Source organism: Entelurus aequoreus, linkage group LG14 (assembly GCF_033978785.1).
Source record: "Entelurus aequoreus isolate RoL-2023_Sb linkage group LG14, RoL_Eaeq_v1.1, whole genome shotgun sequence".
Classification (NCBI taxonomy): Eukaryota; Metazoa; Chordata; class Actinopteri; order Syngnathiformes; family Syngnathidae; genus Entelurus; species Entelurus aequoreus.
Window position 1 is genome coordinate 17,808,908 of NC_084744.1, and position 54,163 is coordinate 17,863,070.

General features: G+C 41.2%; 2 protein-coding genes across 3 annotated transcripts; one reads left to right on the forward strand and one right to left on the reverse strand.

The window, feature by feature from the left end:
* Nucleotides 1-527: 527 nt before the first annotated feature.
* mospd2 (motile sperm domain containing 2) lies at nucleotides 528-25,372 on the reverse strand. The gene is made up of 15 exons (XM_062069122.1): nucleotides 24,517-25,372; nucleotides 24,382-24,439; nucleotides 22,155-22,310; nucleotides 21,348-21,434; nucleotides 18,929-19,083; nucleotides 17,476-17,536; nucleotides 17,357-17,395; nucleotides 16,266-16,390; nucleotides 15,857-16,036; nucleotides 12,532-12,644; nucleotides 3,773-3,866; nucleotides 3,561-3,657; nucleotides 3,230-3,350; nucleotides 3,046-3,142; nucleotides 528-959 (listed from the first exon to the last, which is right to left on the reverse strand). Exons 1-15 carry the CDS (start codon nucleotides 24,547-24,549, stop codon nucleotides 807-809), a joined length of 1,569 nt encoding a protein of 522 aa, XP_061925106.1. The 5' UTR covers nucleotides 24,550-25,372; the 3' UTR covers nucleotides 528-806.
* Nucleotides 24,741-48,855, forward strand: fancb (FA complementation group B). 2 transcript variants are annotated; one of them, XM_062069121.1, is made up of 9 exons: nucleotides 24,741-25,860; nucleotides 28,009-28,158; nucleotides 28,546-28,635; nucleotides 28,834-28,962; nucleotides 30,367-30,539; nucleotides 31,002-31,426; nucleotides 31,652-31,892; nucleotides 47,877-48,174; nucleotides 48,633-48,854. In XM_062069121.1, exons 1-9 carry the CDS (start codon nucleotides 24,997-24,999, stop codon nucleotides 48,681-48,683), a joined length of 2,421 nt encoding a protein of 806 aa, XP_061925105.1. In that variant the 5' UTR covers nucleotides 24,741-24,996; the 3' UTR covers nucleotides 48,684-48,854. The 2 variants fall into 2 exon arrangements, with proteins under 2 accessions (XP_061925105.1, XP_061925104.1); XM_062069120.1 differs by having other exon boundaries at nucleotides 24,742-25,860; nucleotides 47,877-48,855.
* The last annotated feature ends 5,308 nt before the right edge of the window (nucleotides 48,856-54,163 follow it).

Sequence of the window (54,163 nt, forward strand, 5' to 3'; positions counted from 1 at the left end):
CTGTACAACCCAAATGGTCTAAAACGCAACTAATGCAGGTTTTACGTCCAGAAAAGTTTCCAGAATGGCGTGCAACAAAAGAAGCATCTGAAGAGTTGAAACTAAAGTAGGTTAGACAACGCAGGTCCCCCAAACAACCGTGTAATCAACACGGCATTAGTTTGCTCATTATTGCCTGAATCATTGCAATCACCACTGGAGCGCGTTTGGGCAGCACAACACTGCGGTACATGTTAATAAACCAAATTGTGATAGCTCCTCATGCCCTGATTGCTCGGATCTTGTTATAGATATTGTGGATTGTCAATAAGCCACGAGGAAGGGGGATGTGCACCGTGTTCTCGCACTCACTACAAATTGCTTGTGTATATTCAGTGGGCCGGTGCTGGCTAATTAAAAGAAATGGAGACACAGAGATCTCCAGTGGTTCTTCGCTCTCCAAGTGGAGAGCTTTGGCTCCAACATGGCCGTGTTTTCAATTAGACACATGCGGCTGAATGTGCTTCTTTCAGAGCGCCTGAACAAAATGAGTTTTCCTGACAAGAGTTTATTATAATATCTGCGGTAGAATGTCATATAAAATATTGTACAATGTGATCACAAAAATAAACTTTTCCTACATGTTATTTTGCAATAAATACAATTTTGTTATAATAATAATCAGCATAAAAAAATGCTGTGAGGTCATTAAAAGTGTCATACCCCTCAATTTGGCGCTAACTCCTCTCACCATGGCAACAGAGAGAAAGAGGGAGGGGCAAATGTGCCCTCAGTTGGCTGCTTCTTCTTCTTCAAAGGGCGTCAGGTCAAGATGGCTGCTGTGACGTAGTCAGCAAATGCATGCAGAACAGGTTTAGCACGACCAGACCGAAGACCAAGCCAACGAGAACCTTCTGGATCCACAGACACGTGTTGACGTTTTGCTCCAGCCTGGAGTTGCTGGCCATCAATCGCATGAGCTGGCGAGACAAACCAAATTATTGGATTTAGGAAAACCTGGACTTACTGTAAGCTCTGGGAAGGATGGAGGGTTAAGGCACATGAAGAACAAAGAAGAACACAGCAGAAACTCTAAAGTCTACCACACCTAAGGTTAGAATTGTGGAAAATTATACACCTAAACCTGGAATCTCCACCAGGCAATTTCCTGAAATGCAATGTAGCTTAAGTTCAACAAAGGATAACCTTCTAACTTTCGCTCTTTGTGTCTTTTTTCCAACACTTCTACGAATTGATGAAACTGCAGTCTCCCCATACACTTTGTTACTTTTTATAAAAGTTAAAGTACAGTGTTTGCACCTAATAAGACTTCTCTTTACGCTTGTGTGACAGCTAAGAAGATATACAAAACATGTCTGAAGCGCATTTGCACATGACTTCCATTTAACTTATATAGGTAGTATTTTATTGATTCCTTCAGGAGAGTTCTTTCAGGAAAATTAAACATTGTTTTGTTGTTGTTAAAGTAATGTACTTATTCCTTGTAGCAATACTTCTAAAGCAGTGACGAAAGAAGAAAGAAGAGTGCTGCAGCGAGCATGACGTCACACTTGCTTGGCGCTGTTGCTCTAGTTGAACTTTCTCTTTTTAAAAGCTGCCACTGTCCTCTTAATATTTGCACATTTTGTAGATGGCTTTCCATGGGTATATTTGCAATATATATAATAATTACACCCACATTGCAGACATGCTGACAATGCTCCAGACAATGGTGTGCGTTTTGTTTGCATCCGGTTTCAGTAGCGCGGTTTTCGGTGATCAAGTTTTCGGTACATCACTTGTCAATAGTGCGCAAATAATAGGCTATATATATAGGTTTATACTGTAAGAACCAGCTAATTTTAATGTTTAATGTTCGTGTTGTTTGGATTTGATGTCAGCTTTTCACATGTTTGCAAACACACCGTCTGTGCATGAAATGTGATTGGCGGAGAATGAGGAAGTGTTGTGTGTCCAGGGAAGCTCGGACTCACAAGACGAAAGTGTTTGCACGGGAGATAAAACCTGTCAGAATTGTGACCTTTGTTATCATAAGATCATAAAAGTAAAAAATTGCGTCTAACTTTGTGAGATTTCTTCTGGGGGCTACAATATATTATATTACTTTAATTTGTTTTCAAGTAAAAAAAAATCTCTTATTTTCAATGAGAGGTGGTAATAAAAACACCGTGGTGGCGCACCACATTCAAATACATTAAGGGGAAACCTTGATGTTAATTAGAAAAGCTGATAAACATTTAGTGTAGCATAAAGAGTGAAAAAACAAAGCAGCCTGGACTGGAGTGGTCAGTTTTTGTGTAAACAAACAAGCAACAACTATGTAACTCCATTTTAATGAGTTTATTAGGCTTCCAGTCTGTCCTGATATTGATCTCTAAAATCAATTAGAGAGACATTTAGAAAGTAATTTGGAGAAGGGGGAGTCAGTCACGCCGCCTCGCTTGTCCACAGGCTACTACGCTAAAGAGTAAATGAAAATAAAATGGTGGTAAGAAAACTTGTAGCTCCCTCAAACAAAAGAGGCATTCACTTACTAAGTGGTAATCTGGGGATTGGGGGCTATCTTTGGAACACGCTATGACAATACAATGTCAATAATACGTCCATATCATCGTCTACAACATTAGGTACACATGCACAATCTAATGAGACCCTGAAATATTCTGCCTTTTTATAAGATCATTATTGTGGGTAGAGTTTGCATCATACTGAGACCTATTTGTAATAGGAATGCAACATCTACTGTAAATCACAAAATGTTAGGACAGTATGACTCAAAAGTGTTATTGCGAAACATTTGCATTTATTGGATGTTCAGTGAGTATCTAAAAGTAGTAACTTGAATGTGTACTGTTTATATGTTTTACTAGTAAGAGATGCTTCTATTTGTACTTGTATGATGTTATGATTTTTAATGATGACAGTGTGGCACGAACATATTAATTGCAATTCCATAGCATGCGTAAGGTCCCTTACTGGTGTACCTAATGTTGTGTCCAAAAAGAACAACTGCAATTTAACACAAGACACGTGTTTCAAATTTACCGCTGTGTTTACGTCCTGGCTGTTTCCAGTGTCAGCCACCCCGCCCTTTAGAGAGCTCGCTGCTGGTTTAACACTCTCCAGCACATGGCAGCGTAACCTGCAAGGAGAAAGACCTTCTCATGAAACCACCAAGAAGTCCACTGTAGCGGTGTCACTACAAACAAGCTATGTACTGTAACTGTACCTGTGCTCCATAATCCTAGCTTTTGGTACTTCTTTCCAAAACTGAGCCAGTTCTTGGGATCCTACATTATCCATCTCAGCAGCCATCACCAAGAACCGATCCTGGGGGGACGCCTGAGAACCTGCCGTAAATGAAAGCTTTTAGAGCAAACTGTAGGCCACGGGAGGCCTGTCTTTCAAAACAACACTACGGTTTAATGCGGCATTGACGTAGCAAGGGAGTAGGGAATAGGTGTCCTCACTTAAGCAGAACCCGTGTTCAGGGAACGTAAATGTCAGCCACTTTAGAAACACAACGGATTTGATCATGTCCAGTGAACTAAAACAAGTACCTCCATGCAAGGAGACCACTATATCGATCGAGCCGCCGGGTTCACAAGTGCTACTGCTGGGCTTCACTCTGTACTTCTCAGGTGCCGTGGTACGGACCTGTCATGTAGAGGAACCTCCATTAGAGCTAACACTTGTTGTGAATGCTTGCTATGTGGCGTAAAATAAGTCAATACTTTATAGCATGAATAATCTGCAAGTAGCATGCGCTCACCTTAAATGCCAGCGGGTTTTTGGTCACGTTGCTCAGGATAATGAGGCTTTTCTTCTCTGTGTCTCCAGAGCCAAAACTGAGCTCTTCAGCTGGGCTGTATTGAGCAAAAAAAAAAAAAACCTTGAATGTAACAAAATGTGAAGCAGCCTCATGGACTAAATTGGAAATCCTGCTCAATAGCTCGTTTACCACCACTGCTACATGTTCGCCTGCACTCATAAACACATTATAATAGGACTGTCTGTGAATGCAGCTTGTCGTTACAACTCTGACATCTGCGTTGCCAACTAAACGACTTTGTCGCTATATTTAGCGAGTATTCCCACCCCTCAACAAATGACATATCTAGCAATTTTTTTCTGGTCTTTTTGGACACTTTTAGCCCTAGTCTCCCATCTGCTGAAGTGAAAAATGTTCGCAACTGCGTGGATTCCGGCATTCTCACTCAACGTAAGTCTGTCAGTGCGCACCAAGATGCGCACTTTGAGTTTAGGAAGCCCTACAAATTATCCCATCGACTTTAGTATTTTTGATGCTAGAACAAATGCAGCGCACTTGGAAGGAGAAACATCATATTGCACTTGGATTTTGAATGCAGTGTATATAATACATAATAAAATGGTAAATAAACTTCCAGAAAGCCATCTAATGTATTGTGACATAAAAAAAAACCCCACTGAGCTATTGTTGGTTTAGGATAGGTCAACTCAGATCGTGTTGACAAATAAATAAAGCAGAGCTCATTTCAGCGCCACTATGCTAAATCAACACAGCCACATTGTTACAAGCATAGTGTCTTTCACCCACTCACTGGTGTTATCACAACAACAAAATGGGTGTGTGCAAGTGGAGCATCCAGTTTCGGTACAAGTAAAGTTCAACTCAAGTAATCGATTAAAAGTATAAGACATATAACAATATCAGCATCAGAAAAAAAGTATTTTGACCAAGTATGTTTAACTCACTCATCAATCAATCGATCAAAGTTTATTCATATAGCCCTTAATCACAAGTGCTTCGAAAAGCTACACAAACCCCAACAACCCCTGAGCTGAACCCACATTGTTGGAATTTGACTTGGTAGACTGTGCTCTCTGCAAGAAACAAAGAAAAACACACTAACAACGAAAGAGTACAGAACAATGGCGGCCATCCGTGGCGCCGTATATATCGTAAATACTGTATTCAATTAACCAAAGTCAGGAGTGCGGTCTAAAAAGCAAATAAATGCCAGGGTTTCTAAAGGCGCCAGATCAAAAATCATTGTCATTACGGGCTGTGGCTGTGTAACACTTGTTGTACTGGTGTTTACAATGAACTCACCGGTGGTAATAATGCTGGCTAAGCAGTTTGTTATTTACCAATGTTACAAAAATGGTCCTGTATCTGCTGTGTTTTGTGTTCTTGGTTTTGCATTGTGCTTTTACCAGTGATTGACTTAGTTTTGGACTTATAGTGCCATTACGAATGTTAAAATGTTACTGAAACATTTTGCATTTTTATTATTAAACTTTTTCATTGTTTTTATTACGTTTTACACTTTGCTGTATGTAAAATCTGCACTGCAACCACATAATTTCCCCATTGGGGGATGAATAAAAGTCTACCCTGGAATGGATTATTCCTATTTGCCTGATTTAACAGGAGGGACAAATTGATTTCATTCTGTTTATTGTATGTTTATGATGTTGTAGTTTCCAGTAGTGTACAACTGTACTTTGTCACATTGAAAGTTGTTCTAATATTTTGCCTTTTTCTAATATTCAGAATGTTGTAGCCACTGTAGAGGCCCTTGCAAAAATTATCAGATCGAGACAGGAAAGTGCTCATTTGGGAAAATCTGTGACAAAACGCCCACATTCTCATTATCTTACAGACACATATGCTCATAAAACACTTGCTGTATTCTGCAGGGAACACAAAAGTTAGCAAATAAATTCTCATTTGAAGCTTTTTAAGCCTTGCTGTATTTATTTTCTTCTTTTTCATGTCATGGTGAAGTGTTATTTGCCCACGGTAAAGCACTCGCTACAGCTCAAGAGAGGGTCTTGGAGCTGAGCAAAGCTTTGGAGATACAGGCGATCAAAGCAGTCCCCTTCCCCACACTCCTTTCTCCTGGGCTGCCCCTGGCCTTGAATTAAAAACTAACACCGCTCAGAAACATCGCTGCATTTAAGGCTCGTTTCACTGTGTTTATTGGCATGATTTGGAGCCTTGAGCTATCAAGATCTCTCACATCAAAGCTGATATGCGCTGAAAAACAGACCTAGACATGCGTCAATGAGGGTTAATTTTGTGCAGAACGTGTGTGCTCACACAAATACGTACCTTTGAAATATTCAAATATGTAGACATAAGTTTTGGGACACCTACAGTAAAAAAAAAAGGAGGAAAACAAAGAGCTTGTGCTTCCCCTTTGCAGGTAGATTTCTTCTTGGGAGACTTTCTACAAGATGCTGGGAATTTAGAGCATTTGCAGGTCTTATTTACGTGCTGAAGTCCTCTTTAAGGCTAAGCCCCTTTCGACTGCTTCTCAACCCCTTCAGCCTTGTTGTAGTTTTGAGCGCTATCATCTCGAGTATACTGGCACATACACATTTGAACTATGCGCTACTTTTTATTAAAAATGGCAACAGCGGAGGATTTTAGCATGCATGTGCATTTACGAGCCAGTCTGGCCCCACAACAAGAGGATAGAGTAAAATAAGGAAGTTATGGACTACAACTGGATAAAAATAGCTGACTCGCACAAAGCTCTTCAGGTAAACCTCTACTACATATGAAGATATCTGCTGACGTAACAAATGCAAAATACATCACAATTGTCTCAAATTCCAAATGTCACGTTTGGAAAGAGACATAAGCATTTTTTAAATAAATCCGCCACTCCTCCATGGTTTGGATTCAAATTTTCTGGAGTTATCCAATCCAATCCACTTTATTTGTATAGCACATTTCAAAAAAACAATAGAAGTTTCACAAAGTGCTGCACAGAAGTTAAGACATACATACTAGAGTCAGTAAGATAAAACATTTAACTATAAAAGAGTAAATACATAAAATACATCAGAGAAAATAAAATAGACTAAAATCACACAACTCTCATGCCGGTTTAAAAGCCAATGAGTAAAAATATGTTTTAAGACGTGATTTAAAAGTCATTAAAGAGGGAGCCGTCCGAATAGCAAGAGGGATATTGTTCCAAAGTTTTGGAGCCACAGCAGAAAATGCACTATCACCTCTGGATTTTAAACGGGTTGTTGGGACGACAAGAAGAAACTGATCAGCTGACTTCAGAGACCTTGTGGGGGTGTACATTTTTAAGAGGTCTGACATATATTGTGGCGCTAATCCGTTAAGAGATTTAAAAACAAACAACAATATTTTAAAAGGAATTCTAAAATGAACTGGGAGCCAGTGAAGGGATGCTAAAATGGGGATAATGTGTTCATGTTTTTTAGTGCCAGTTAAAAGGTGAGCAGCAGCATTTTGGACTAACTGCAATCGAGCGATTGAGGCCTGGTTCATTCAAACGTAGAGGGAGTTGCAATAGTCCAAACGTGATGAAATAAAAGCATAGATTACCCGCTCAAAGTCGTTAAAAGATAAAACTGATTTAATTTTTCCTAAAAGTCTGAGATATAAAAAACTAGATCGTACAACGGACTTAACCTGCTGCTCCAATTTAAAATCTTTGTCGAACATAAATCCAAGATTTGTGACTGTGGGTTTAAAATAAGGCATCAGGGGGTCCAGGTTATGGGGATCCCAAATACACAAAAAAGGTACCAAAAGGTAAGAAAAGTTGGTTTTGCATAGTAGGACCCCTTAAAGATGTAATTCCTTAACGCATTAACCCCAGTACAAGACGACCCTGGGTATATACAGTATATAGAGAGAGAGATGACGGCTCTATGTAGACAAAATTAAAATAGAAATCATATTTCACCTTGGCGGTGTGATGACTCCATTGATCAACGTTATCTTAAAAATTGCATAATGAACTCCTCCTCTATTGTTTGCCAACTTGCCCAACCTTTGAGACACTCTTTTTAAGTGCCCTTCTTTGTCACAGCTGCATCTGGTGTGTGTGAATGACAGGAAGAAAAAGGCTTTCATGCAGGCTTGCGCATGGCCCTTTCTACGAATATAATCCAATTAACTACCAATGTCAGATGTCTTACTAGGTAGACAACTAACTTTGCGGGTGCTCAAACATCTAAGCAATAAGTAGAACACACGGCTGTGGAGTAAGGTTGAGGTAGTGTGCCTACAGAGAGCGATCGATGATTGGTCGCTGCCTCTCACTGATTTCTGTTAATTATTAGCAACTGCAACGCTTTTACTACTCAATAAATAATTGATCAGTGGCCCTTGTGTAATTCTCGCCCACACGCAGGCAGATCAATTGCACTATTAAAGTATAAACATGTCAATAATGGTTTGGCGACAATATGTAAAAAATAACATTTTGGTCAATATGTGCAAAAGTTGTTTTTTTTATCTTCAGCATGCTCTCCTGCGCACATTAATCCTGAAAGTGTGTTGCTTTGAGTGACAGGGAGTGTAGGCGCAGGCTACCGAGAGGCACATTTATTTTTGGTAGAATCTGGGTCTTGTGGTGCTGGGAATATACATCTCTGAACATGTTTGTTTTGAGTGCAACGTCACTCTCTTGGCATTTGATTTTATCAGCACCAGCATGCAATATATTTTTTAACCAATGGTAGGCTAAATTGAAGTAATGAAATACATTTCCTCATATAGTGGGTGGGGGAGTTTATTTGGCAAATGCATAGTACGGTATAATTGAAGAATAGGACATTTAATGGTAAAATTTAAACATATTTCAAATATATTTACAAATGATCTCCCTCCTATAATATAATCCAGTGAAACCTCGATTTACAAATTTATTTGGTTCTTGAGCATTGTTCGTAAATTGAAAAGTTTGTATTGTGAAGCGTAGTTGCCCATAAGAAACAATGAAAACATGAATAATGGGTTCCAGCTCGAGATGTCCGATAATGGCTTTTTTGCCGATATCCGATATTCCGATATTGTCCAATTCTTAATTACCGATTCCGATATCAACCGATACCGATATATACAGTCGTGGAATTAACACATTATTGTGCCTAATTTTGTTGTGATGCCCCGCTGGATGCATTAAACAATGTAACAAGGTTTTCCAAAATAAATCAACTCAAGTTATGGAAAAAAATGCCAACATGGCACTGCCATATTTATTATTGAAGTCACAAAGTGCATCATTTTTTTTAACATGCCTCAAAACAGCAGTTTGGACATGCTCTCCCTGAGAGAGCATGTGGAGGTTGAGGTGGGCGGGGTTGGGGGGTAGCGGGGGGTGCATATTGTAGCGTCCTGGAAGAGTTAGTGCTGCAAGGGGTTCTGGGTATTTGTCCTGTTGTGTTTATGTTGTGTTACGGTGCGAATGTTCTCCCGAAATGTGTTTGTCATTCTTGTTTGGTGTGGGTTCACAGTGTGGCGCATATTTGTAACAGTGTTAAAGTTGTTTATACGTTCACCCTCAGTCTGACCTGTATGGCTGTTGATCAAGTATGCCTTGCATTCACTCGTGTGTGTGAAAAGCTGTAGGTATTATGTGACTGGGCCGGCACGCAAAGGCAGTGCCTTTAAGGTTTATTGGCGCTTTGTACTTCTCCCTACGTCCGTGTACCACTCCGTACAGCGGCGTTTTAAAAAGTCATACATTTTACTTTTTGAAACCGATACCGATAATTTCCGAACCGATACTGATAATTTCCGATATTATATTTTAAAGCATTTATCGGCCGATAATATCGGCAGCCCGATATTATCGGACATCTCTAGTTCCAGCCTCGACAAAAGTTCATATTTCAGTTAAGGTTTGTACAATTTTAACACAATGGTACTGTCAAACAAATGGGACCCATTATCTCCCTGCTTGACACTCAGCATCAAGGGTTGGAATTGGGGGTTAAATCACCAAAATGATTCCCGAGCGCGGCCACCGCTGCTGCTCACTGCTCCCCTCACCTCCCAGGGGGTGGAACAAGGGGATGGGTCAAATGCAGAGGGTAATTTCACCACACATAGTGTGTGTGTGACTATCAGTGGTACTTTAACTTTAACATAACTGGTTAATGGATAAACTTTCTATGTAATAAAAAAGTCAAAACAACAACAACAAGCTGCTGTATGCTCTGCTCTATTAAAACACGCACACAACAGAAGTCACTATGGTGCCCTCTCACAAACAAAATCACAAAATCCTTAACTTTAACAACCATACTGCTACAATAATAAATATTTAAAAAAGTAAAATGCACTATACAAAAGACCGGTCTCCTTACAATTAAAATTTGCTTGGGTTACTTAGTGTGCTGTGGTCATGCTTGTGAGTGTCATGGATGTACTCCTTGCATATACCGGTAGTATAATGTATCACACAGCTGTTGCATGCTGCATACAGCACACATTATTTTAAAGAAGACCTATTATGCAAAAACCAACTTTTCTTACCTATTGGTACCTGCTGTTGTGTATTTGGGATCTGCTCAGTGGCCTAGTGGAGTGTCTGCCCTGAGATCGGTAGGTTGTGAGTTCAAACCCCGGCCGAGTCAAACCAAAGACTATAAAAAATGGGACCCATTACCTCCCTGCTTGGCACTCAGCATCAAGGGTTGGAATTGGGGGTTAAATCACCAAAAACGATTACCGGGCACGGCTACCGCTGCCGCTCACTGCTCCCCTCACTTCCAAGGGGGTGAACAAGGGGATGGGTCAAATGCAGAGGACACATTTCATCACACCTAGTGTGTGTGTGACAATCATTGGTACTTTAACTTTACTTTATCTGCATAAATCCTGAAAATGTTATATCAAACCGTGGAAGCATTGCAGAGATATTTATAACAATCTGTTTGGAATTTGCCCATTTGGTGACGTTTTTCCTAACTGTGACGTCAGCGGATATCTCCGTATATGGTAAAAATGTACCCAAAGTGCTTTGCGCGTGTCCACCATTGTCGTCCATGATATCAATCAATCAATGTTTATTTATATAGCCCTAAATCACAAGTGTCTCAAAGGGCTGCACAAGCCACAACGGCATCCTCGGTACAAAGCCTACATAAGGGCAAGGAAAACTCACCCCAGTGGGACGTCGATGTGAATGACTATGAGAAACCTTGGAGAGGACACCCCTCCCCCCTCTAGGGGAGACCGAAAGCAATGGATGTCGAGTGGGTCTGACATAATATTGTGAAAGTCCAGTCCACAGTGGATCTAACATATTACTGAGAGTCCAGTCCATAGTGGTTAGTCAATAAGGTCCTTCTTTTTCGCTATCGTCTAGTGGTGAGGCAGATTGGCTCGTACGTGCACATGAATCCTCCGCTGTTGCCATTTCTAATACATATTAGCGTATAGTTTGAATTTAAAAATATCTTTCAGTAAACTCGCCATGGAAGCGCTAAAACTACAACATGGATGACGGGGAGAAGACACTGTCGAAGTAGAGCCACGTAAATAGGGCTGCCCACAAAACAGCACATCCTGAAGAGGCAGTCAGAAAGCCACTTGAAAACGGTATGCAAAACTTAATATATGCAACATTTTTGACCAAAGAACCACCGTTACATGTCATGTAGACCACAAAGAATTGTTTTACATTTAAAAAATGAACCCCTTAACTAGACTGTAAACTACAGCTTTACAGACGCCATGTCTTCTCCGCAGGCGTTGTGTCCTGGGGTGAAGCTGTCTACAGCATAGTATCAGTCACACTAAAATACAACTACAGTCAACTAACAGCCCAATGGACCTTTATTAGCTAAAGGGGATGGCACACCAAAAATTAAAGGGGCTGTTTGCAAAATGCTCAAAGTATTTTTTTTCCAAACCAAAAAAAAGTATAACAAGACCAGCTAGCTTATGAGGCTAATAGTGGTTTAAACATTTTACGAAATGTCTATATTTTTCACAATTACTAATTATATGAATAAAAAAATTGCTCGTCAGTCCTCTTATCACAAATCGATGTCTAGAACAAACTCACAAGCCTTCAGCGGGTGCACACCTACACATAGGCAACCTAAATCCAGCCAAATCCCTATCATTAGCTAACAACACACAAAGCTCATGTGTGTGTGTTACACACAGTGTAGTTAACGTGTTTAAAGCCGTAAGAGGGTGGGATATAATGCTTACAACCCTTGGAAAGTTAGTGCCATCTAAGCAGCTGCGTAAAAGGTTTCAAACAACCCCTTTAATCGGAGAATGGTGTCCATAAAGCAGAGTGCATTGTTTTGAGAAGATATGGTAATATGATTTGAAGTTGCAATTAAATTGTTTTGGGGACCAGATCCCTTCACTTTTAGTCTTATTGTGTTTGTTCCGGGCAACCAGCATCCTCTACAGTAGACATTTGATTTTGGTGTCAAATTCAGAAAAAAATATATATAACTGCTCAAATCACAAGATTGGATCCTACTGTTTTGTCTGCTAGCAAGGTTATTATGTCAATGCAAGGATTTCCAATGTGTTTACAGTGGTCCAAGATCCTCTACACAACAGGAGCAATGTAGTGTTTTTAGGAACTTGCTGCAAAATTGTTTGTATCCCCAACTTTGAACTGAACACTGTGGCCGGTATGGTGTCATTCCCCGGCCGGATTTGACCCCCGGGCCGCCAGTTGAAAAGCCTTGCTGTACAGGCATTAAATACAAGCTGATGGATGATGTGGTGAGTACCTGATGTCCAACAGGGCACCTTTAAACGTGGTCAAAGGTTTCCTGGCTCCTTTGGTTCGGCTCTCTGCTTTATCATTGTCCTCTGCCCTCAATTGGTCCTCTATGAAATTCACCTGAAAGGAGATGAGCACACTTAATTAGAGAGGCAAGAACCTTGTCATGTCGCAATGTTTAACTCCTGGCCTCCACATATGCTGTCCTGTTAGGTAATGAAGTGTAATAACTGTTTCAGTGTCACATGTTTTTATTTCTCATGCTTATAAAAATTTTAAAAAACACCCCGTGGAGGCCCCCGACCATTATTCAGCAATTCGGAGAAGCAGTTTAGATTTGACAACACAGAACTATGATGGACCTCGTTACTTGGAAATTTAAGGAAAAAAAAAAAAAAAAAGACATGCATCATTATTATAACGTGTATGAACCTCATACACTTTGACCTGAAGCATCCCGAGACAAACCGCAAGACCATGACATGATGTTGATTTTGAAAATATTCATTCCATGACAGTAAAAGCAAATGGGAGGTGGGTGGGTGGGCTGGTCGTGTGTTTTTGTTGTGTTCACGTGGTTGGGGATGGGGAAGCAAAAGTAATCGGACTCTGCATGTGACGGGAAAGTGAGTGACTCACAGGGGGGAAGTTTGACATTAGTGCCAGCTAAAGCGTATTGCTGTTATGCAAGTGGAAGAATGAAGAAATCCAGATAAACAGCTGCTAGAACATCTTCATTTATTAATCATCATTTTAAAGTGCAAATTTGATACAGACAAAAAAGGAAGTAAAATGAGTAAATGAAGGTATCACATGCTACTGTTAGAAAGTAAAACAGAATATTTGAATCAAAAAGTATTAGGATCATCTAGGACTTTCCCAAAACTTGTTATTGTTATAACATTAACATAACTAATGAAATGATTTAATAATACACTTCAATCAAAAAGCCCTTTGTCATGATCAACAAAATAAACAATTATTCTGACAATAAGCAACCCTGTAAAATGTGATGACCTAACTGAACCTTAAGTTTGGGAAACTGATCCAAGGTGCTGCTTTATTTGTAAAGACAATACAAATACTGATTACAGATTTTTTAAAACATGAAATGAAATGTTTAACTAACTTCGAGAAAGCGATTCATTCAAAAACATTTTAAATGCACAGAAATATAATGAATTACAAAAAACAATTAAAAAGAGGAGATGACCATTCCCATGTTAGAGTGCTTCAAATGCTTGCTGGTTGTAGTTGTAAAAAGACTGAAATGCTGGTAAATTGGAGTGTCTTACTGCTACAGTACATTTTGATAAGGCCCGAGGCAGGAGTCACTACGTGATTAGCGGTCGTCAGACCGGTACAATATAATAGTGTTGGACATGAGGCACAGAGGGCGTTTGTTAGTGCTTTGCCTCAGAGGCATTTGGGGTAGATTTTGTGCTTCACTGTGACAACTTTGTCTACTGTTTTAAAACAGTAATTCACTTCATACTTGGAGGAGAGGTTTGAGGTTAAAAACTTGTAAAATAAAATGTTTGACAGGACGTATGGTTGCTGTGGTTCACAGAAATGTCTTCAGGTGATTGTGCAAAAATACCAGGCTTGACAATCCAGTAGCCGTAATCACTTAAAAAGACAAATGTCAGAAATGTAGTCGGTTCCTCACTAAAATGTAGAGACAAATTTAAATGTGACATCCAAGACGGCGTCAGTGGTCGGCATCTGGCAGATGCGCTCACAGTGAAAACACCTGCGGATATCTTCCAGAGAATGAACGCCGTGTGTGGGTGCAGTGATCCGACACTGCCTCACCACCTCCAGCCCTTGTTTCAAAAGAGAAAGAGAGGCAATTAGCTTCCTTTGGTGTCATTAAGTCACCAAGAACCCAACAAGATCTTCTTGTCTTGCAGAAGAAATAGAAGGTAGAGGTAAGAGCCCTTCTCGGCAGGGTGGTGTAGAAGAAGCACAGATGAGAGGACCCTGTATGAAGTGTTTTCTTCTTCCTATGACGTATTTCCACCGAGTTTGGCTCAACATGGTATGTTTATTATGTGTAGTAAAGCGTGCTGAAACCAATTCAGGACTGCAATCCGATGTTTTAGAATCCTGTCGTCATAAAATTGATCACTTAATCTGGAGTGATCATAGTCCACCAATCAATGCATGGTAGAAAACTGGTGACCTAGGTAAAAGGTGCCAATAAAGTTTCCGCAAAGCAGTACTGTATGGTTTGGTAAGTTTGGTATGGTAGGCATTTTTAGAACATCCTATCTGAATGTATGTAGCACACTTTTGGCACGCTTCTGAAGGGTGGAGAGCTAGCAAGCTGCTGTTCAATGATTACATTGACAGAGAAAGTTACACTTCTCACCTTTAGTGACTAAACACACTGTTTACACCAATGTATATTCCTCCTAAGGCTGTTAGGTTGAGGTCCATTGAAAACAAACTATAAATCGTTTTGTTACAAGCTATCAAGCTAACCTCATGTTCATCATTTACAGCCTAAATACAAACAAACCCAGCTTTTAAATGAGGCTAATGACTTGCGAATCTACATATCTCCCTGGTTATCTCAATCTGTTTTGCATGACCAATGTGGTATGCAGCCACAATGGTGGCCCTTGTTTGTTGGGGATTAGAAGGTAATTGGAGTTTATGGTTCCAGTAAATATGGTTTCAGTGTCCCGCAGTTCTGTTATAGCTATAGCCTAGTCCAAATGTGGGTCAAGCCCAAGTCGACGCAGCGTCGCATTAACCCCATAGCAAACATCAAAAGACTGTTTGATGATGATGAACTTGCTGCCGGGCATGGATTCCATGCAGGCTTATATTGCACACAGCAAGCGAATGAAACCAAATTGATTCCGAGGCTGGTGGCTGGATCTCTATGAGTGGAGAGAGTGAATGAGTAAAGTGGTCTGCAGTCTAGAGTGCTCCAAGGACACGGTGAGACCAGGGAGTAGGTGGACAGCAGTTGTAGAAGTTTTCAAGCAAGACCATGCAACCCTGGGAGAACACCTTCCAACAAACACCTGACTGGCTCAAACAAGGATGCATGTGAGATAACAAAAAGAAGCAAAACATGTTAGAAGCCGCCTTCACTCTGGCATTGGGAGCTTTCAAACCTGAACAATTCTCCTAATTCATAGTCCTCTCCACAGAGCAGTCTGATGACATGCTGTACTCCTCGGTTGAAGTTTGAGTATGTGAAAGCAGAAAGCCAAACATCCTTGGAAAAAATGTATGCGAAAACCAGCAATCATGCAACGCAAAGTTAAATTAACATACCTACACTACACAATCTGTAAACAAAACAGAAGAGGTACCTTTTTGGGCTTTACGGCAACAACTTCTGCTGAGTTAAAGCTGGACTCAAGGCCATCTTTGCTCTCTAGCTCGCCATCCTTGCTCTCAATCTCATCCTCACTGACGATTGGTCCGTTGTCGCTGATGGGCGTCTGGAAGTCGTCGTCGGGGAGAGGAGGGTAGCTGTACTTAAACGGATCCTGTAATGGACCCAGAGATCTTGTATCAATGCACGACGTGGTCAGACTTGAAAATCTACTCAATCTTATCACATTCATTTATTTGTTGACCACATTATGAGTCACATTAACTCAACCTAAAAAAAATCAAATTCAAGAGATGTACAAACAACAATCTGCTTTTATAAATCCAAAAATTGTGGCGGACTACAAAATATGTCAGAGTACGCAGAGAAAAATGACAACGTACCATTCCACCCATGTGAGGTGGAAGGTACTCTGCATCGATAAACGACTGGATTTCCGATCTGGATGCGAACTTGAGCTTGCTGATGGCCTCCGGTCCCAACCAGGATTTTATAATCTTCCATGCAGCTATGCGAAAGAGAAACAATGACATTAAGATGAGACATCAGAAAAGAAACTTAAGGGGGAACTGCACCTTTTTTTTTTAAATGTTGCCTATCGTTCACAATCATTATGAAGGATAAGAAAATGGATGTATTTTTTTGTAATGCATTCTAACTCGTAAATAAAAGTCCACTTACAACAAAGCAAATAGGAGGTCCTCTATTTCACCCATAAAAAACAATAAATAACCATCCAAAAACCTCCAACAATACTCCATTTACATTTCCCAACTTGAATATTAACCAAGTATAAAGTTATTATAAGCGCTAACACAGACAAACCGTGATCTCAAGTTTGTGTGCCTATATTGACACCATCGAGTGGTAAGCAGCTTCCTCGCTTGTGGCAGATTATTGTCGATCATAAATCATGTCTCTCACCTGGATAGTAGAAGGATGATGGTGTAATTCGACAAGTTGTAAACGTTGATGGCCCATTTAGACCAGGAAATGGTGAGAACGAGACAAAATTACGCTTGAGGAGTCATTCTTCCTCTAAAACGGGACTATAACAAGATTCTAACAGTCAGCATCCTAATGACAGCAGACCTTGTACAGTAAGTGATGTTTTTTTTTTGCTCTGATGAAGTCTGCAGTGAGTAATAATCAGTGATGTTGTAGAAAAAGCAAATGTTGTAATGCGTTTTTTAAATTAATAAAATACATTAATGTTATCAAAATATACCTGGTACTACATTACATATATCTTACAGTGTGTATACAAAACCTTAACGGAGGTGTTTGGGTGTTTAAAAGAGTGACTCCCCTATGCTCCATTGTAAGCGGACTTTTGATCGCTTTTGTTTACTACTTAGAATGCATAAACAAAATAAAAACATCTGTTCTTATCTTATATAAGGATTGTGAATGATCGGCAAAATTCCAAAAAAATGCAGTTCCCTTTAAGATGTTAGAGCCAACTTGCTCTCACCGTTCATGATCCAAGGCATCTCCACAATGATCATCTTCGCTGAAAACAGACACGATATGTGTGAATTTTACATTCATAGTTAAAGCAACGATTGTGTAAGTGACAAAAGTTTTACTTACATAGCAATTTAGGATAATAGACTTTGAAGCAATTTACAACATACTTCACAAAGTCCATGTCCTGCAAGAAAATTACACTGTTCAAAATCACTTATTTTGTTGGACACCATAAAAGTTGCTTATGGACAGAACTATTGCACAGTTACCGTAATTTCCGGACTATAAGCCGCACCTGACTATAAGCCGCACCAGCTAAATTTAGGGGGAAATTCAGATTGCTCCATATATAAGCCGCACCCGACTATAAGCCGCAGGGTTTTGATGTGTAATTACCGTAGTATATAGGGGTTCCTGATACCACGGAGGGGATCGTCGGGACAGAGATGACTGTTTGGGAACGCAACGCGTCCCATTTATTAAAAATAAATCTTTCCATCATTCAATCAAACTTTCACATCTTTGACATGGCGAACAGCATTCGTGCAGAGTACAAATAATACAACGGTGCAAAGTAATACAAAGTGCTCGCCTGTACGTTATCAAAATAACCAGCCTACCGGTATATGAAAAGTCAGTCTTTAATCATTGTGTCATCGTCTTCCTCCTGCGTACTAAAACCACCGAAATCCTCTGCATTGGTGTCGGAGAAGAACAGGCCGTAAATAAGCCGCACCGTTGTATAAGCCGCAGGGACCAGAACGAGGGGAAAAAGTAGCGGCTTATAGTCCGGAAATTACGGTATATATTCTCCATCCACTATATTATTCCTCCATGGTGTAACAAGATCCAATACAAGAGCCCAATCAAAGAGATATATGTACAAATATAACATAGGGTTAGAGAATACTCAATGTAATTTATTTTGCGGAACAATAAACTTTATCCTTTAGGAAACTCACAAGTGTCGCCATCGTCTGTTATTGTATAGGCCGCACAATTGATCAATTAAAAAAATAATTGGCAGACTAATCAACTCTGAAAATCCTTATGGCCGTGCGCCAGAAGGAGTCTGTGATGGATGTTCAGCGTAGCGTTTCATGTTGACTGCAATCATCATGCAAACAGTTTATCAATAGAAGCAGGCCCTACGCCCTCACTGGGCTCCGTAATTGGCAGGAATCCTCATTGCCATGCAGGCGACGCGCTCCACAAGCCTTAACGAGATCATACTGAACAGCGCAGAGGCTTGGATTTACTAAACTCCTCACTTTATATGCATGTTGCAGAGCTGGTTTTTTTTGTAGGCTTCTTCCTCACGTTGGTCTATGTGTTTAACCCATTGGTTTTCTCCAGAGCTTCGGGAGGGAGCTCACGTCTGTGACACAGAGTCCACGGATTAGAAAGCCCCTCAAAAGGACCAGCGGGATTTAAAGGTTATTTTAATCTCCAAGGAGTAAAACCACTGAAGAGCATCAGTCCCTGGGAGCCCCACAGCAATAAGACGATAACGTAAGACTTTGTGGAGACATGTTTTTTTTAATACGAATACATCTGTTTAACAAGTATTACTTACTATATGGCCGATGCCAGAATCTGCCATGTCAAACACAACCGTCAGAGGCATTCCGGGTTCTTTCTTGACGTATCGTTCCAGCCAGAAAGCCACGTACTTCTTCTTGTCTATGACCGATTTTGCATCCTTCACATGCAGCTTCACTTTAAACCAGACTGTAAACAGTGAGAGGTGACAAATTATTGGCATGTAACAGAATGCCCACAGGATAAAAGAGTAGTCCTACAAACAACATATTTTTCCCTCCTGAATTGTAAAGGGCGCAGACACGGAATAGGGGAGGTTTAAAATGCATAACATGCAGGGACGCGATGCGCCTTGTGTGTAGGGTATGTAGCAATGCCAGGACTTAAGTGGGAAGTTTCACACTCAACACTCACTTTTGCCCCACTGTTGTGTTGAAAGCAATTCTGTGTCAGGATACTGTGTCATTGTGTAAAAGCGCACACTGTTACAGAACTGTATGTTTAATCTACAAGGCTCAGGGGATACATACTTCTAAAGGGGCAACTGTGCATCATTTCTGTGTGAAAGAGTCTACCATGAGTGTAGGGATGATGTTTGATAAGAAATTATCGAGTTCGAGCCTATTATCGAATCCTCTTATCGAACCGATTCCTTATTGATTCTCTTATCGAGTCCAGATAGGTGGTTGTATATGGAAAAAAACACACAATATTTGGTTTAACAAAAGCTCACTTTTATTATATAAGAAAAAAATAAAATCTAATAAATAAATAAATATTGACTGTTACCAACCTAAAAAAATAAAATAAAATAAATAAATATTGACTGTTGTTACCCAAAGTATATTAAGTGGGATTTTTCAGAAAAACAAACATATACAGTAACACAAAAACAACCTGTCTCTGTGATCACTATAAGTGTATAAATAATATTATAGTGTTAAATAAAATCAGTCCCTTGGGCACAAAACTGAAAATAATACAGCTCTCCAAAAAGTGCACTTCTGCTGCTATTTGACATAACTGTTTGTTATGATGCTTTGACATTTTTGCACTTTATTTCTTTATTGAAAGAAAATTCTATGAAGAGAAAAGTTGTTTGCAAATGTGGTTACAATGCTAAAAAATGAAAAGTTAAAGCTAAAAAAAGAAATACACTTTGTTGAGTTAAAATCTTTCTTTATAGGGGGAAAGATGTGATGCTATGAGCTAGGGAACATAACAACTACACTACCCAGCATGCAACGGGAGTGACGAGCATGCGCGGTAGCCCCGAAAAGTGTTGTTGCATGTCATCACCCGTGAAAGTAAACGTCAAGAACTCAGCCAACACGCCTCGTCTGCATTATTTATAATTAGACAGACAACACAAATACAGTGTGATTTTGTAACGTTTACAAGGAAAGAAAAACAAAAGTTGAAAAAGGGAGATCGTGTCATATATGTTGTATATACCGTAATTTCCGGACTATAAGCCGCACCTGACTATAAGCCGCACCAGCTAAATTTAGGGGGAAATACAGATTGCTCCATATATAAGCCGCACCCGACTATAAGCCGCAGGGTTTTGATGTGTAATTAGCGTAGTATATAGGGGTTCCTGCTACCACGGAGGGGATTGTCGGGACAGAGATGACTGTTTGGGAACGCAAAGCGTCCCATTTATTAACAATAAATCTTTCAATCATTCAATCAAACTTTCACATCTTTGACATGGCGAACAGCATTCGTGCAGAGTACAAATAGTACAACGGTGCAAAGTAATACAAAGTGCTCGCCTGTACGTTATCAAAATAACCAGCCTACCGGTATATGAAAAGTCAGTCTTTAATCATTGTGTCATCGTCTTCCTCCTGCGTACTAAAACCACCGAAATCCTCTTCGTCGGTGTCGGAGAAGAACAGGCCGTATATAAGCCGCACCCTTGTATAAGCCGCAGGGACCAGAACGAGGGGGAAAAGTAGCGGCTTATAGTCCAGAAATTACGGTATATGTATGTGCTGCGGTTGCTTTAAGAACGTTGTGACAGCTGCCGTAAAGGAGGTGCGTTGCTAGCCTGGTTGCTATGTTTCCGGTTGGTCGTAAAAGTGTTCGTCATGTGTTTGTAGTCTGCTCAAATCTCTCAGTAAAGTTATTCATTGGATTATACCTTTTGTTTTGAACTTTATTATTCCATTGTTTTTCCTGCTTTCCCTATCTGCGCCTAATGACTGAGCTACGTGACGTAAATTCTTGTGATGTCTCAAGGGGCATTTCTGGTCGGGATGGGATTCGTTCCGAGGGATTCGAATAAAGAACCAACTCTTTTTCTTTACTATAGTGGTCTCGATAACGGGTACCGGTTCTCAAAAAGGGATTCGAGTCCGAGGACTCGGTTCTTTTCTTATCGAACAACCGGGAAAACCGGTTTCGAGTATCATCCCTACATGAGTGTCATAAAAAGATGTGCTTACAGAGCTTGTTGCCTTCTTTGTCATATCCATGGAGGAAGACAGCGCCTGACTCAAACATCCACTTGGGAATGCTGCTCTCAGTGAGGTCTGAGGGGAAAACAAGATCATTAGATAATTCAAGCACAAATGAGAATTGCGTCAAGCACTTCGCCACAACCTTTTGAAACCACAATACCAGCTGAAAACTGATTCTACGGTCATTATTGCTACACCATTTTTTGTAGAGTAAGCTAAATTTAATCACAAAAAGAACTAGAAACCAGTCTGACAAGGTTCCTTCATTGTGAGAATGTGACCCAGCCATGTGAAAGTGCTAGATTTTATGGTAAAATAACCAACAAATGAATGACCTCTAACTTTGGTGACAGAGCTCTCTAATAGTATTCCCCTAAAATAACTGTTCGATAAATTGCATCTACTTGATCAAAGACTAGCCCAGAGTAAAGAAAATACAGAGGATGTTTTAACAGTGGGTATTGTTGTCGGTGTTTTCATGACATTTATCACACAATGGCAGTCTGTACAGGACCAAGCCTGAGAGGCACAGAGAAAGAGACACTGCCAACCACTAAGCAAGGCAACAGCCCCATTGACAGGAAGCACTTGTTTTTGTTAAGCACTTGCATCAGCTGTTGCGCTGACGAAACAAACTGCAAACTACTGTAAAGATAGCATTTACGCTGTAATCGATAAACTTTTCATAATTTATTAGTGTGACGTCAGATGGCATAGTATGAAAAACAGAGTAGCTTTAGAAAACAACTTTTGTGTGAAGGGATGAGTCCATGAAGCAATGTGACCCCTCACCATTCACGCCATACTCCTTTCTCCAGCGAAAACTCTCGTCTATCATTTTCAAGGTGTCGTCCACAACGTAAAGCCGCCACATCAGGTAGCCCTCCACCATGGAATTGTCTTCTTGTAGTCTGTCCATGTCTCTCTGGTCATATTTTTCTGCTGAATCTGGAGGCACAATACAATAAACATGCCATGCTAGACATTTTTACTACACCATGTTACTGATCTACATAAAACAAATTATGAAGGGGTCAATGTAATATGTAAGGGCAATGCAGAACCACTGCTACCCAAATAACAAGCTGTGGATCACCATCCAGCTAAAGGTGCTGCTGAATGAAAAGAAGCTAGCCTTCAGACTCTTTTTTCTGAGGAAGCTTAGGTCTTTTAATGTGTGCAGCAAGCTGTTGGAGATCTTTTATCAGTCTGTTGTGGCCAGTGCCCTGTACTTTGCAGTGGTTTGTTGGGGGAGCAGCACCAGCAAAAGGGATTTAAACCGGATTGACAAACTGATCCGGAAAGCCAGCCAAACTATTGGCACGCAGTTTGAGGCGTTTGTGTCAGTAAGGTACAGGAGGACACTGGACAAACTGCTGGCCAACATGGACATTCCTGCCCACCCACTCCACCAGACAATTGAGGGACAGCGGAGCTCATACTCCAACAGGCTCCTTCAGCTTCGTTCCCACAGTGTTCGATTCAAGAACTCCTTCATTCCGCACTCCATCCAGCTGTATAATCACTCGCCATACAGCAATAGATGATATCCGTCGATTACCTGACCGCTTCTTGGGCGGTACAGCTCGGTTGGTAGAGTGGCCGTGCCAGCAACTTGAGGGTTCCGGGTTCGACCCCCGCTTTCGCCATCCTAGTCACTGCCGTTGTGTCCTTGGACAAGACACTTTACCCACCTGCTCCCAGTGCCACCCACACTGGTTTCAATGTAATTTAGATATTGGGTTTCACAATGTAAAAGCGCTTTGAGTCACTAGAGAAACTCTCTCTTTGTTTATAATGTCTATTTTCTGCTGGATCTACTCTATTTTATGCTGAAGCTGCTACATATGCTGTAGTATTGTACATGGTAATTGTTATACATTGCATATATTATATAAAAATATAATATATCAGTATATACTACCGTTCAAAAGTTTGGGGTCATCCAAATAATTTTGTGGAATAGCCTTCATTTCTAAGAACAAGAATAGACTGTCGAGTTTCAGATGAAAGTTCTCTTTTTCTGGCCATTTTGAGCGTTTAATTGACCCCACAAATGTGATGCTCCAGAAACTCAATCTGCTCAAAGGAAGGTCAGTTTTGTAGCTTCTGTAACGAGCTAAACTGTTTCCAGGTGTGAACATGATTGCACAGTGGTTTTCTAAACATCAATTAGCCTTCTGAGCCAATGAGCAAACACATTGTACCATTAGAACACTGGAGTGATAGTTGCTGGAAATGGGCCTCTATACACCTATGTAGATATTGCACCAAAAACCAGACATTTGCAGCTAGAATAGTCATTTACCACATTAGCAATGTATAGAGTGTATTTCTTTAAAGTTAAGACTAGTTTAAAGTTATCTTCATTGAAATGTACAGTGCTTTTCCTTAAAAAATAAGGACATTTCAATGTGACCCCAAACTTTTGAACGGTAGTGTATATCATATACTGTATATATAATATGTACATTTTACTTATGTCATATTTTATAATGCTACTATGGTACATTTTTAGTCTACTCCCATCCATCCATTTTCTACCGCTTGTCCCGTTCAGGGTCTCAGGTGGAAGGCGGGGTAAGCCCTGGACAAGTCGCCACCTCATCGCAGGGCCAACACAGATAGACAGACAACATTCACACTCACACACTAGGGCCAATTTAGTGTTGCCAAATGCCAATCAACCTATCCCCAGGTGCATGTCTTTGGAGGTGGGAGGAAGCCGGAGTACCCGGAGGGAACCCACTACTTTATACCTGCATTATCCTTTCCATCCTCCTTTGTAACTGAGCTACTGTGTGGAACAATTTCCCTTGTGGATCATTAAAGTTTGTCTAAGTCTAAGTTATCTGATGGAGCTTATCTCGGCTCAAAGCGTTAAGTCATGATGCTATCAACACGAAAAACTAAGTGGGAACTCAAGTCCATATATTTGTGCGTGTAATAACGCATGTATGTGTATGAATTATTACAACATCGAGCAACGGTGTCAGCTTAGAGCACAATCCCTCCTTACCTTGGACGAATTCACTCTTGAACCTCTCTCTCGTCTCATGTATTTTCGCTTCAATCCCCTGTCGCAAGAGTTTAGATACAATTAAAAGCAAAACAACAAGAACGAATATTAACAACAATAAAATAAGTAACGTACCGGTTCTTCTTGGGGTTTTTCAAGTTCAGCCATATTTAACTGTCACCGAGTTTCCTTCCCCTATTGAAGAGCTTCTCGTTAGCTCGCTAGCTGCTGTTTGGGAGAATCACTTACAAGTGGGAAACTGACGCCCCGTCGAAGCCATTTTGGCTCATGCCTTTGGCCACTCCTCTTCGAGATGTTGTCAGGGGAAGGGGCGGATGGGTTGTTTTTTTCGTACAAAAACAAAAAAGTCTAGGAATTGATTTTTCGCCTGGCCTGTGCGTTTTCGATAGGCGTTGTGGGCTAAGCCTGTAAGATCAAGCCGGGCAACGCGCCCTCTGTTGACAATTCCAGCTCCCACGGTGCATTTCGGCTGACGTCACAATTCCACTTCCGTGTTGGCGCGCATGTCAAAACATTAAACAATAGCGGGTAAACTCCTTTAAAGTAAATATATTTGTTTTCAAGTTGAAACGACAATTACAGTCACCGCTGACAATGAGGAGCGCCACGTCTTCATTCGGTGGTAAGATAATGAGGTTTAATCACGCTCCCGCCGCGAGTGACAGTAAGAAAAGCGAGCTGACCTTCCGCAGCTTTTCCTTTCAACCGGAGAACAACGTGTTCGTGAAAACAGCGCAAGGAGCCTTTATGGTTTATCACAGAAGCGCCTCCCGAGTGGACTCCTCGCTGACGTGTAAATATGTCGTGGACACCCACAAGAGGACCGCCGCGCCGTGTGTCCTTGTGGCTAAAACGAACAAAAAAGCAGACGTTTTCCTGTACAGCCTGTTCACGGTGAGTGGGTCCGACACTCTGGAGCCTTGCATTGAGTTCCAGCTGCCCTACCACCTCAGTGGAGATGTTTGCATCCTCAAGGGTCCCACGGTGTTGTGGACACATGCGGATGCTGTGTTTCATACATCCAGGGAGGACTCGGGACGGGTGAAGGAAGTGTCCCTCCAGCTGTCCCACTGTCTCATCGGGGAGCTTCCACTCCATGGGGAACGAGCATTCCTACTGGGACAGTCCTCCACGAACCAGACCCTTGGCTACCTGCTAGAGACTGGTTGCACCTTTAATGGCTCTATGATTCTACCATACCCATACATGAGCATCACTAAGTGCATCAATGTGCTGTCAGCTCACCAAGCAGGTGATTTGCTAGGATACACCGTGGTTGCAGCCACGTCCAGTCAACAACTTGTTTACCTGGAGGACGGCGTGGTGAAGGACACATGTCAGCTCCCATTCCAGCAACCTGAAAATATTCAGGTGGTTGACACCGGACGGAATGGACTCCTCTTTGTCGTGTCTTTTTGCCACGGACATGTGTGTGCTGTCAGGAAGGACACGTTGCAGGTACAGTATCAGTAGGGGTTTGTTGACAATTTTCACAGCCACTAAGACGCATGTTCTCTGGGGGTTTCTATGATATGCTATGAACGAACTGATAATACAGCTTTTTAGCAAGGTGATGAGGTGGCGACTTGTCCAGGCTGTACCCCGCCTTTCGCCCGTGTGCAGCTGGGATAGGCTCCAGCACCCCCCGCGACCCCATAAGCGACAAGCGGTGGAAAATAAAGTTAAAGTTCCAATGATTGTCACACACACACTGGGTGTGGTGAAATGTGTCCTCTGCATTTGACCCATCCCCATGTTCACCCCCTGGGAGGTGAGGGGAGCAGTGAGCAGCAGCATGCGCCACGCTCAGGAATAATTTGGTGATTTAACCCCCAATTCCAACCCTTGATGCTGAGCGCCAAGCAGGGAGGCAATGGGTCCCACTTTTTGTAGTCTTTGGCATGACTTGGCTGGGGTTTTACAACCTCCCAGTCTCAGGGCGGACACTCTAACCACAAGGCCACTGAGCTGTATGCAAAATGGATGGATGGATTTCTTAGTAGTCCAGTTTCTGACAGAACACAATGTTGTCAGGGTATATGCAGTATTTGCCATTAGCTATTTTGTCATAAGTAAGGTAGGTTTCTTTTTCTTGAATCTTGGCTAGCCAGGTACCATTTCTAATACTGCACCTGAACTCTACAAAGAGGTTCCGCAGTCTCCGTAGCAGAACCTCCAGGTTCTGTAACAGCTTCTTCCCTCAGGCCATAAGGCTCTTGCACGCATCAAAATAATCCCCTCAATTCCCCCCAAAAACGGATTAACTCGCTGGAATATAAAGACAATATAACTTACATTCATAAACCTGGATGCCTATGCAAAAGTGCAATATATTTATCTGTACAGTAATCTATTTATTTATATCTGCACCTTATTGCTCTTTTATCCTGCACTACAACGAGCTAATGCAACTAAATTTTCTTCTTATCTGTACTGTAAATTTCAAAGTATTTAAAATATCTGGCCTGTTGGGGTTTAAAGAGCGACAGTGTAGCCCAGTGCTGGTTGTTCATTGGTTGAACAAATTAGTCATTGTTGCAACATTGTAAAAACACACACCACATTTTCCAGGCTACAGAGCGTGTCGCGTCGGTATTTGAGCCGCACCCACCAAATTTTTAAACAAATACATATTTTTACATACAGTATATAACCACAGATATATACCGGTAAAACATTTTTTCTAAATGTTTATTCACATACCCTAATTGTTTCCAAAGGGTGCCTGTCATCTGGCAATAAAACAGATAATCAAACAAAACAGAGGTCATTGTCATGGGCCCACTAGCAGCGGAAGCTAGCTCTCCAATCAGCTAAACCGACTCAATAACTCAATAGTGACGTGAAGTTAGCATATTTAGCATAATCGCTAGCTTGATTATATTACAATAACACAAACAAATAAGCATAGAAACACTCCTACAGACATCACACATGGGACGGTTTTGTAAGTATGAATTGTTTTAGTTATACTGTAAAACTTACAAACGTTGCTTGGATTATGGATGAATTAAGAATCATTTTCGAGCAGAAACGCTATGGACGGATATACTTCCGGTTCAAGGCACAAATGAGGAACGACATTCTCAACCTGCATCACCAGTGAGCAATTTCGCCCAAAAGATGGCGCCAGAGCACAAAAAATAACACACACTTTTTCAGCACTTCTGTTGTTGTTACTTGAAAACTATTTGTTCAATACAAAATATTATGGCCGTTAACAAGGAAAATTCCGTATTATAAGCCACAGGGTTCTAACGTGGGAAAAAAGTAGCGCCTTATAGTCCGGAAAATACCATAATAAGAAATGACAAAAAACAAAACACTCATCCTAAGCTTACCTGTACTATACTCCATAGTCTCTACTTTGCTGCAGTGTTCCATTTTATCGCTGGCCTCAGTCTCTTCTAGAATAAAATGTGTCACCACCAACTAACTCATTCAACACACAAGCCCCCCTTGCCCCCACACACACTCTATGGGTTGTTATAACATGCAGTAATGTATTAAATGTTCCTTATTCATTACATATACAGTAACACAACCCTAAAATTGTTTAAATAAAACAATGACGTCGCTCAGCATTACTGTCATTTTCTTTTGCAGGTCGTAGCCCAATGGTCGGAAGTGAGCTCCGTGCATGTGGATGACTATCTTGGTTGTGGTACTGAACAGATGCTGTTAATTTTAAAGGATGAAGGGGGACAACCGCTGGAGCGTTACATCATCACAGACCTATGTGGGATCTCTTATTCAGTAAGGAAATCCGAATTTAGTTAATCAGTGCTCCCCGATCACACCGTTGATTGATTGTCAGAGAATCTTCTAGTCTGCCCGGCTACAGCAATGGGAAGGGAGAAAGGATTTCTCCTAAACACTCAAAATGCTGAATGTCCTTCATGTTTATCTTTTGTTTATTGCATAGGCTTCACTGCCCCCAATGGGGCTCCTGTAAAACAAACTATACCAAGTTTTGTTCTGAAAGGCTATTGGCAGCTTGTCTGTGGACTGCAAGAAGGTTCTTGGAATGAAAGCAAATGAAATAAGGATATTAGGACCAGTATCAATTAGAAAGCTATAAACAAAGATGTAGAACTATCATTCAGCGTGCTTCTCAATCATGTAAATATATTGCAATTTCAGCATGGTGAGCACAGCGCAGCAACATCAAAGGCTGCTGCTCCACCAGAGAACCACCTTCTCACACTTCGAGCTTTAGAGTCCAGACTGCAGGTGATCCATAACATATTGCTGATGTTACACCACTAACCTGTTGTAATAGAAAATAACTCAGTTCTTGTGACTTTTCATTGAGTCATAGTTGATTTTGATGACAATTGGACTATTTTTAATATGATGCGTCTTACATATTTTGCCCTGTCCCGTGTCTTTTGACTTCCCTCTGCCGTGTGACTGCCGTCTGTCACTCAGAGTGGACTGAGCGTGCTGCAAGACCTTCAAAGAGAAGTGAGAGTGAAGGAAAGAGTTGTGCAACAGTCGGTGCAAACCCTCACTGATGTCGTCCACCGTCGAGAGCCATGTCTCACACAGCCTGAACAGGTACTACCATTGTGCTGCAAACTGCAACTTCCTCAATATATTCAGTGTACAGTGGAACCTCCATTTACGGATTCTTGAACAGGGTTCTTAAATAAATACAAATGGTATACTGAAGCAAATTTCTCCATAAACAATGTAAACATGAACAATGGGTTCCAGCTTTGCCAAAAGTCCATATTTTAGTAAAAGTTGATGGACTTTGAACACAATTTAAAGCGCTATACAGTGCTGTATATCAAACAACATAAGGGGGTGATGGATCAATTTTCTATTTAATAGCAAAGCCAAAGAAAGAACAACAGCTGAACTGTTCCTTTTTCTTATGCAGCCGCCACACGTACACACACACAGTCTTTAGACCTGTTGTGCACTCACAGTTTGAAATCACAAAACTCTTTAACTTTAACAGACAGTATGCTACAATGATTAGGAATAACAAATAAAATCCACCCTACCTTGTTGGTTAATCTTCTTTGCAGGGGACATGTGCATACTTCCCGAATGTTTCAAACCCCACATTGCTTGTCCATGGCTTTCTTTGTAGTCACATTTAGCGAGCAAAACTTAAAAAATACTGTAAAAAGGCTAAAAAACAATTAAAAAGCACACAGAGTAGCAAATAGCGCTGTTGCTAACGACAGCACTGCTCTGCTGACTGAATGAGAATCGCGATCGATCAGCTTGCCCACAAAGGATGTGCTGCAGCCACACAATGGGTGGATGAAATGTTTGTACAACAAAGTATGTTTCTATTCGCTCTGCGGTTCGTAAATGGAAAAGTTCCTTCAACAAGAGGTTTGTAAATCCAGCTAGCACTGTACAGATGAGTAAACCGCGGTTCCCCAGTGCCTGTAACACTTGTGCAGTGCCGGTCCGTCACACGATTATTGTGCTACTCACTTGTCTGAGTCATTTTCAGTATTAGTAATTCTATATTAGTATGCAAGCTGCACACTGACTACTTTAAAGAATATGTCCACGTTTCATTACTTTAGTATTGTCCATTGAGAAGAGATACTGCATTGCAAATCGTAGCTGAAACATGAAAGGTGTACTCACTTATTTGAGATTGTGTATATGCAGTATATCTTCAATTTTAGTCCTTTCGCCTCCCTACCCCATAAGTCTTTTATGTGATATGATATGCTGGCACTTGTCACTCAAGTTGATAAGTTGTCAAAATGGAAACAACAAGGTGACAGCCTGTGTTTGTGATGCTGCCACAGGCACCGAGGGCGACCATGAAACCAAGTACAGCAGCACTAAAGCAAACGTTGCTTCTAAAAGCAAAGGTCGCCACTTGTGCACCTAAATTGTCTTTTGTCGACATCCCAACTCCGAAACTGCAATGACTATCAGCACTGTCACACACTTGTCATTAGTCATTATCGTCTTTCTGTCCAGGAAGGCCTCGTCTCTCTGTGGGAGAGCGATGACGAGTCAAAGGACGAGGCCTCGGATGACAAGACCAGAGTCATGCCAGCGGTGTCCTGCACACCTCAAGTTGACAAGCTCTGGCATCGCATTGTCCTGGACCAATTGGTCGTGGGAGTGATACTCAAGGCTGAGAACTGGGTGTAAGTTTATACACTTGACTCTGACTGGCTGCAACATAAAAGCCTGCATTAGAGCTGTCTGCCATTACAAAGGGGTAGTGTGGGTGTGCCAATTATCATTTGCAAGACACAAAACCAGGTTTTACCAAGTATTACATATTTTTGATGGCCTGAGCCTTATGTGAATTTAAGCCACATGCAGGGTAGTTAGGTGGTTGTCATGGCAACACCTTTTTCTCCTCAACCTACCTGATACTTTGCAGGAGCAAGATTGCAGCAATCGCATACTTCCTTCCACCACCTGTTCCAGCACACGTAGAGAAAAAATACCTATTGCCTTGGGTGCCTATTGAATTTTTGATGTATTCTCACCATCTGGAATATTACTGTTAATCACCCTCTTGCATTTGTAAACACACTTACACATCTGTGCTACTGTCCCTATGATGTCTGGTCCTCAGTGATGTGCTATTTTTGTTCCAGACCAGCGGTCGGTACAAGTTTATCCGTCCTGACAGAGGCGAGCCAGAGCTCACCGCCCGCAGTCATCCAGACCCAAAGCCAAGTGTTGTGGCTCCCCGCGCTTGGCCCCTCTGCCGTCGCCGCCACCTCCTCAGCCTCCACCTTCCCAGAGCCGACAGCCAAAAGAAGCAAGCGGCACGACGCAGGCGGCCCAAATGATCTCAACACTGCCAGACTCGCCGTGACTGCCGTGACCAGGTTGGCACCTTTGCTGAACTCCGGCTGTGTCAAGTGCAATGTCATGCTCCATTACGCCCCGAGACAGGATGATTCCCTTGGCCTTGCCAGAGTCTCGACACCGGCTGTCCTGCATTGCGGTCAAGTTACTGTAGACATCCACAAAGATTTCAAAGCTCAACTGTTGAAAAACCCAGAGATTAAAACAGGTAAGGAGAGTTTAAAAGGCATTCCTTCAAAGGAGTATCAGGGCCCACAGTGAAAATAGATCATGGTAACATTAGAATATTATTAGAATTATGGCTGTCAAAATTAATGCATTAACACATAATGATTAATCACACAAAATTATCACATTCGTCATGTGTAATAGCAGATTAATAAAATTCAACACATGTAAGTTAACTATTACCTTGTTTTTTTACTGTACCCAGAAGAGGCTCAAGAAGACTTGCTGTGTCTGTTGGCGGTGCAGGATCATTGGGTTTTCCGCATAAACTCTCCCAATCACAGCTTTGGTGATATTGACGGCTGGCTGCAAAGGAGAGTGGGCTGTAAGAGGATAGAAGTGAGCCCTCAGCATCGACTTTTGGCTTCTCAAGAACCATCTGCTATCTCACTGTTGCACTGGCATCTCATCAGCCCATTCCAGGGGGAGCTGACAGTCCACTCCAGGTGAGAAGGACATATTTCTAGTGCCAAAACAGAACACTCAGGCCAGAAGAGCTTCTACAAATAAGAATCGAGCAAAAAGTGGGACTTAGCAAGAGGGTAGTAAGCAAACTTAAATTAGTTTTTTGAGAAAGATGTCAAATCACCAATTGAAAATTGCAAAAATGTGCACTTTGCACTGCTGGATCTTAAGAACGTTCTAAGCAGAGCTTCAAAATGCAAAAAGAAGAAATGGGAACAAAACACAATATAACAATTGAAACAAAATTTGGTGTTCATCAGCTGTTTAAACGTTTAAGATCATAAAGTATGAGCTCAAAAAACCCTATAAAAGTGTCAAAGGATTTAAAGGGGAACTGCACTTTTTGGGAATTTTGCCTATTATAAAAGACATGACGATCGATGTTAAAACATTTTTTTGCATTCTAAATATTAAATAAATGCGATCAAAAGTTTGCTTAGAAAGGAGCCAATGGGAGCTGGGCAATTCCGCCTATAAAGCCCTTGAAAAAACATCCAAACACCTCCATTGAGGTTTTATAAACATTATGTAAGTATAAATGTTATGTAGTAATGGCTATATTTCTAATAACATTTAATATTTACATATTTTGATCATTTTTAAAATGTCAAAAATGCATCACGTTTGCTTTTTTTTTTTCTTCATCACTGATTATTACTCCCTGTGGACTTCATGAGAACCAACAAACATATTAAAACATCACTTGTTGTGCAAGCTCTGCTGTCATTAGGATGCTGACTGCTAGGATGTTCATACAGTATATTCCCACTTAGGTGAAGAATGACTCATAATCCTTATAAAGAAACGGGGTGAGGGGGCTGGGTGGACCAAACGTTTTTTTGTGTTGTTCTCGCCAGTTTTGGGTCCTAAATGACTGTCAAAGTGTCCCAACTTGTCGGAATATCTACTCAGACATCTTCTGTCCAGGTGAGATGCATGATTTATGATGTAGAATAAAGTTACAGGGAGCAAGGAAGCAAGAAAGCAGCAGACCACTCGATGATGTAAACATAGGGACACACGGAAGTGATCACGGTGCTGCTATAAATAGTTTGTCTGTGTTAGCAACTTAGCACTTATAATAACATCATTAATATTTGGTTAATATTCAAATCACAAAATGTAAATGGAGTATTGTTGGCGGTTTTTGAATAGTTATTTATTGGATATTATGGGCAAAATGGAGAAGCTCCCCTTGGCTTAGCTGTAAGCAGACTTTTATTTACAAGTTAGAATGCATTTAAAAAAATCCATCCGTCTTCATGTCTTTCATAATGATTGTGAACAATAGGCAAAATTCCAAAAAAGTGCAGTTCCCCTTAATAATGAATAGCTTCACCATTTTTGTTGATGAATTTTAAGCTTGGTTTAGGTAGCCAACCTGGTCCTGCCCCTGCGCCTTGCTTGGGATTTTAAACCCAAGTCCCCTGATTGAGAGTCGGGATCACTAGCTAAGGAGCTAAAAGCCTACGCTTGTTGTCCAGCACAACTCCTAAAGCGTCAGGAAATGAGGTGTACACTTGGGAAGTCTCGATCGGCTGTGCACGAAGCCAACACTAGACATGGACAAAAGCCTACACAAACGTCTCTCAGAACACTGACTAAATCCCAGGCCCAATTTGACGAAGCCTATAATAAGGCGGAGGCAGAACGTACAGGGAAGAACATCAAATCGGAAACCTCAGCTTTTCGACCAACATGCAGCAGTATGTCCTATTATATACCATTAATGATCTTGCTGGACAAAAAAGTAAACCATCTATTCTAATCAAAGGTAGATCCTTTAAAAAACGGAATGAAAACTGGGTATCCCACTTTCAAAACCTCTTAGGGGGACAACCAGCCACCAACCAAGGGAACAGACCTTTACCTCTTATTCAGATTGCCAAGGTTCTTGACATTAGTGCGTCTCCATTTACCATACAGTATCTGCGTGAGGCAGTAGAGTCTCTGAGAGCCAAAAAGTCTCCTGGCCTTAATAATATTCAGACTCTCATCTGAATAGAGCCCCTATTTCACAACCTACTGCTCAAGTTCTGTAATCACACTTTTTTCTACTTTATCGCCACCATCTGCTTGGATGAAGTCTGGTATTGTGCCAATTTCCAAAAAAGGCGACTTAACATTGGACTCCAACTATCGAGGCATGGCTTTAATACCAATCGATCAATTGGGAAGTCATGATTAACATCCCTCTCCTGTACGGCATCCCACAACCTATCATTGCCGCCATGAGAGCACTCTATGCCAACACTCAGGCTACGGGTATTACAGCTGATGGCGAAACTACGAGTGTGTACTTCTAAATTGAGGCAGGAGTTTTACAAGGGTACACGCTAGCTCCATTTTTTTTTATCATTGTATTGGTCCTTGTCCAGCGCCTCTCTCTGGACACAATTAACCATAAAGGCCTACAGCTCCACCCGTGATGCAGCAGAAGGCAACCTGCCACACACCTTACAGACCTTGATTTTGCAGAGGACATCGCTCTGGTCTCCGATCTTGTCACAAATGCTGAATCCCTTTTCCACTCACTACAAAACGCTGCGTGCCTAATAGGACTCCATTGCAATGAAAGCAAGACTGAAATAATCCCGTCAGTTCCAAATTGCTGTTTTTTGTCATTTTATGGTAACAGTATAAACCAAGAAACCGACTTCAAGTATCTCGGGTCTTATATATTGGACGCCGCAAAGGTTATGAAGTTCCACAACCCTCGGCGTGGACAGCCTGCAAAACTCTGCATAAGATACGGCACTCGACCATCAATAATGAGACGAAAATTTACATGTTTAGAACGCTGATAGTGCCTATTCTCTTCTACGGCACATAAACGTGGACTCTCACCACACGACAATAGAAGCACCTGGACAGAGCTTACAGCTACATGCTCAGACGAGTCCAAAACATCGACTGGTCCAAGCATGCTACCTTAGAGCATATATACGGGGATATTCCCGCCACTATCTCAGAAGGTTGCTAAGTGGGGGCTCTCGTTGGCTGGGCACTGATATCGGACCACTGGGGAAATCATTCAGCCACTACTGCTGTGGAAACCCAGCGGCCCTGTCCGCTACAGAGGCTTCACCTTCCCAGATGTACTATCAAGGGATGCTGGGCTAAAGAAGGAGGACATCCCCGTTAATCATGACGGACCGCGAGCTGTGGCGGCGTGTAATCAAGTGCGCCCCGTGCCCCAGAGTTGCTCAATGATGATGATGATGATGAGGGAAGTTTCAATAAAAGTTTTTAACTTCTGTTTCGATACCTATATTCAAGGTTTATTTATATAGCCCTTAATCACAAATGTCTCAAAGGGCTGCACAAGCCACAACAGAATCCTCTGCTCGGATCCTACATCAGGGCAAGAAAAAACTAAACCCAATGGGAACAACGAGAAACCTTGGAAGGGACCGCGGATGTGGGCACACACAGAGAGCAGAAAAGAGAGACAGCAGATCAACTATTTAAAGGCTAGAGCATACAAATTAGTTTCAAGATGGGACTTAATTCTTAATTGTCTGCACCTGGCTGTCATCTACCGCCCCCCAGGGCCCTATTCGGACTTTATCAATGAATTTTCAGAGTTCGTTGCTGATCTAGTGACGCACGCCGACAATATAATCATAATGGGAGACTTTAACATCCATATGAATACCCCATCGGACCCTCCATGCGTGGCGCTCCAGACTATAATTGATAGCTGTGGTCTTACACAAATAATAAATGAACCCACGCATCGCAACGGTAATACGATAGATCTAGTGCTTGTCAGGGGTGTCACCACCTCCAAAGTTACGATACTCCCGTACACTAAAGTAATGTCCGATCATTACCTTATAAAATTCGAAGTTCTGACTCATTGTCAACAAACTAATAATAATAATAATAACTACTATAGCAGCCGCAACATTAATGCTGCCACAACGACGACTCTTACTGACCTACTGCCTTCGGTAATGGCACCATTCCCAAAGTATGTGGGCTCTATTGATAACCTCACTAACAACTTTAACGACGCCCTGCGCGACACCATTGATAGTGTAGCACCGCTAAAGCTAAAAAGGGCCCCTAAAAGGCGTACCCCATGGTTTACAGAAGAAACTAAAGCCCAGAAATTATCATGTAGAAAGCTGGAACGCAAATGGCGTGCGACTAAACTTGAGGTTTTTCATCAAGCATGGAGTGATAGTTTAATAATTTATAAACGCATGCTTACCTCAGCTAAAGCTAAATATTACTCAAATCTCATCCACCTCAACAAAAATGATCCTAAATTTTTGTTTAGTACAGTAGCATCGCTAACCCAACAAGGGACTCCTCCCAGTAGCTCCACCCACTCAGCAGATGACTTTATGAATTTCTTTAATAAGAAAATTGAAGTCATTAGAAAAGAGATTAAAGACAATGCATCTCAGCTACAACTGGGTTCTATTAACACAGATACGACTGTATATACGACGGACACTGCCCTCCAAAATAGTTTCTCCCTCTTTGATGAAATAACATTGGAGGAATTGTTCAAATGTGTAAATGGGACAAAACAAACAACATGTTTACTTGACCCAATTCCTGGGAAATTTATCAAGGAGCTTTTTGTTTTATTAGGTCCATCAGTGTTAAATATTATAAACGTATCACTTTCCTCTGGTACTGTTCCCCTAGCATTCAAAAAAGCGGTTATTCATCCTCTACTCAAAAGACCTAACCTCGATCCTGACCTCATGGTGAACTACCGGCCGGTGTCCCACCTTCCGTTTATCTCGAAAATCCTCGAAAAAATTGTTGCACAGCAGCTAAATAAACACTTAGCGTCTAACAATCTCTGTGAACCTTTTCAATCCGGTTTTAGGGAAGCCCTCGCAAAAATGACTAATGATCTATTGCTAACGATGGATTCTGATGCGTCATCTATGTTGCTGCTTCTTGATCTTAGCGCCGCTTTCGATACTGTTGATCATAATATTTTATTAGAGCGTATCAAAACACGTATTGTGATGTCAGACTTAGCCTTGTCTTGGTTTAACTCTTATCTTACTGACAGGATGCAGTGTGTCTCCCATAACAATGTGACCTCGGACTATGTTAAGGTAACGTGCGGAGTTCCCCAGGGTTCGGTTCTTGGCCCTGCACTCTTTAGTATTTATATGCTGCCGCTAGGTGACATCATACGCAAATACGGTGTTAGCTTTCACTGTTATGCGGATGACACCCAACTCTACATGCCCCTAAAGCTGACCAACACGCCGGATTGTAGTCAGCTGGAGGCGTGTCTTAATGAAATTAAACAATGGATGTCCGCTAACTTTTTGCAACTCAACGCTAAGAAAACGGAAATGCTGATTATCGGTCCTGCTCAACACCGACATCTATTTAATAATACCACCTTAACATTTGACAACCAAACAATTAAACAAGGCGACTCGGTAAAGAATCTAGGTATTATCTTCGACCCAACTCTCTCGTTTGAGTCACACATTAAGAGTGTTACTAAAACGGCCTTCTTTCATCTCCGTAATATCGCTAAAATTCGTTCCATTTTGTCCACAAATGATGCTGAGATCATTATCCATGCGTTCGTTACATCTCGTCTCGATTACTGTAACGTTTTATTTTCGGGCCTCCCTATGTCTAGCATTAAAAGATTACAGATGGTACAAAATTCGGCTGCTAGACTTTTGACAAAAACAAGAAAGTTTGATCATATTACGCCTATACTGGCTCACTTGCACTGGCTTCCTGTGCACCTAAGATGCGACTTTAAGGTTTTACTACTTACGTATAAAATACTACACGGTCAAGCTCCTGCCTATCTTGCCGATTGTATTGTACCATATGTCCCGGCAAGAAATCTGCGTTCAAAGAACTCCGGCTTATTAGTGATTCCCAGAGCCCAAAAAAAGTCTGCGGGCTATAGAGCGTTTTCTATTCGGGCTCCAATATTATGGAATGCCCTCCCGGTAAAAGTTAGAGATGCTACCTCAGTAGAAGCATTTAAGTCTCATCTTAAAACTCATTTGTATACTCTAGCCTTTAAATAGACTCCCTTTTTAGACCAGTTGATCTGCCATTTCTTTTTTTTTCTTTTCTACTCTGCTCCGGGGTGGACCGCTAGCCTGTTCATCGGATGGGGACATCTCTACGCTGCTGACCCGTCTCCGCTCGGGATGGTTCCTGCTGGCCCCACCATGGACTGGACTTTCGCTGATGTGTTGGACTTTCACAGTATTATGTCAGACCCACTCGACATCCATTGCTTTTGGTCTCCCCTAGAGGGGGGGGGGGTTACCCACATATGCGGTCCTCTCCAAGGTTTCTCATAGTCATTCACATTGACGTCCCACTGGGGTGAGTTTTCCTTTCCCGTATGTGGGCTCTGTACCGAGGATGTCGTTGTGGCTTGTACAGCCCTTTGAGACACTTGTGATTTAGGGCTATATAAATAAACATTGATTGATTGATTGATAATTGCTTCTACTGAGGTAGCATCTCTAACTGTTACCGGCAGGGCATTCCAGAGTACTGGGGCCCAAATAGAAAACGCTCTAAAGCCCACAGACTTTTGGGCTCTTGGAATTACTAATAAGCCGGAGTTTTTGTTTTTTTTTCCAAATATTTGTATTGAATTTTGCAGACAATACAGCATGATGGATCATGGCAACAGCAAGTTGAAGTATCTGCACATTTTTCAATATGTAACATAATAAACCCCATCCCTTACAATACCCACCCACTTAATTCCAAAGGTAATTGTCGCCTAGTGCCCACAACAAATATAGACACACATGAATATATGCAAACTTAGCTTCAATCTAACAAATTATATTAAGGTAAATAAAGAGTAAATAAGGTAAAATAAATAAATAAATAATACATAAGATATACAATAAAATATAATGTAAAAGTAAATAAACACAAGGAATGAGGGTGGGGGCGGGGGGGTCTTCAGCGGTCAGTTCTGTCTAAGTTGTGTTACTCGAGGGGGTCTTCAGCGTCAGTTCTGTCTAAGTTGTGTTACTCGAATCGCTTGGGGTGATGTCAAGCTTGTCCCTAATAAGGTCTAGGAGGGGGCCCCAAGTTTTATGAAAAGATGCCACAGATCCTTTCTGCGAGAACCGAAGCTTCTCTAATTGCAGACACCGCAAGACATCTTGTATCCAACTGTTATGGCTCGGCGGAGACGCAAGCTTCCATTTAAAAAGAATTGTACGCCTAGCCAGCAGAGTCGTTAACGCAATGACATGACGAGCGGTTGCAGGTAAACCGTCCACCTGCGGAACGCCAAAAAGGGCAGTCTGCGGGCTAGGTGTTATTGTCCTATCAAGGGCCTGCCCGACAGTGTCAAAAATAGCCGACCAAAAACTTGAGAGTTTTGGGCACGTCCAGAACATATGCAAATGGTCAGCTGGGGATTGTCTACAGCGGTTACAAGCGTCGCTATGGTTGGGGTATATTTTAGCCAGTCTAGCATTAGTGAAATGTGCTTTATGTAGTATCTTACATTGTATTAGGCCATGCCTAGCGCATATAGATGATGAATGCACCAGCCTCAAAGCTTCTCTCCACCGCCCGTCAGGTATAGGTGCCCCAAGGTCATGCTCCCAGGATTCTCTGGCAGGTGAAGTGTTAAGTGGATTATGAAGGCCGATTTCATTATATATTACAGATATCAAACGTCGTTTGTCAGAGTCAAAGGAGAGAAACCGATCAATTTCTGCTTCTTGGGGGCGGTTGGGAAAATTAGGAAATTGTTTTTTAATAAAATGCCTTATTTGAAGGTATCGAAAGAAATGTGTATTAGGTATATTGTATCTTGTTGACAGAGAAGCGAAGGAAGAGAACACTCCATCGTGGTACAGGTCGTCGAGAATTTTAAGGCCGTTAGTCAACCAGGTGCGAAACGCGGAATCAGAGCAGGCAGGGATAAAGGCGGGATTGTTCAAAATCGGAGCACCGCTGGAAGCTTTGTGCAGGCCATGATGTTTCCAAAATTGAGTCCAAATTTTAATAGTATTTTTAACAACTGGGTTTAGGGAGGTCCCCAATGAACATAAGGGTAGCTGTGAGCAAATCACCGCGTGCAGGGAACCATTAGACGATGCCACCTCTATGTGAGCCCAAGGTGGACAGGCGGCTGGAAAGTCGCAGCTTACCCAGTACAGAAGTTTATTAATATTGCAGGCCCAAACATAATTTCTAAAGTTTGGAAGTGCTAGACCACCCTCCGTCTTAGGGAGCTGTAGAATGGCTTTCCTAAGGCGGGCTGGCCTGTTTTGCCAAATGAAAGCAAGAAGTTGTTGATCAAGGCCAACAAAAAATGATTTGTTGAGACATATAGGGATGTGTTGAAAGAGATATAAAAATTTCGGAAGTAAAATCATTTTTATGAGGTTAATGCGGCCAACCAGGGATAGGGGGAGGGCAGCCCACCTGGACAAGTCCGATTCACATTTGTCTAACAGTGCTTGAAAGTTTTTACGAAACAGCTCTGTGGGAGAATTCGAGACAAACACTCCCAGATATTTAAAACCGTCCTCCGAGATCCTAAAGGGGAATTGTGAGCGCGGGAGTGACCTTGCCAAATTATTCACAAAAAATAGTTAGCTTTTCTGAATATTCAGTTTGTACCCTGACAAACGACCGAACTGATCTAGAATCGATAGTATATGGGGAAGCGAGGACGATGGGTCCGAAACGAACAACAGAAGATCATCGGCATATAGGGAGAGCTTATGAACCCGACCGAAACGAGTGATACCCTTAAATTCCTCCGAATTCTTAAGCCAAATAGCAAGCGGTTCAATGGCTATATTAAACAGCAAGGGTGAAAGCGGACATCCCTGCCGGGTCCCACGCTGGAGAGGGAAGTAGGCTGAACGGATGCCGTTAGTATGTACGGAGGCAAGCGGAGTCTCGTACAGGACTCTAACCCAAGAAATAAATTTAGGATCAAAACCAAATTTCTCCATAATAAAAAATAAATAGCCCCACTCCACCCTATCGAACACCTTCTCTGCATCCAGCGCCACCACAACCTCCGGAGTATCAGATGGCGGAGAGAGAACTATGTTCAACAATCTTCTGGTATTGAAGAATGGATGCCTCCCCAGCGTGAAGCCTGTCTGATCAGCCGAAATTATTGAGGGCATCACGGTTTGAAGACGTATAGAGAGAACTTTCGCCAGAATCTTGCAGTCGACGTTCAAAAGTGAGATCGGTCTGTAGTTATCACAAGAGGTAGCATCCATGTCTTTCTTAAGAAGTAATGAAATGGAAGCCTCTGACAGAGTCCCTGGTAAGCAGCCGGCGTTGAAGGAATCATTGAACATTTTTGCTAAAATGGGGGATAACAGTAATGAGTAAGCCTTGTAAAATTCAACTGTGAAGCCATCAGGGCCAGGCGACTTTCCATTTTGCATAGATCGAATTGCCTCCTGTATCTCTGACGAGGAAATGGGTCTACCCAGCTCCCTGGCAATGTTTACATCAATGCAAGGATATGTTAATGAATCGAGGGGGTTGGGGCAAATCGCGGAGACAGGAGAGCATTCAGAAGTGTATAATTTAGTGTAAAATTCAGAAAAACACTTATTAATATCAACTGGATCAGAAGTATAACTACCATCGGGTAGTCTAATTTTGGGAATCGACCGCGATGCGCAAGCAGCCCTGGCCCGTTGAGCTAAAAGTCGGCCGGCCTTGTCTCCATGTTCATAGAAGCATTGTTTGGATTGTCGCAGTTGTCTTTCTACTATGTGCGTCATAAGCAGGTCATGTTCCGAATGTAGCAGAATACGTCTTTTATACAGGGTTGGAGATGGACAAACAGCGTATACATTGTCGAGGTCGGGGAGTTCTTTAGCAATTTCCGTCAGCCTAGCCCTCTCAGTCCTCCTCATCCTGGAAATATAAGCGATCACCTGTCCTCGGACAGTAGCCTTAAGTGCTTCCCACAAAATGCTATTTTCAATGTCAGGGGTGTCATTAAACTCAATATAGGTACGAATTTCTGTTTCAACAAAATCTTTGAACTTAATGTCCGAGAGCAAGTGAGAGCTGAACCTCCACATTGTGCGGCCGGTTACACCTTGCGGAAATTTAATGTCGACTGAGATTGGCGCGTGGTCAGAGACGGCTATCGGGTGGTAGTCGCATGCGTTAATACAATGCAAGAGATTGTTATCTATTAAAAAGAAGTCAATACGGGAAAACGAATGGTGAACGTGCGAGAAGAATGAAAATGCCTTCCCATGCGGGTTCCTGAATCTCCAGGGATCTGAAAGTCCTACTTGGTTTGCATAAGATGACACAGCCTCTGCTGCTTTGGATAGTGTATTTCGAGTATGGGAGGATCGATCAAGAATCGCATCCTGGACTAAGTTAAAATCCCCGCCTACGATTATGCGGTGGCTATCGACGTTGGGGATCCTAGCAAAAAGTCTTGTGAAAAAAGTGTCATCATCCCAGTTAGGTGCATACACAGAGACTAAAATTACTGGTGTGTTCTGTAACGTGCCCGAAACCACAACATAGCGACCTTCATTATCTTCTATAACGTCTGCTGGCTCAAACATAACACGCTTATGGATAATTATGGCCGAACCTCTAGCCCTAGCAGAAAATTTGGAATGGAATAAGTGGCTCATCCAAGACCTCTTAATACAGATAATTTCTGATGTCTTCAGGTGTGTTTCTTGCAGAAACATAATGTCCCCTTTAAGATGCTGCAGCCGAGTTAAGACTTTACCAATTTTGACAGCGTTGTTCATGCCCTTGGTGTTCCAAGAGATGATACGCACTCCGTCACTCGTCATCCTACCAGCATCCGCCATCTATTAGACCCCAACAGTAAATATGTGTGACACGCCTTAGACCCCACAGGGAGGGACGGGAGGGAGAGGGGGAAGACATAGCAGCAAAAAAATAAAAATAACAAAATAGTACAAAACACCAAACTAGTAATGGCAGAAAGACACATTTCAACAAACCCCAACAGATTAGAATGCAATTACCCTTACTACCCACCCTAAATAAGAACCTTATCTGAGCTCTCTCGCTCTTACTTAGCCTAACTTGACTAATGTTAACTTCCGGAGTCTCCTCCCTTACAGTAGCAGTAATGAACTCCATAAAACGAAGTAAGAATTTAAAGTGAGCCTACATTCATGAGACGCATCCCAACCTGAGTGTGTAGTAATATAGGAAATATTAAACCGAAATAAACAAACAAGGCACATACCAAAATGTACAGTGCACTGCACCAGTAGCTTTAGTGATGTTTTTTGGACCAAGGAGTGCCTCATAATGTGCATACGAATGACTAGTTCAGATTAAAACAAATTAGGATGCATAATCAAAATGTGTTACAAATAGCTTGGCCCCTCAGGAAAAAGAAGAAATAACGCCCGGTACAGAGCGGAACAAACAAACAGAACAAAAAGAGTTACGACCATCCATGTTGGAAATTATGTGACCACCGTTAGCCAGTGTGTAAATTGCAACACTCAAACATTGCTTCCTATTATGAGCACACGTCTAAAATGGTGGTCAGGGCTTAGAACAGTAAAACAAACAAAGGCCCACAATGTCCACAATGAATGCAAAGTTGTCATAAGTCAGGCCTCTGAAAAAGTTTGAACTTACAGTTTTTATTCCAGCAGCTGCACAGTCCAGGTGCAAATTGTTGTCATGTCCAGCCGTATTGTAGTGGTAAATAGCCGTCCAAGCCCATCAGGTATCTTGCGTGCGGATTGATGTCAAGAAGTCCTCAGCCTCTGTAACCGATCCGAGTCTCTTCTTACCACCATCCTTCGTTACTATGACAAGCCTGGCCGGGAACAGTAATGCTGGTCGTAGGCCCATTTGGTAGAGCTCCGACATCACATCGCGGTATTTTTGGCGTTGTTCCACCACTTCAGGTGCGTAGTCCTCGAAGATGGCGACGGGGTACCCTCGGTATTGTAGCTTGCCTCTCCTGGCCCTGGCCTCACGGATAATTATCTCCTTCACCTGGTACTTGTGTAGCCGTATCAGAACGGGCCTCGGTCTCTGGTCTGGCTTCGGCTTGCTAGCGAGTGTTCGATGGGCCCGGTCGCACTCCGGCGGTGATTCAAAGAAATCCTCGTCAAAAATCTCCTTCAGTAGTTCCGCAAAAAAGGTAGTTGGACGTGGCCCCTCCACGGACTCTGGTATGCCGACCACTCGGATGTAATTTCGCCGACTCCGGGATTCGAGGTCGCTAACTTTAGCCCGTAGCTTAGCCTCGAGCTCCGTTAGCTTAGCACATGTTGCTTCCAATGCTAGCAGGCGTTCGTCTTGCAAAGTAGCATTTTCTTCGAGTGAGGTCATTTTCTGAGAGTGTTCAGAGACCTTGGTGTGTACCTTATCAATCTTTGTCTCGAGTGTAGAAATTGCTGTCCTGAAGTCCGTGGAGAGGGCCTGGCGGTGTTCTTCCAGAAGACTAGCTATAGCCGACATGCTGACTTCACCGTCACCTCCGTCGGAAGAGCTAGGTCCGGCCCCGGTATCTCTGGCGTTCCGCTTCGTCGAGTGAGTTGGCATTTCTTGCCCGTTGCAACTCCGGAGTAATATATTCACCCGCTCGTTGGCTTTGTTTATGGAGTTTTAAAAGAGTGGCAATGTAAAAAGTTGTGGGAGGGAGACTCAACACGTGTCTACTCCATCTTGCCCAAACCGGAAGTCAAGCCGGAGTTTTTTTAACGCAGATTTCTGGCCGGGACATATGGTACAATACAATCAGCAAGATAAGATGGAGCTAGACCGTTTAGTATTTTATATGCAAGTAGTAAAACCTTAAAGTCACATCTTAAGTGCAAAGGAAGCCAGTGCAGGTGAGCCAGTATAGGCGTAACATGATCAAACTTTCTTGTTCTTATCAAAAGTCTAGCAGCCGCATTTTGTACCAACTGTAATCCTTTAATGCTAGACATAGGAAGACCCGAAAATAATACGTTACAGTAATTGAGACGAGACGTAAAGAAGGCATGAATAATGATCTCAGTGTCGGTGGTGGACAAAATGGGACGGATTTTTGCGATATTACGGAGATGATCGAAGGCTGTTTAAGTAACACTTTTAATGTGTGACTCAAATGAGAGAGTTTGGTCGAAGATAATACCAAGATTATTTATCGAGTCGCTTTGTGTAAGTGTTTTGTTGTCAAATGTTAAGGTGGTATTATTGAATAGGTGTCTAGCAGGACCGATAATCAGCATCTATCGGCTGATATGTTAGATATATACAGTACTTTTTATTAGAAATGGCAATAACACAGGCATTTGCATGTACGAGTTGCAGTCTGCCCCACAAAAAGAGGATAGAGAAAAATAATCCTATTGACTACAACTAAATAAAAATGGCGGACTTGCGCAAAGCTCTTCGGGTAAACCTCTATAATATATGGAGATATCTGCTGACGTAACTAAGACACAATCGTCTCAAATGAGTCATTTGGAGCATGTTTTGAAGAAGGCAAAATTGTTTTATAAATACCTCCACAATGCCTCTATGGGTTGATTTTACGCCTATACAGCGCTCTAAAAAACTTCTAAACACTATCATCATTTAATATACACACTATAAGAATATATGTACTGTAGTAACAGGCACATTCATAATAACATGTAATATTTACGTAGTTTGCTCATTTTAAGCATACGGTGGCACATTAATTTCATAGACGCGTCACACAACGTTCACTTTTTCCTTTGACAACATCACTGATTACTACTCACTGCAGACATGAGAGCCAACAAACATAATAAAAAACATCACTTGCTGTACAATGTCTGCTGTCACTGGAATTTCCCACTGTTAGAATGTTGATATATTCCTATTTAGATGAAGAATTATTCATAATCCTCGCATAGGGGTAAAAAAATGGTGGGTCCAAACCAGCATCTTATGCCTGTTTATTTGCTATCTCCAGGTCTAAATTGGCTATCAAAGTTGACCAACTTCTCAGTTTATGTGCATGTTATTTTACTATCAAAGTGAGAGACATAATTTATATTCTAAAATTAACTTTCACGAGCTGAGAGGCTAGAACACAGCTCAGTAGCTGAGGATGTCAATACAGCCAGCATAGGAAGTTGCCCCTCTCTCTGATCAATGCGCCGCTAAATGTAGGTCTCAATAATACTTGGTTTATATTCAGGTCATTAAATATAAATGGAGTATTGTTGGCTCTTTTTTGATGGTTATTTATTTGGTTTATTGGTTGGAATAGACGTAATGACGTCATAGCGCCAATTGGCTTCATTGTAAGCAGCCTTTTATTTACGAGTTAGAATGCATTGTCTCTCATAAGGATTGTGAATTATAGGCAAAATTCCCAAAAAAGAGATGTTCCCTTTAAAGGCGTCAGGACCTGAAGTTTACACTCAGGATGTCCCGATGTAACTTTTTGTATTGGGACTTTTTTTTTAGTACTTTTTGATATTGTTTAGTTATTGTGAACTATTGACTTTGTTTTGCTCAAACAATTGTATGTAACAAAACAGAATATGTAACCAGTAGAATATTGTGCTTATATTGTTAAACCTAATAAACTGCCACTATTACTCACTATAAATAAATTGAAACATTTACTGTTAAAAGATGTGATAGGTATCAGCGATCTCACTCTTGGATCAGTCAATAAATCAATTCTTAATTGTCATTGTCATAATAACACAAGTTATACATGTCAACAAGATTATGTTAGAGCTTAGTCTAGCGGCATAGGAAATGCATTGATGTGCAGGTTGCTCTAGCTTAGTTGTCTCCTGTCTTACTCATAGGCAGTCCAATGACAGTAGTTTTCAGTAGCATTGTAAAGAAGAGAGAGAGAGAGAGGGTGGGTGGGAGAGTGCGCGAACAGTCAGATGTTTGAAGAGTGTTTTGTTGTTGCTGCAGCAATGCAACGTCCAGGACACCAAATTGGAGGTGGTGAAAAGTGAGGATTAAGATGGTAGGGGCAGGCTTTTCATTTAGCGCCCTTTAGAGGATACTACAGACTGTGAGACATTCTGGTGGTCCTGGAGCGAGTAAATCTATACCTTCTTCGGGATCAGCAACATAAATCCCTAATCAGAACACCCCTAACCCAAAGTTAGCACACATACTGTACTACCGCACAGCCGAAAATCCAACTCCTATGTCCTTCCCAGGGCTCCTGATTGAAAGTTGGTAGCGCTAGCTACAGAGCTAAATGCCCGAGCTGTCAGCTTGTTTTGCTGCGCAACTTTTTTTATGTCAGGTAGTGAGGTTTACTACCGCACAGCCTCACAAGCTGGCATCCGATACACATGCTTGATGCAAAGTTTACAATGAGGAAGCTTGTGGAAATGTTGCCCCAAGTGGTCAAAATGGCATCACAAGGAGTATGTTCTCAATTAGATTTAAATCTGAGAGAGATGCAGAATGGTCCAATAGTGTTATGTTATTTTGTATTTGTCAGAAGAGCATAGTGAACTTCAGCGTTGTCCTGTTGAAAAAAGCCTGTCATTACCACACAGACGAAGGCCCTCGGTAATTAGGGATGCCCGCTGTTTGATGCCCCTGCACAACCTGGGTCTCCATTGTTCCATGGAAGGGAAAATGCCACTAACATGGGGTTTCTCTCTTCCACCTTTCAGTGTCTGATGGTCAGTGCTTCCTTGCAAAGTCTAAACGGGTAGCTTTGTGGCATTGAAGAAGATGTGGGATTTTGTTTATAAAACCCTTTATTCGCAGATGGCATCCAGTCACTGAGCTGCAGTCAATTTCCCTTTATTTGGGTCAAGGTTATACTCAAATTGCACAAGTCACACAATCATGCATCTGAAATGAAGCAGCATTAGTTTGTGTATTTTTAAAAGTGTTATATTATTTTCCATGTCTGTCGGACCACATTAAAACGTGATAAAAAGAAGTCTTTGAGGATACAATAATCTTCACAAATCGGCTTTGTTGGTCCTTTGCAGCCACTTCCAGATGCTCCAGCTTCTGGACTCCCTGCTAGGCTACCTTCCAGCGTCCTCCACCATCCAGCCCGTCAAGTACACAAGAGGAGAGTGGCCACAGCAGATCTTTTCTCTGACTTTGGAAAAGGAGGTGGCATCACTACATGAGTTTGTGTCATTGTTGCCATGTGTCGAGCAGGAAAGCGAGAGGATGACTGAGACCCCAGAGACAGGCTCGCTGGAGGGGCTCCAGAGGTGCCGACTGGCCTGGCAATATGATGTGGAGAGGAGTAGGCGGACTTTAAACCCCGCAGTGGATGTGAGTAGGTACCGCAAGCTTATCCAAAAGCTGTCGGAAATCCAGCTTGATGGCGATTTAGCAGCTCTCATGGAGACCTCGTCTAGATGAAATAATACAAACTTTACTTTGGGTGGTGATGCCAACTTTCAACAACATTCCATTGTCGCATCCCATCCCTAAATGAGCTTACTTCCACAACACCATCTCTGAGGTGTCATCGCATCCCTCCTGAATTGATGTGTCCTTCGAAGCACCACTCTCTGTGGATGCTCTCTAGTTTTACCTCAAAGTGAGAAGTGTTATGGTGGGGATAGCACATAGGAAAGCTTTTACCGCTCTTTCACCTCACGCTTCAGTTGTTTTCACCAATGATGCTCCTGTTAAAATCCCACAACTGAAGTCAAGAGACTCTTGTATGCACAAAATGTCTCAACAGACTGCAAGCAATGTTTTATAAAATTGTTGTTTTCTTTCAGAATTTCGCTGGAAATTACACAAGGGAGTGGGAAAAGACTAAGATGACATGAAAGAGATTTTAATAATAAAAAAAAAAAACCTGGTTAAGCAATTTTGATGAAATACAATCTTTTGCCCTATTCTAAATGATCCTGCTTATTTTTAATATAACCTAGCACATTATAAACCTGTACAGAAAAAGCTATGAAAGATAGATGTTTTTTGTTGTTGTTTTGTTTATTTAAATATTAAATTTACCACTGAGTTTCCTATAGTTGCCGGGCGCGTTATCTACAAATGCGCTGGGCTAATTAGCACTTGGACAAAAGACAATTGCATTAACAGCTGTTGCCGTAGGCAACCTCTTCATATGTATATGTTTTAAAACAACTTAATTTAATTACAGTACTTGCTGTAATGTTGTTTACAATTGATTCAGAATTAAGTATTTTTTGGTATCTACATAACATAGAGTAATTTCCTCCAAAAATGCCAATTCAACAAATAAAATGTAATTTGGACTCAACAAGGTATGCATAATTTTGGGCTCAACTAGCTAGGTAAAGTAATAAAAATATTCTAAACCTATCAGGCTTATGGTGTGCACTTCTACACCACTACAAACGACTAATAATCATGGATGCAGGCCTGGGCCGATAACAAATTTGGCAGGAGAATTTATTGTCCCATACATTTTTGCTGATAAACAATATTATTGTCAGCATAATTTTGAGACCAAATTAAGCACTAATGTAATCATAATATAGAATAATGTAAGTAACCTTTTCAAATACAATAAACATGTATTTTTCTGTTGTATGTCTTACCATTGCAATTGAACGATCAAGAACTTATAATTATCCTAAACAAGTAAACGCACTTAAAAATAAAATGGACTCTCAATCTTTGTTAGCAAAAATTTAACTGAAATATTAATCATCTTGAAGTGTAGTTTTTGCCTAGTTGGAAAAACTGGATTGGGAGGTTTGTTCTTTTTTTGTTGCCATCACTTTCCAACAAATTTGGCATACTTGCGCTTTCGTCAGTGTTGCTTATTCGTTTGAAGCCAAAATATTACCACACATAGACATTTAGCATTACAATAATATGTTTTTAGCCAGCTCAGTAGCCGACGCCCACGGAGACAAGGATTGTGGATGGATGACAGCAGGGTGCACTGCATTCATTCATTTATTTTAAATTAACAGAGTGATGCACAGAGTAAACCCTCTTGCACCCTGATTGCGACAGACAAAAAAAAGCACACACAAACATGGCAATTTACCAATCATTGTTTATTTTCATTTATCGTTCGCTTAACAAATTTTTTGACCATCCGCCGAGGCCTAGCTGGACGCATTTTTTATATACTGAAAAAATTCCCACTCACAAGTTCCAAAAATTAATCACTTTTTTTTGCATCTGAGCATTCTCCAGCACTGTTTTTAAAACATTTGTAAAGGGTCAATGCTTGGCCTCTTGTACCCATACTGATGTGCTAATAATAGCAACCTCCCTACATGCACGGTGGTAAACCGTGTGGCTCCAACATGTTCATAGTGATGCTACTGCATATGATGAGGGTGGTCACAAGCGGAAAATGATGGCTCCGTGGCAACCATGTGGGATATTGAACTAAGTTATACCGGGTATTGTACGATCAAATACACAATAGGATTCTATTCATTATCAATCAAGCACATATTCCTGTTTTACATAAAACACTGTAGTCTAAAACAGTGGTGTCCACTGCAATGACAACATGCTTCAATGCACTTGAGACGATACACATCTCTCCCCACCTAATATCAAGACCTTTAACTTTAACTCTTAACACCTAAAGTCACCATGCAGAATAGGAACAAATTAACTATTAAAAAAAATCTAACGATAAAGAAAAGATGTATCAGGGAAAATAAGTCAAATAAAATATATCAAATAGATGCCTCATTTTAAAAAAAAAGCCTGGCACTATGCATATGCTGTTAAACATCTAACAGCAGTATCTACATTACTAAAATTGTAGTTCATGCCACTGCAATCTTCATAGAAGCATTATTTTCATGTACTGCTTTGTTTTAATGTAGCACATACAACCTTTGGCTTAAATAATGTACTGGCACTCTTGAACAATTTGCTATTTCTCACACTCTGGCCTTCCTGATTGGGTGCAGTTGTCATGGCAACTCTCATTTCTTGCCTCTCAGCGCTGACAACGCCCTCCCTGCACCTCGATGAAACGATGAAAAGTTATTTCAATCCCGAGCGCAATTGTACACCGCGAGTAATTTTTCTTTCATTTGCTTTTTCAAACATTTATCAATGGGATGTTATGCAAAGCTGAAATTGATGGGAATCCTTTGTGAGGATTAGTGGTATTGATTAGTTTACAATCCCCATGATTTAGGCTGGATGACTCATGCAGCCTTGCATATTTATTTACTAAACTGGCCCATTTTCCTTGTTATGCATAAATATAGGCTAATGTAGTTATTATAGGATGTTAATCTGCATCCAAAGGGCTGCTGTCTCATTGTGCGTAATATGCGTTGTGTACTTATAGCGCACAAAACAAATATTTATGACTTTTTACATCAAATGGTTACTATGGTGTTAATGCAGTTTTCCACATGTTTTTTTTATTCACTTTGGTTCTTAAGCCAGCCCAATTTGAAGGTCCGTTATTATCATGCATTGGTGGAAACCCACTGTCAGATAATATCTACATTACCCCAGGCCAAGCAGCCATCCATGGCCAGTGTCATCACCTCAGCGAGATGAGACTTTTTATCTGACCTGTAATCGGGCCATTGCAGCATTTGTGTGGTATTCTCTTATAACGGAGACTATATCTTATCCTATAATAAAGAAAAGCAATATAAAGTCTAGCCGTATTCATGAAATGTGTAAGGATGAGTTGACCTTATATGAGATGGGAGAAAATGAAGCAAACACGGTGCAGTAAGTTTTATTGATGTTCAGGCTGATAAATAAACATATTCAATAATAGCATTCAAAGAAAAAAATGTGTCCGTTTTCGTTTCTACAGCATGACTTTTAGGCGGGTACAGCCTTGTCCTTCCGCCGAGTATCTGCCAACATCCAGTTTTGTCAAAAGGTCCACAGCGGCAGCGAGAGAAGTATACAGAAAGATAATTTGTTTTCCAATAAATGTGAGCGTTCTTCCAATAAGATAAATAGTTCAGCAGACTACAAAAAGAAGTTTTAAACTCTAAAAGAGAGATTTATTTACTTGGGTGATGGTACATTAAAGCACGCTCCAAACTCCTTGAAACTGTAAAATATTTCTCAGGGTTTTTTCAAGCGTTTTCACTTAAAAAATCAAACCTGAAACATGTTTGCTCCTTTAAAAAGTTACAAAAAACATCTATACAGTAGTACCTCAGCTCACGAGTTTAATGGGTTTTGTGACGGACCTAGTAACCCAAAATACGCATATCTCAAATCAATGTCCCCAGTGAGATAATTGAAATGTATACTCCATCAGTGTGTGAATGTGTGTGTGAATGGGTGAATGTGGAAATAGTGTCAAAGCGCTTTGAGTACCTTGAAGGTAGAAAAGCGCTATACAAGTATAACCCATTTATCATTTATCATTTATTTATTCCCTTATGGGCCACCCAAAAAAACACCCCAATTTTAACATGTAACATAGTTTTTAATGAGAAAACAAACTAGATAATACACATTGTATCAAAAACGGTACAATAAAATGTACTACAAACTACAGTAGTTTTATGAAGTGATGTATTTAAAATAATAATTACGGTTTGACCTGCGTGCTGATATTTTTGTCAAACACACCATCAGCAGCTTCTCTGTCTTCCTACGAATAAATGCACGCCATTTAGAACAAATTTTGTCTGTCAACTCGCTCTGCTTTAGTTAGGTACAGGCTAGCATTCCTACGCTCGCATTGCTTCGCCAAGTCGGCTACACGCACACCTTAGTAATGTGTTTCGATTATTAATTTTTTGGATTCAATGAATATGTGCTGCTTCTTCTTCGTGCTTCCTTTCACACTCACTGTCCTCATTCCCATGGTTGGAAAAACAAGGTCTTGCTAGTGATTGAAACGTGAGATGTTTTGGTTGGCTCTTAATGGGTTTACTGTGACATTCACGCCAAAAAGCAGCGGAGAGGCTCTGAACCCAAATTTTTGCTCACCGTGCTCGCAACCTAAAGCATGACAATTAACCGAGGGACAGCTCGTATCCCAAAAAACTCATAAGCCAAGGTACCATGGAACTTGTCATTATTGTTTGCCACAGCATTGGCATATAAACTGATGATAAAGAACACAACTGGCATGAATCATAAATCCATTTGAGAAGAAATGGTCCTCTAAAACTGATTGTGGGCCAAAGTTTGACAAACCTTGTTTTGTGTGATGAAATTACCGTAACTTTTAAAAACATATAGACCCCAAACGGAATTAATTTGGTGGGCCTGAACATAGTATAAATGCACAACAAGCATGTTCAATGTGATTCCTCCTCTTCCCGCTAGTTGTTAACCAGCCAACTTGCATAACATAAATAAACAAAAGCTCAGAAGGTATATGCGTCATAAAAATGTGATTGTAAGATTACCGATTAACAGAGTGACTCAAAAGAATCCATCCACAAAGTAAAAAAAAGTTGCAGTAATGCAGGTTTGTATTACAAAACAAACGCGGTGTGAGTGATTGCCAGGGACAACATATATCCCCATTTTCACATTTAGCAATAGACTTAAATAGGCAATTTCTTTTTTTGCATTTTCAATATCAAAAGTTAAGTTAGCCCCATTATCACTGAAGTTGGTATACCCGAGGGTATAGTACCTAAAGGGTGGAGCTGGAGGCATTGCAGTCCATTGACTGGTTAGGGACCCTGCAACAATGGCAACGGACTAGGAAGAACACAAAAGGTACTTTTTCTCAAAGCAAACCTTCTTCAAATAAACAGCCGCATGCGAATAAGACGGAAGATCATTTCCAAAAAATGTTGGAAAATGTGGCTTATGGATTTCAAATCTCGAATGGTTTCTGCCTAGTTAGTCCCCTTTAGATTAGAAGATCCTTAAAGTATTTCAAACACACCCCAGTGTTAGGCAGATCGCATGTACAGTCGTGGTCAAAAGTTTACATACACTTGTAAAGAACATAATGTCATGGCTGTCTTGAGTTTCCAATAATTTCTACAACTTTTATTTTTTTGTGATAGAGTGATTGGAGCACATACTTGTTGATCACAAAAACATGAATGAAGTTTGGTTATTTTATGAATTTATTATGGGTCTACTGAAAATGGGACCAAATCTGCTCGGTCAAAAGTATACATACAGCAATGTTAATATTTGGTTACATGTTCCTTGGCAAGTTTCACTGCAATAAGGCGCTTTTGGTAGCCATCCACAAGCTTCTGGCAAGCTTCTGCTTGAATTTTGGACCACTCCTCTTGACAAAATTAATGCAGTTCAGCTAAATTTGTTGGTTTTCTGACATGGACTTGTTTCTTCAGCATTGTCCACACGTTTAAGTTAGGCC

Bases quoted from the DNA above. Each gene is read 5' to 3' on its own strand.
- fancb (XM_062069120.1), top strand. From the start codon at position 24,997: ATGAGGAGCGCCACGTCTTCATTCGGTGGTAAGATAATGAGGTTTAAT. The intron at 25,861-28,008 runs GTACAGTATCAG...TTTCTTTTGCAG, and splicing joins TCAGGAAGGACACGTTGCAG to GTCGTAGCCCAATGGTCGGA. The intron at 31,427-31,651 runs GTAAGGAGAGTT...TACTGTACCCAG, and splicing joins AAACCCAGAGATTAAAACAG to AAGAGGCTCAAGAAGACTTG.
- mospd2 (XM_062069122.1), bottom strand. From the start codon at position 24,549: ATGGCTGAACTTGAAAAACCCCAAGAAGAACCG. The intron at 19,084-21,347 runs GTAAGCACATCT...CACTGTTTACAG, and splicing joins CAAAGAAGGCAACAAGCTCT to TCTGGTTTAAAGTGAAGCTG. The intron at 17,537-18,928 runs GTAAGTAATACT...ATTTTCTTGCAG, and splicing joins ATTCTGGCATCGGCCATATA to GACATGGACTTTGTGAAGTA.